The sequence below is a fragment of the Chrysochloris asiatica genome, unplaced genomic scaffold (genome assembly GCF_000296735.1).
Source record: "Chrysochloris asiatica unplaced genomic scaffold, ChrAsi1.0 scaffold00014, whole genome shotgun sequence".
Taxonomy (NCBI): domain Eukaryota; kingdom Metazoa; phylum Chordata; class Mammalia; order Afrosoricida; family Chrysochloridae; genus Chrysochloris; species Chrysochloris asiatica.
Window position 1 is genome coordinate 25,745,951 of NW_006408532.1, and position 72,089 is coordinate 25,818,039.

General features: G+C 42.0%; 1 protein-coding gene across 2 annotated transcripts; it reads left to right on the top strand.

Annotated features, from left to right (window-relative positions):
- The first annotated feature begins 17,480 nt into the window (after positions 1-17,480).
- PSAT1 (phosphoserine aminotransferase 1) lies at positions 17,481-56,720 on the top strand. Of its 2 annotated transcripts, XM_006834932.1 has the most exons (9): positions 17,481-17,599; positions 22,721-22,781; positions 23,937-24,006; positions 28,316-28,521; positions 29,249-29,421; positions 31,231-31,400; positions 44,781-44,909; positions 54,969-55,106; positions 56,256-56,720. In XM_006834932.1, exons 1-9 carry the CDS (start codon positions 17,540-17,542, stop codon positions 56,359-56,361), a joined length of 1,113 nt encoding a protein of 370 aa, XP_006834995.1. In that variant the 5' UTR covers positions 17,481-17,539; the 3' UTR covers positions 56,362-56,720. The 2 variants fall into 2 exon arrangements, with proteins under 2 accessions (XP_006834995.1, XP_006834996.1); XM_006834933.1 differs by lacking the exon at positions 54,969-55,106 and having other exon boundaries at positions 17,531-17,599; positions 56,256-56,418.
- Positions 56,721-72,089: the final 15,369 nt, after the last annotated feature.

A 72,089-nucleotide genomic window follows, 5' to 3' on the forward strand; every position in this document is an offset into this window, starting at 1 on the left:
CAAGCTGACATCTTTGCTCTTCAACACTTTAAAAAGGTCTTATGCAGCAGATTTGCCTAATGCAATGCATTGTTTGATTTCTTGACGGCTGCTTCCATGAGTGTTGATGGTTGATCCAAGAAGAATGAAGTCCTTGACAACTTCAATCTTTTCTCCGTTGATAAGAATGTTGTTATTGGTCCAGTAGTGGAAAAGTACTATATCTTAAATACCAAAACCCTCTTAATCTAGGTCCAGCTAAATTGACACAAAACCTTAACTATCACAGTGACCTTTGCAATGAATTACCAAACCCAGCAGAGAAGTAGAGGGACAGCTGGTATTAGAATTGGTAAAAATTTAGAGGGTGGAGGCATGTCTGACCTCTGTCTTTGCCTGTTGAACTTGGTCTTTCTTCCCCCTTGTGAAATTAGAGGAGATCAGGTACCCCCTCCACACCACTTTTGCAACACTCTTGAAAGTTTTTTTGGTTTGCTTAAGAGTTATGCTGTGACCAAAGGTTTTATTTGTTCCAAGTCTTTCCGAAAAATATGTTTGCTTGTTCCTTTGAAATGTATTGTTGTTGTTGTTGTAATGTGCCATCGAGTCGGTTCCGACCCATAGCGACCCTGTATAGGGTTTCCGAGGGTGTAAATCTTTACGGGAGTAGAAAGCCTCATCTTTCTCCCGCAGAGCAGCTGGTAGTTTCGAACCACTGACCTTAAGGTTCGCAGCCCGATTCGTAACCACTACGCTACCAGAGTGTATGTGTATCCAAAAAGAAGTAATATTGTGATTGGTTGATACCAGTTACCTTTCAGTTTTGAGTTGGGAGAAATAATGAAATGGAGCAGAGAATTTCTCAGGATGTGTGTACTCTGCTGACATTCTCAGGAAAACCTTTGATATGTTGTTCCCAAATCTCTGGACCCAGGGACTGGACTGTTGAGCAGTTTCACTCTTAGACGGTGAGAATATTTACATTGACATTGTGTATGGATTGCCGCTGTTTGTGGTGTGCCCTCATGTAAGTTCTGACTCATAGCAATCTGTATAGGGTTCCCAGGGAGTGGCTGGTGAGCCTGAACCACCGAACTTGTGGTTCAAACCAACATTGCAGTACAGTGCATTAGCCCACAGCACCACACCAGAACTCCTGACATGGATTAAAGAAGAAAGAAGCACACTTTTTTTGTTTTTTGTCTCTTAGTAGGCTGTGATTTCTGTTTCCTAGTAATAAAAAACAAAAACAAAAACAAAAAACCCCAACTAAATGGTAGAATTGCCTAAAGAGGAATTGCTGTTGTTGTGACTTGACTTCTACACCCATGGCTATCCTGTCAATTATGACTCATATTGACCTTATGTAGAATTTCAGAAGCTAAATCATTTGGGAGCAGTATAAATTCAAACAACAGCAATGAAGAAAATGAAAAGAAAATCCATAAACAAAATAAACTCAGTGCAGAAAATTAAATGGAACAAAAAACCATCAGCACCATAAGAAACACATAGCAAAATTATAGCAGTCACTTCATACCTATGGATAATTACACAGAATACAAGTGAATTAAATATACTAGTGAAGAGACTGAGAACAGCAGAATAGATAAGAAAGCAGACTCCTTCAACATGCTATCTATAGGAGACACACACCTACAACCAAGACCAAAATAGCCTAAAAATCAAAGGATGGGGACACTATATCAAGCTAATGACAATAATAAACGAACAAGAGTGGCAATATTAATCACTGATAGAATTTAAGGCAAGAAACACTGTAAGAGACAAAGGACAATATAACATAATTAAAGGGTCACCTGAACAAGAGGACATAACCATAATAAATATCCATGCTCCCAATGAAAAAACTTTCAAAATATATAAATCAAACTCTGATTTTTCTCTTCCTTCTAAAATTGAAGGAAGAAACAGGTAATTCTCCAATAATAATAGGAGATTTTAATACACCACTTTTGATGAAGGATAGAACAACTAGAAAGAAACTCAACAATGACACAGAAGAAGGAAACAACACAATCAACCAGCTTGACCTCATAGACTTATACAGAGCACCCAACCCCACAACAGTACAAAACACAATCTTTTCCAGTGCACATGAACACTCTTCACAATAGACCATATGTTAGGCCAAAGAGCATGCAAAATACTACAAAGTATCTTTTCATATCCCAATGCTATAAAATTAGAAATCAACAATAGGAAGATCAAGGAAACAAAATAAGACATATATAAATAGAATGAATAAAATATATATCGAATTTAAATTGTTTAAAAGCTGCTGAGTAATAGAAGAAAGAAAAAAAATGAAATAAAAAAATTCCCTTGAATCAAATGAGAAAACACACACCAAAACCTTTGGGACACAGCAAAAGCAGTGCTCAGAGGCCAATTTACAGCAATAAACACACATATCCAAAAAGAAGGAACTAAAATCAACACCTTAACCCAACATCTCCAACAGTTAGAAAAAGAGCTGCAAAGTAGGCCTATAGCCACTAAAAGAAAAGAAATAATAAATATTACAGCAGAAATAATTTAAACAGATAAACAATAGAAAGAATCAACAAGACAAGAAGTTTAAAGGATTCATAAAATCATCAAAACACTAGCAAATCTTGTAGAAGAAAAGGACAAGATGCAAATAATATGAATACAAAATTATATGGGTGACATCACAGCAGAACCAAAGGAAGGATAATAAAACAATGCTACAAAGGACTGTACTGCAATAAATTTGAAAATCTAGAAAAAATGGAGAAATTTCTAGAAACACACAACCTACCTAAACTAACAGATTGAAAAAGAAAAATTAAACAGACCTATAAAAGAAGGGGAGTCCTGGTGTGGCGCTGTGGGTTATTGCACCAGACTGCAAAGCTGTTTGAACTGCAAGGTCAGCAGCTCAAGCTCACCAGCTACAACTTGGAAACCCTATACAGGGTTGCTATAGGTCGGGATCGACTTGATGTCACTTAAGAACAATAATAACAAATTAAAGAAGAGGAATCCTAAAATAATGTTGTAGGATAAAGCACTGGACTGCAAAGTTGGTTTGAACCACAAAGTAGGTAATTCAAGCTCACTGAGTTGCACCTTGGAAACCCTATATAGAGTCGTTAAGAGTCAGAACTGACTCATTGACAGTTAACAACAACAGCATAAAAGAAGAAGAAACTAATCAAGTTATTAAAAAACTGCCAACATAAAAAAGCCCAGATTCAGATGGATTTACTTGTGACATTTACCAAATACACAGGGAATAGCTGACATCAATTCTATTCAAACTATTCCAGAATATAGAAAAGAATGGAAAACCCCCAAATTCATTTTGTGAAGCAAGCATAACCCTGATGCTCAAACCAGGCAAAAGGGATCACTAAAAAAAGATAATTATAGACCCATAGCCCTCATGAACATAGATTTAAAAATTCTCACCAAAATCCTAGCCAATAGAATCCAATAATGTATAAAGAATAATAAATCATAATCAAATGGGATTCATTCCAGATATGCAAGCTTGGTTCAATTTTAGAAAAATAATCAGTGTAATCCACCATATAAAACAAAAGAAACACATGATCATATTGATTGATGTAGAAGAGGCATTTGACAAAATCCAACACCCATTCCTAACAAAAGCATTCAACAAAATGGGAATAGAAGGGAAATTCCTTAACACAATTAAGGGAATATATACAAAAACAACAGTCAGCATACTCTCAAGGGACAAAAACTGGTAGCATTCCCCTTTTGAGCAAGAACCAAGGATGCTGTGATAGTTAGGGTTTTGTGGCAAGTTGACTGGGCCAGGATTCTCAGTGGTTGTGCAGTTAAGATGTAGTTATCAGTGAATAGGAAAGAGAGTAAGAACATACACACAAGTATATAAGGGTTTCAAACGGGATATTTGTGCATGGGTATTTACCAGTGAATAAGGAAGACAGTAGAAGAATTGATGCTTTTGAGTTATGGTGTTGGAGGAGAATATTGAAAGTGCCATGGGCTGCCAAAAGAACCAACAGATCTGTCTTGGAAGAAATGCAGCCAGAGTGCTCCTTGGAAGCCAAGATGGCCAAACTTTGTTTCTCATACTTCAGACATATTGTCAGGAGGGACCAGTCTCTGGAGAGGAATATCATGTGTGGTAAGGTGGAGGGTCAAAGAAAAAGAGGAAGACCCCCAGTGAGATGGGGTTGGCAAAGTGGCAGCATTAATGGGCTCAAGTGTGGCAGCAATTGTGAGATTGGCCCAGGACCAGGCAGTGTTTTGTTTTGTTGTGCATAGGGTCGCTATGAGTTGGTAATGACTCTATGGCACCTAACAACAACATTTTCCTTTGCTGAAACACACCTATATGAATGTGGCGGAGCATACAAGGGGCAAAATTCAAGATCAAAAGGGCAACATTTACCTAAAGATAAACTTGAGAAGGGATAAGAAACAACAGAGAGGAAGTGGAAAAGATATTATTGCATGGAGGGATTGCAATTATTGAGATAAAATAGTTTCTGATTTATTGAATGTTAAATTGATGATCTTGTCTGTAAACCTTCACTCAAGTCACAATAAAAAGTTACAAAATGTTTCTATCATCTCCATGATGAGTCTAGAAGTCACTTCCATGATGTGATAGTATGTGATTAGCTTTGATCTGAGATCATGATCCTATGTGGTGTAAGTCCTCACTTAAATAACATTAATGAGGCCAGGTGCAATCTCCAGATTAGGCTGCATTTTGAGTCAATCTGTTTTGAGATATAAAGAAAGAGAGAGAAGTGAACAGATAGATGCCCTTTATCACCATGAATATTTAATATTGTACTGGAAGTCTTAGCCAGAGCTTCAAGGCAAGAAAGGAAAATTAAAGGCATCCAAATTGGCAAACAAAAAGTAAAATTCTCTGTATTTCAAGGTAATATGATCCTATAGCAAGTTCCAAAGACTCAGCAAGAAAATTATGGGCACTAATCGAAACATGCAGAAAATGTGACAGGTTACATGATCAACATCAAAAATCAGTTGGATTTTTCTACACTAATAAAGAGAGCTCTGAAAAGCAAGTCAGGAAAATGATACAATTTACAATGGCCACCAAAAAGATGAAATACTTGGGAATAAATCTAACCAGAGAAACAAAAGACCTATACAAAGAAAACTACAAGAAACCAAGAGACTTTCAAAAATGGAAGAATATACCATACCTGTGGACAAGAAGACTTAATGTGAAAATGTCAAAACTACACAAAATGATTTATAGATATAATATAATCCCAATATAATTATTTAAAGAGATGGAAAACTGATCACTAATTTCATATGGAGAGGAAAGAGAATTTGGATAAAGTTTTACTAAAAAAGAACAAAGAAGGAGGCTTCTCACTTCCCTATCTCAAAACCTACTACACAGCCACAGTGGTCAAAACAGCCTGGTACTGGTACAATGAAAGACCTACAGACCAATGGAACAGAATTGAGAACACAGAAGTGATTCCATCCACCTATGCTCAGTTGCGTAGTGGTTACGAATCGAGCTCTGGTAGTGTAGTGGTTACAAATCGGGCTGCGAACCTTAAGGTCAGCGGTTTGAAACTACCAGCCGCTCCGCGGGAGAAAGATGAGGCTTTCTACTCCCATAAGGATTTACACCCTCGGAAACCCTGTACAGGGTCGCTATGGGTCGGAACCGACTCGAAGGCACGCAGCCACAGCCACATGCTCAGTTGATCTATGACAATGGGACAAAACACATTTAATGGGGAAGAGATAGTCTCTTCAACAAATGGCAAATGATACTGGTAAAACTGTAAATCCATTGGCAGAAGACTGAAACAAAACCCGTATCTCACATCACATAGAAAAATGAACACAATGCGGATTAATGACCTAGACGTAAAATCTAAAACTATAAAGATCATTAATGAAAAAACAAACTTTGGATCTCTGATGCAGGGCATAAATACATTATCATACATAACTGACAACATACAAATAGCAGAAGACAAAATAGATTACTGGAACAATCTAAAAATTAGTCTCTTATTAGTATCAAAAGATTTCACCAAGAGTAAAGAGCAAGTCCACAGACTGGGAAAATTTTTTGTCAAAGACATTTCAGACAAGAGATTACTACTCTCTAAAATTTATAAAACACTTCAACACCTCAACAAAAAGAAGACAAATAGTACAGCTTAATAATTGTCAGAAGACATTATCAGACAGTTAACCAAAGAAGACATTTAGGTGGCCAACAAACATATGAGGAAATGCTCACCTTTATTAGCCACTGTTGTTGGTGCTGCTAAGTGCTGGGGAGTCTGTTCTGACTTACAGTGACTCTGTATAGGATTTCTGAAGAGCAGCTGGTGGGTTTGAACTGCTGATCTTGCAGTTAGCAGTCTAGTGTTTATCCTATAGTACCACACCATTAGCCATTGGTGGTGGTGGTGGTTATATACCATGGAGTTGGTTCCAACTCATAGCAACCCCATATAGGTTTCTGAGGCTGGAAATCTTTACGGGAGCAGAAAGCCTCATCTTTCTCCCATGGAGTGGCTGGTAGTTTTGAACTGCTGACCACTAGATTAGCAACCCAACTCATAACCAGAGCTCCTTGTTGTTGTTGTTGTTATGTGCTGTGGAGTAGGTTCCAACTTATAGTGACCTTGTGCAGGGTTTCTGAACCTGCAAATATTTACGGGAGCAGAAAGCCTCATCTTTCTCCCGCGGAACAGCTGGTAGTTTCAAACTGCTGACCTGACCGTGAGATTAGCAGCCCTTTAGAGAGATGCAAATCAAAACAACAATGAGATATCCTCTTACCTCAGTATTAATAGGAAAGTTAAAAAACAACAACAATGAAAAGCACCAAATGCAGGCAAGGGTGTAGAGAGAATGGGACCCACCTACACTGCTGGTGGGACTGTAAAATGGTACAGCCACTGTGGAAAATGAAATAGCAAGACTGTATGACCCAACAATCTCTCTACTTGGTATTATTCTCAAGAAATAGGAACTATGACACAAATAGATATATGCACACCCATGTTCATTGCAACATTATTCACAATAGCAAAAGATGGAATTAGCCAAAATGCCCATCAATGGAAGTATGGACAAACAAACTTTGAGACCTACACACAGTGGAATACTACACAAAATTGAAGAATAATGATGACTCTGTGAAACACCTCATAATATGAATGAATCTAGAGGACATTATTGTTATTGTTAATTGCTGCTGAGTCAATTCTGATTCATATCAACCTGTATATGGTTCCCAAGGAGCAGCTGGTGGGTTTGGACTGCTGACCTGTGGTTAGCAGTCCAGTGCTGATCCTACAGCACCACACCAGGACATTATGCTGAGTAAATTTAGTCAATCACAAAAGGACAAATATTGTATGAGGCCACTGTTTTAAAGGAGTCCTGGTGTGGTGCTATTTGTTAATACGCTGGACTGCAAAGTCAGTTTGAAGTAGAAGGTCCGTAGTTCAAGGTCACCAGCCACTCCTTGGAAACCCTATACAGGGTCAGTATGGGTCAGAACTGACTTTACGGCACTTAACAACAACAACAACAGTTTTAAAAAGTCAAGGTTTGATGTTGCATGGAGGGGATTGTAATCATTGCAATGAAATGAAATACGATAGGATGAATGTAAAACTGTTGTTCTCCTGTGTAAACCCACATAATTCACAATAAAAACTTAAATAAAAATAAATAAATAAATAAAAAGTCCAGGTTTTCATGTTAGAAGAAAAATTCTGTGATTGCTGCCAACAGTGAGAGGGAATGGAGAATCATTCATTGGCCAGAGGGTAGACATGTGTTAACGTGGGTGACAGGGAAGGCAATATACATCAAGAAGGAGGTTTGCAAAAGAAAGATAAAGGTAGGGGAGGACACAGAGAACAGTGCAAGAGTTAAAGGGAATAGAGTTAAACACTGTTAACTGATGGTACTGGCGGAGGGGATCATTATCATTAAATGAAATGAAGTGTATGATTTGTTGAATGTAAAATTGATGATCCGCACTGCAAATCTTCACTCATTTACAATAAAAAGTTAAACAAACAAATAAAGTGAGACCTAGATGAGATGGAGGACAAAAAGATTTTTACTGCAAATCTTTTCTACGTCAGATTTTTCAATCACATGAATTCAAAAAAGTGTAACTCAGTACCTAACATTGTCCTGAAGACTTTGAGAAATCGCCGTGTGCACTCTGAATTTCTGTAATATTGCACATTCTTCAGTGATTGTGGGTTACACTGGTAACCAGGACAACTTTAAAAAGGAGAAAACTGTTATGGAGCAGGAAATGCCGTTCATATTTTTCTTTATAAGAAGATCTAAGTAAGAAAACAAAGGCAGAATATCAATTTTATCTCCAGGGACCAAAACTGTGTGTGTAAAGGAGCCAAGTTCAAAAAGGAGGGCAAGGAAGAGACTGTAGGTCACTGGGTCTTATGTAAACAGGTCTCAACATTTATGTAGTAAACCAGTCAGAAAGTGTTCCCTCTGTGTCATAGTCCTAGGATGGTTAAACATTTCCCTGTGGCAATTACCAAAACATTAAAGACCACGACAAGGCAATAGCTAATTTGGTGATACATGAAAAGGGGTAAGAAATTAGCTTGGGGTGAAAGGAGCCCTTTACCTAACAGACAAACAGAAAATCTTAACCAAAGCTGCTTGTTGTTGTTGTTGTTGAGTGCTGTAGAAACAGGTTCTGACCCATAGTGACCCTGTATAGGGTTTCCAAGCAGTTTGAACCGCTGACCTTGCGGTTCAAACTGACTTTGCTGTCCAGTGCATTCACCAAGAGCGCCTCACCAGAACTCCAACCAAGGATGTTTAAGATAATCAAACTAATAACCAGATCCTGTCAAGTCCATTCCAATGTGTGTCAGAGCAGAACTGTGCTCTGCAGGGTTTTCAGTGACTGATTTTTCCAAAGTTGACTACTAGGCCTTTCTTCCAAGATGCCAATCTTTTGGTTAGCAGCTGAGTACATTAACCATTATCCTGGGACTCCTCTGCTTCCGATCCCGTGGATCAAAGCTGGAGCTGGCAGAACATCTTGAAAAAAAAAAATCACTATACTATATGAAACCTTTGCCTTTTGTCTGGAGAGGATACAGCATTTTGTCAAAGGAGTGGCAACATCCTAGGGCACAGGACAAGGCAGAACATGGCACTTGCTTGTGCAACTTCTCTCTCTGTTCACTCCCTTGGTGTGGTTTTTGAGATCTCAGCTTGATTGCTAGGACTCTGCCTGTATTTCCCTGAGTTTGCTTTCTTATGGGAGAATTTAAATTATATTCTGACACCTCTAAACTATTCTTAAGAATAGAATCTCTGTGTGAAAGAAATATCGCAACCTGTGGTCCTCTCCTTGATTCAATGACCAGATCCTTGGTGACTCTAGACAAATCCGTGGCCCCCAAGCACAGCAGCTCGATCCCTCAAGGTGTTTGGTCATGTTTGTTTAAGATGAGTTTAGAATAGATGCAGATTCGTTTGATCCTTGAGTTGCCTATGGGCAATGCACTTGGTTACAACTCATTCATCCTCTTAATCACCCAATGAAGTCCATTCTCATTAAGAGTATTGAGACTCTTGAGGACAGCTTGGAGACGCTGAGGCATTCCATTTCCCCTAACGGTTCCATTTTGTTGGTACAAGTTACAGGGATGCTAGGATATTCAGTCAATATGATGATTCAAAAAAAAATTCTTTTAACTCATTCCCCAGTCTGCAAACCCCCATCCCAATCCTGAAGGCAGTGAACTGGGAATGTTTTATGCTGCTTTACATGGGAATGGAATTTCCTCCCCACTGACTCAATACAATACTGGGAGAGGCTGGCTCTCAGAATGTGTAGGTTGACTTTCAGAATGTCTAGATGACATTTCAAGATTCTGTCCAGCCTGTAAGTTCTACAGATGTACCACTTCTTTCCCTTGCTCCTCTAGTCCCTTCCCCTCCCCCAAGACACATCCTCAACACCTGCAACTGGCCAAATGCAAGTTGAATAGAACAGAATTTTTCGGAAACACTTTCCTAGAATTCTAATTGCACAGCAACATGTTAATTAATGCCAAGATGCAGTGAGGACATGGTCAACTTCAGAAGAAGTGACTTGTGGGAGCATGGGCCTCAGGAGTTAAAGCAGGCTGCAGAGTGATGTCCCCAGGAACTTCTAGGCTTCTTGCCCCTCCTCATACCACTCTTAAAGGGGTTGTTGTTCAGTGTTGTGGAGTTGGTTCTGACTCATAAGAACCCACTGAGTGGTGACTGGTTGAGTTTAAACCACAACGTTGCAGTTCAAACCATTATCCTATAGTGCCACACCAGTACTCCGATACTAAGGTTGTTGTTGTTATTGTTATGTGTCGTGGAGTCTGTACATAGCAACCCTGTATAGGGTTTCCGAGGCTGTAAATCTTTACGGGAGCAGAAATCCTCCTCTTTCTCCCGTGAAACAGCTGGTAGTTTCAAACTGCTGACCTTGAGGTTAACAGCCTGATTCGTAACCACTAGGCTACTCTTAAAATAGGTGATGGAAAATTTTGTAAATGGATGGTGATGACAGTTGCCCAACAAGATGAATGTGATTGTTATCACTGAGTTGTACGTGGAAAGAATGTTGAAATGGCAAATGTTTTATCTTGTATATATATTTACTGCACATACATATTAATATGTACTTACCATAATAAAAAGTGCTGATTAAAGTTGGAATGTTCACTACAGAAAATTCTGAAAAAACAATAATACCTACAATTAGTTCCTTCAACAACAAACACATACTGTGAGCATTTTCATTGATTTCCTTCTTCCTGCCCTATACAGTCACTCCAAAATTCTCATAGTTCCTCAAAATAAAATTACCATTAAAAACAACACACACTCAACAAAGCCACTTGTCAAGTCATTTCTGACTCCTGGTGACTCCATGTATCACAGTAGAACTTTACTCTATAGGTTTTCAACGGCTGACTTTTGGGGAAGTAGATGGCCTTTCATTCAAGGCACCTTTAGGTAGACTGGAATATACAACTTTTTGGTTAGCAGCTAAGTGCTTTAACAATTTTCATTTTCCAGGGGCCCCAGAATTACCATATGAACCTGAAATTCCACTCCTAAAGACATACTCAAAGATTTGAAAACAGGTACTCTAATAGCTACATGTACATACATGTTCATAGCAGCATTGTTCACTATAGCCAAAAGGTAGAAACAACCCAAATGTCTACAACAGACGAATGAGTAAGCAAACTGTGATATATCTGCACAATGGAATATCATTCAGCCATAAAAATGTTATGAAGTACTGATGCAGGCTACAACGTGGATGAGCCTGTCCAACACTTTATGTTAAGTGAAAAGAGCCAACAACAAAAAGACAATCTGATATGATTCCAAATATCCAGAACAGAGAGAGAATGCAGATGGGTGTTTGCCAGGGACTGGGGAAGGAGGAGTGAGGAGCAACTGCTTAATGGGTATCAGCTTTTACTTTGAAGTGATGAAAAAGTTTTGGAACTAGATAGAGGGAGTGCTTGGCTGTTATCTGGGAGGTCAGCAGTTCAAACCTAATAAGCTGCTCCAAGGAATAAAGATGTGGTAGCGTAGTGGTTACAAATCGGGCTGCGAATCTTAAGGTCAGCGGTTCGAAACTACCAGCTGCTCCACGGGAGAAAGATGAGGCTTTCTACTCCCATAAAGATTTACACCCTCGGAAACCCTGTACAGGGTCGTTATGGGTCAGAACTGACTCAATGGCACTTAACAACAACAACAACAACAACAACAAGTGTACTTTCTAAAAGATTTGGAAACCCTATGGGGCAGTTGTATTCTGTCCTACAGACTTGCTATGAATTACAATTGACTCAAGACAGGAAAAAAAAAAGGAAAGAACAGATGACTGATTATTAACTTTATACAAAAGTTGTTATAAAGCTTTATACTTTTGTATACAGTTAATAATCCATGTTGCCAGTACTTCATACATTTTTTGTTTGTTTGCTTTTCACTATAACTTTATTTGAATTTAGATGAGCTGGAGAATTTTTCTAGAGTTGCTTTTTTTTTTTTTTTTAAATGTTTTATTGTGAATTATGTGATAGTTTACATAGGAGAACATTAACTTTACATTCATGCTATCATATATCATTTCATTGCCATGGTTACAATACCCTCCAGGCATCATCAACCAACCAAAGGGTATACCCTGCAAGCCTGCCACGCCCCCCACCCCCCACCCCCAGCACACAGCCCCTCTCCCTCTCTGGGTCTAAAGTCCCCAGCCGCTCCATCTCTCCACGTCATGGTCTCTGCCTCCATCTCTGGCATCACTGCTTCTACATTTTTATGGCTGAATGATATTCTATTGTGTGGATACTTCATGTTTGTTTATTCATTAGTCTGTTGTAGACCTTTGGGTTGTTTCCAATGATAGGTACCTTCACACTTGGCTCAGGTGATGTAACAGTTGCTCTGTGGCCCATTTTCATGCTTTCACAAGGACCCTGAAGAGAGGTAGCTCTGGTGACATCTGGTGATCCAAACCATGCTTGCATATGACTTGGGGCAGTGGGGTTGGTCTGGAAAGTCTGCTAGTATGTGTCTGTATACAACAGAAAATGATGTCAGAAACATTTGGTTTTTTCTTTACAAAAATAAAACAGTATTTTTTCATATTAAAACTCCTGATTCTTTGTCCATTAGCACAATCTGTTTAGGATGCTAAGAGACAGAGCAGTGTATAGGCCCCCGGTAACTTTGCCTCTGGTTTGTATAAAACACGTCTCTAAAATAACCCCATAGAAACGTTACTTGTGCAAACGTTACTTGTTATTGTTAGTCCTGGATTCCATGTGACCCCAAGCACAGGAAGACAAAACACTGCCTGCTCTTGCCCTATCCCTATCATTGGTTGCAGATCACAATGTGTGTAAACTACAGGGTTTTCATTGGTTGATTTTCAGGAGCAAATTGTCAGATCTTTCTTCCTAATCCGTCGTAGACTAGAAGCTTCACTGAACAACATGCCAGCCTCCACTGACAGATGGGTGGTGTATGGAAGGTGAAGCTTCGGCCACTGAACCACCACAGTGCCTAGCTTATTCTTGTTCAGTGTCGTAGGGTCATTTCCAACTCATAGCAACCCTGTATAGGTTTCCAAGGCTGTAAATCTTTATGGGACCAGGAAGCCTCATCTTTCTTTCACAGAGTGGTTAGCAGTTCAGTGCTTAATCTATAGCACTTCACCAGGATTCCTACCTTTCATGTTGGTACTTATGAAATAAATAAACAATACTTGTGAAAATGTAAATTCTGACTCTACAAGATATACATTTTAGAAAGAAGCTTCTTTTTTTGTCCACAAAATGAGATCCTACAAAGAAGGGAGGGGATCTCCTATCTCCTTGGTTTGTCTTTTCTACCTCTGTGCTGCAAAATAGACAAGTGTGACAAAATAATATTTTGAGATATTAAATGATATTTCCCCCTTTCCTGTTCCTTGTTGAACCAGGGGAAATATGTGACAGAACACTATGAGAGGGCTCCAAAAATTTTATGGAAAAATAAGATGAAAACATCATGGATTTTTTCCACAAACATTTTGAAGCCCCCTTGTATAAAATAGCCCTTAAAACCTGTGACCAGTAAATGGAATCAGGCCTGCACACCAAGTCAATCTGAAAAGTGTTTCCCAAATTTGAATTTATAGAAATTTAAAACCTGGGAGATTTCACAAAATCTGTGCTTCAGGCCTTCTTTTTTCTTTTTCTTTTTTTAAGTGAGACGATAACTTGAGCAACCTAGTTTGCACACTTGGCATCGAACAGTGGCTCTGAGCTGCAGCTGTTGCATTTAAAGTAGCTCATGAATTAGGATCACATTAATTTTGGTGTGGCACTGTGGGCTAATGCATCAGACTGCAAAGTCGTTTGAACTGCAAGGTAGGTGGTTCAAGCTCACCAGCTGCTCCTTGGAAACCCTATACAGGGTTGCTATGGGTCGGAATCAACTCAAAGATACTTAGCAACAACAACAATCATTGTAACAAAGCCCTCGAAGATCGGTGGCATAATCTAAAATAAATTGATTTCTCACTTATATATGATAATCCAAAATAGATGATTCAATTCAGCCCATGTAATGAGAAAAAGACAGGGGAGAAGCAAGCCTGCTTCTCAACCATCTTGGCTTCAAAGCGACATAACATCCCCACTCACATTTCCAACTAGATGCAAGGGAATCTGGGAAATGTGGATTCTGGATGGACAGCTACTTCCTTACCAGTTGCTTGTTGTCAAACCTATGCCGACTCATGGCCACCACATGCGTTGCAGAGGAGAACTGCATTCCACAGGGCTTTTAAGGGTTGAGAAGTAAATCATCAGGCCTTTCTTTTAAAGCACTTCTAAAGGAGCTCTGGTAGCGTAGCGGTTACGAATCTGGCTATGAACCTCAAGGTCAGCAGTTTGAAACTACCAGCTGCTCCGCGGGAGAAAGATGAGGCGTTCTGCTCCCGTAAGGATTTACAGCCTCGGAAACCCTGTACAGGGTCGCTATGGGTCGGAACCGACTCGACGGCACTTAACAACAACAGGTGGATTGAAACCACCAACCTGTCCTGCTGACATGAACTATTAACCTTACCTGTTGTTGTTTGTTGTGAAGTGTTGTTGAATCGGTTCCAACCCACAGCTACCCTGTATAGGGTTTCCAAGGAGAGACTGGTGAGCTCGAACCACCAAGCTTACGGTTCAAAGCGACTTTGCAGTCCAGCGCATAAACCCACAGCACCATACTTTACCAGTACCACCTTGCAATTCTGTAAATCCCTGAAACTGAGTCCCACCCAGTTGGGTTTAGGAACTTGGTTTGAATGGCAAGTTCAGCGGTTCAAACTCACCAGTAACTGCTAAGAAACCCTATACAGGGTCACTTTGGGTCAGAACCGACTTGACGGCACTTAACAACAACAACAACTACAACTGAAGATGAAAGGTGACTTTGCCACCCGTCCAGGTGATTCACTGCTTTGTTGTTGTTAGGTGCCTTTGAGTTGGTTCTGACTCACAGCAATCCTAGGTAAAACAGAATGAAACATTGCCTAGTTCTGCATCATCCTCTGGATTGCTCCCAGGTTTGAGCTCATTGTTGTAGCCACTGATTAGTTTGCTAAACGTCTAAAATCACAAAAAATAATGTGACGATTCTTACATACCTAAGTTTGTGGGCTGAGAGTCATAAGATGTGGAGGTAGGCAGTAACCTTGTTTGGCTTAACTTTTTCTAGAAACTTTGCCCTCTTAACTCCCAGATCCCAAACAGTATGCACCCTTGCTCCCACTGCCACCCCATCCATGTACTCTCAACCAAAAGCAAACAAAAGTCAAAACTCCGAAAGATCCATGGCAAATCTTGTCAAACTGGGTTCTTTTTTAAACTGTGCCTAGTGTTAGAGAAACTTCTAGCACTAATATTAAGTATTATGCTTTTTCCTGGAGCTCCAATTTTACTTAAAAAGAACAGAACTGTAGTTTTTCATATTAACCGGGCTATTAGGGGTAGACTGCAAAATACATATAATTAAAAAACAAAGCAAAACGATGAAATTCTGACTTTAAAGGAACTCCTTTCTTGTTGGGAAGGGGCCAGCCCTGCCTGCTTCAGGACTCCTTGTGGAGCTTCATCGAATTCTTATGAGAAGGACTTTTGTGTGGGAAAGTTTCAGCAGCTCTGGCACAGTGCCCGGCCTGGCTCAGACCGACCTTCTTGGCTGTCTGGGGCTGAGGCTCCCTGTGGGTATTGGGTTCTTGTTAATATCTCCTCACGTTTCTAAAACTCACAGCTTGTCAGCGCTGGTGTAACCTGAGAGTTGTGGCTACAGTCTAACTCGCTGGTTTCACAAAAGAGAAAATGGAGTATAGAGACTTTAAAGAACTTGCCTGGGGCATCCAGGCTTTCTAGGTCAGTATTCCCACCAATGCCCTTGGCTTTCATCCTTCAGGACTCCCTTAGTTATCCCTCGACCATATTCCTTGACTCATAGTTACATCCTCCTGGGAGCCCTGCCTCTCCACTGAAGTATCTGGCGCCATTGGGGATGCTTTAAAAAGTTCCGTGAATTAATGACTACTGATTCTGTATGACTACTGATTCTGGAACAGAGACCTAGTGGCGCGGTGGTGGTTAAAGTGCCTAGTGGCTAACAGTAAAGGTGGGTAGTTCAAACCTACTGCTCCCCCCCCCCCCCCCCGTAAATCCTGGTGTGGCTCTGTGAGCTAATGCGTCAGACTGCAAAGTCGTTTGAACTGCAAGGTCGGTGGTTCAAACTCACTAGCTGCTCCTTGGAAACTCTATACAAGGTCCCTATGAGTCGGAATACAATCCATGGCACTTAACAACCCCCCTGTATGGGAGTTTTGATGTGGTGCTGTAAGATCAGCACTAAACTGCTAACCACATCGGTTTAAACTCCTTGGAAACTCGGTGGTTCAAGCTCACTAGCTGCTGCTTGGAAACCCTATACAAAGGTCGCTATGAGTCAGAATTGAATCATAGACATCCAAGAGCTCTTTGTGAGCCCTGGTGTGGCGCTGTAGGATAAACATTTGAGCTACGCCTCATTTATACAGGGTCGATATGAGTGGGAACGTTGCACACAACAACCCCCTATATTTAGTCCTGGCGCGGCTCTAGGATAAGCACTGGAGTGGTAACCTTAAGGTCGGTGGTTCAAACCTACCAGCCGCTCTCAGAAACCCGATACAGGTTCTCTGAGTCGGAACCAACTAGACTGCACTTAACAGCAACTCTCAAAGTAAAGCCCTGGTGGTGCAGTGGTTAAAGAACTCGGCTGTTAACCAGAGAGTCTGCCCCGCTCTGTAAGAGAAAGATGTGCCAGTTTGCTTGTCTAAAGACTACAGCCTTGGAGCAGTTCTACTCTGTTCTACAGGGTCGCTAAAGGTCGGAATAGACAGGACAGGGAAGAGTTTGGCTTTTTTCGGTTTGCTTCTGGAACAAATGCATCCAAGTCCAGTTCAGGTGAAGGAGAGGTGGATGAAGGGGCCAGGGCAGGACGACTGATTTGCTTGTCGCCACCAACTGTCTAGAGAGAATGGGCTAAGTCAGGGTTGAGGGCACCGAGGCGAAAACGCAGGTTGGCCAGGGCAGCCCCTTCATGCCGCCCACGATCCTCGGGAGAGCCGGCAGGCGAGCAGGATGGATGGTGCAATCTCTCGCGTGTCTTGCGCGGATCGAAAAGGGGAGTTGAAAAAGTAAATGCGGGGAGGAGCAACTGCGTCCAGGCCTCGGCTGGTTATTGCGCGACCAATGGAAATGAGAGCCCCATCGCGGGAACCAATAAGCGCAAGGCCTGCAACAGCGCGGGCCATTGGGGAAGCGGGTTTGGGGGGCAGGCCGCAGTGTGACTCCGCCGCCGCCGCCAGGTTACGCGAGCTACCCACGCTATCGGTCCTTCTAGAGTCTCGCAGCCGGGCCGCCACACCATGGATACCCTGAGACAAGTGGTCAATTTCGGGCCTGGGCCCGCCAAGCTGCCGCACTCCGTAAGTCCCCGCGAGCGTGCGCCGACAGTGCGATGGGGCGGGAGCACACGTGGCTATGGGTTTGCATCCCTACAACGGACGCTAGGATCCATCCTCCCTGCCCAGAGTCCTCGCTAACGCTTTGCACCCAGAGGACGCCGGGCTCAGGAGCTCTCGAGGGCGGGCTTCTAGAAGAATGCACTCGGAGAGCCATGGCTGTGCAGCTGCTGCTGGCATTAACTGCTGCTATTCGAGGCATGCACTCGGCCCGCTGCGGCGTGCTGTCAGCATCCGGATCACATACCTGCAGACTCGGGTGCCCTGGCGGGCGGACGGGCGTGCTGCTTTAAAGACAAAGCTTTTATCACTGCGATCGCAACGCCAGGCAATGCTGCGAGCCTAGGCAGGGTCGAGCGCATTTTTGAACGGACAGAGTGTGCTTACGTGAATGGATGGTGACTTTTACAAACCGCGATCGGGGAATGCACAGTCTGCAGTTTGGCCTCCTCACTGACCTGTTTAGCCAAAACTTAGAGACTTTGCTTTTGAAGAATTTACGTTTGAAAGGCATTTCGTCTTTTTACTCTTTAGGAGTCCTGGTGTGGCGCTGTAGAATAAGCACTGGGCTGCTAACTGCAAGGTCGGAGGTTCAAACCAACCAGCCGCTCCTTGAAAACCTTATACAGGATCGCTATGAGTCGGAAAAAGGAGCTCTGGTAGCGTAGTGGTTACGAATCGGGCTGCGAACCGCAAGGTCAGCAGTTCGAAACTACCAGCTGTTCCATGGGAGAAAGATGAGGCATTCTGCTCCCGTAAAGATTTACAGCCTCAGAAACGCTGTACAGGGTTGCTATGAGTCGGAACCGACTCCACGGCACATAACAACAACAACATGAGTCGGAAAAGACTCGTCAGCATAGAGACCCTATCCTTCCTTAAGCGTTTTCTCCATCTGCTTTACGCGTAGATTTTTGTTTTTTTTTAACCTGCTTGTTCCATAATGTTGGATTATTCAAATCTTAATGAGCATTGGGTTGCTGGCTCAGTACTCGGCATTTCGTTAGGGAGCGAATGGAATGATTAAATACCCCCACCCCCACACCGGACCATTGCCAGACCCTGTCGCCTAGGGAGGTTTTGGCTCCTCCTGGTTACTAACACTTGGTGCGCCGCCTTCGGGTACCCCTACATTCTGCAGCTGTGAAGAAAGCAAAGTCTTGAATGTGCTTTGAACCCACTGACAAGCTGCCACTACTATATTTTACTTTTTCTAACCAAATAAATCTGATAATGTGTCGTAGCGACATGGGGCATAGCCAAGTACTTTACAATTATCTACTGTTGAAGAGAGTAGAACTCTACTTGGGACTGACCCTTCTCTGTGTTTGGTAAGAACAGAGAATCCTGTGATTTTTACAGGAGGAAGGCCATGTTATGTTAAGTAGGAGCTGTTCTGAATAACAAAGAGCCAGGCTTATTTTTTTCTTAGTTATTTTCTATTTTAGTTGACGATATCTTTCTGAAGCTGTGGAAATTTCTCTCCTTCACTTTTAGAGTTTTCATTGTATTTGTTTTCTTTGTAGTTGGCTATTAATTTCTTCTAATGGCAATTGTCATCAGTACCATTATTTATTTGTTACTCGCTTCATATTTTCTATTCTATTCCACTCTAGTTGGTTTTATTTCATTAACAAAATTAGTTCTGATACACAAAAGTGATTGCAATATGCCGTATGAAACAAACAGACACAAAAACCCACTGGATTCAAAGGTTTTTTTTTTTTTTTTTTTTTTTTTAATTGGTTATTGTTGTTAAGTGTCATTGAGTGCATTTCAACTCATAGTGACCCTGTCCAGGGTTTCCAAGGAGCAGCTGGTGGGTTTGAATCATTGACTTTGTAGTTCACAGTTTAGTGCTTATTGTACAACTGCACCACACCAGGTGTCTTTAAAACTCTTTAATGATTTTGATAGTAAACTTCTTTGTTGTTGTCGTTAAGTGCTTTTGAGTTGGTTCTGAACCATAGTGACTCTGTATAGGGTTTCTGAGAAGTAGCTGGTGAGCTTGAACCACAGACCTTACAGTTTAAACGGCTTTGCAGTCTGGCACATTAAACCACTGCGCCATACCAGGACTCCAGGAACTTCTATTTTAAGGAATAAAGATATTCCTTAAAAAGATATCTTTTTAAGGAATACTGTTCATAGCAAAAATACAATTGTAAATCAGAAGTTCGAAGAGGATTCTATCAGAAAATTTCCCTTTTTTAAAGGAAAGACTTCATGGGAATTTGTTTGAGCAGTTATTGCTAATTAGCATTAAACTCTTCTCGAAGCAGTGGCATATACTTGAGCCATTGTCAAAACAATCTTTTTTTGTTTAATTCTTCATTGTCAAAATAGTGCTTTTTTTTCCCCCAGAAAAAGTCGAGAAATCCAGTTTATGTTATGTTTAAACAATGTCCTCCTTAGCCGATATATATATATATTTACATGGGAGAACATCGGCTTTACACCATCGTTTCAGTGCAGTGATTACATCTCCTCTGTGCATCATCATTCATCAATATTTGCTTCTATTCCCTCTGTGTTTTGTTTTTGTTTGGGTGTGTGTATGTGTATGTCGGGGGCAAGTATACAAAAACACTGAGGAATATATAATCATTTAAACAACCAAAGGGCACATTCTGTAAACCTGCCTCTTGCTTAGGATATCTTTTAAAGACACCTTTGTAGACATTGCTGAAGGTGGCATGCCTATACAAAAGGGTGGATGACACCTCTTTTGTGTTCATTTTTATTTTTAGAAATTTTCTTTTTCATATCCAAATTTTCACATACCCAAAGGCAAATAGAATAACATATTGAACCTCTATGGATCCATATCCCAGGTTTAACAACTTTAACATTTTGCCAATCTTCTTTCAGCATCCCGCACCCCTCAGAGTATTTTAAAGCCAATCACAGATATCCTATCATTTTACTCATAAATACTTAAACAAGCATCTGTAGTTGATAAGGGCTTCCTTCCTTTTTAAAAAAGACAAAGATAAGGATTTTTTCAGTTTGTAGTTATTTGAGTTTTGCATAACCTTGGAAGAAAATGCAAACAAGCCATGTAGTGTGAGCTGTGTTTTGCAAGGGAAGACTGAGTTGTGTGTGTCTCTCCTCCAACCCTATCCTGGGATTGGCCACCCGCTGGCTTCAGCCCGCACATTGTCCCTCACAGGTGGAATGTGACTATGAAACATCTCAGCTTGGTAGAACCACCAGGAACTATAATCAAGGAAAGGCCAGGGGGCTGACTAAGGGCATCAAAACCAGTTGCCATGGAGTCAGTTCTAATTCCTGTAGATTCCATCCGTGTGTTGTCAGAGTAGAACTGTGCTCCATAAAAAAAAAAAAAAAATCAATGGCTGATTTTTTGGAAAGTAGATCTCCAGGCCTTGCTTCAGGGTGGATTTGAACCTCCCGCCTTTTGGATGTTGTTGTTAAGTGCTGTCTAGTTGGTTCTGGGAGTCCTGGTGTGGTGCTGTGGGTTAATGTGCCAGACTGCAAAGCCGTTTGAACTGCACGGTTGGTGGGTCAAGCTCACCAGCTGCTCTTCGGAAACCCTGTACAGGGTCGCTATGGGTTGGAATAGACTTGGCACTAAACAACAGCAGTTGGTCCTGATTCCTAGTGACCCTGTACTGCGTTTCCGAGGAGCCATTAGTGCTTCTTGTGGTCTAGTGCTTTATCCTACAGTTCCACACCAGGACTCTCTTTTTTGGTTTGCAGCCCAATTTAACTATTTGTACCAGCAGGGACTCTGGTCAACACTGGGCAAGTCTCTCAAACTCTCTGAGCCTCATGTGCAACATGGGGATAAGACTATCACCCTCTGGAAAAACCTGAGAATAGTGATGGTTGAACATGCTGATGATCATATTTAATGTCACTGAGCCATACAAGTGAAGAATGCTGAAATGGCCAATGTTTTGTTACTTACATATTTCACATATGTACACACAACAATATCTCCATCATGACTGTTGTTAGGACCAAAGGATATCACTATATCAGTTTCTCTGGGAGGAATCTGAATTCACAACAGGCATTTTCTTTTTCTTGTACAAACCTCTCCAGCCCCATCATTCCCTACCCCTGCCCTAGTGTAACACCATTAGATTAAGAAATATCTTAGAATTGAGTAATATATAAGGTGATGCTAAGGAAATCCTGTGGAGCAGTTCTACTCTGTAATAGCTGAGGCTGCCATGAATTGTACTTGACTAGGAGCTCTGGTAGCATAGTGGTTACGAATCGGGCTGCGAACCTTAAGGTCAGTGGTTCGAAACTACCAGCCGCTCCGCGGGAGAAAGATGAGGCTTTCTACTCCCGTAAAGATTTACACCCTTGGAAACCCTGTACAGGGTCGCTATAGGTCGGAACCGACTCAACAGCACTTAACAACAACAACAACAACAAGAGTCCTGGCTCTGTGGCTTAATGCGCCAGACCGCAAAGCTGTTTGAACTATAAGGTCAGTGATTCAAGCTCACCAGTCACTCCTCAGAAACCCTATACAGGGTAGCTATGGGTTGGAACCGACTCTATGGCACTTAATTAACAACAACAGCAAGACTAGATTGCAGTGAGGTTTTTTTTTTGCTCTAAGTAATTTGGGTCTAGTTCATTTTTTTCTTGTTCTTGAATTCCACATTTTATGCATTCAGTAACTTTAAGAGAATGAATGACTTTGAGGTTTGTGGAGGGGACATTTTATATAGAATCATGATTTTCCAAAAGGCCTTCATCTTGACATTTACAGAATTGCCATCAGAAAAATTTTATAGACAATTAAAAGAAAAATCGAAGTGAAATTTTGTATTTAAGCAAGTGTGTACCTTAAGACTGAACTGTATCTTAATGTCAACCGTGTTGTATAATTTCACACTCAACTTTTGTTACTGGCTGTGGGCAGTGGTGAGGACAGTCTCCTACCCTACTGTACAGTCTTCCGGAGGGGACTCCCCCCAAACACACACACACACACACACACACACACACATAGTCCTGAACTCTCTCAGGCCTGTTTGTTCAGAGGACCAGCTTTGCACAGCATACTGAAGTCATGTTATTTTCTTTTATGTTTTCTAGGTATTGCTGGAGATACAAAAAGATTTACTGAACTACAAAGGCGTTGGAATTAGTGTTCTTGGTAAGATCTACTTGCGGATTTTGTGAATGTCCATATTAAGGAGAGAACTCATTTAAATACATCAGGCATAGAACTACTATGCTGGAGTCTTGCTACAGGTCTTTGTAGAGAAGCTCTTAAACTTTAATAGTTTCCATTGCGTGTTTGTGTTTGATAAAAACAATACTGAAGCCAGCATTTAAAGGCAAACTCAGTTTCCCACCCATAGCTGGTGGTGATGAGGGGGCGTTTCATACATCTCAGCATCTGAAGTGAAGATACTGTTCATTTGTGTAACAATTCTCCAAGCATTTTATGATACTGCCTTCCCATTTCAATTTGCAGTTTAAATTTCTGTAAATGATAAATTTATCTATGTTTAAAAGCACACAGCCTTTGGTGAAGATGTTGCATATTAATATTATTATTGGGGAAGAGCCTTGGTGGCACAGTGATTAAGCACTCGACTGCCAACCCAAAAGTCTTTGGTTTGAACCCAACTCACCAGCTGCTATGCAGGAGAAAGATGCCTGGCAGTCAGATTCCTTAAAATTTTCACAGCATTTGAAGCGTAGATTTCAGCCTTAGAACCTCTAAGGAGCAGTTCTCCTCTGCCTTTTAGTGTCTTTATGAATTGGAATGACTTCATGGCATTGGGTTTGTTTTGGTACATTATTGAGGATGTGATACTTTTGAGGATTTTTTTTTGAGGGGGAGTTTTTCTTTTTTCAGTAGTTCTAAGTGTTAAGGGACCATAGGATTATAAGGGTATGCTTGTTGCTTGGGACATGGAGTTAGATTTCTGTGAAGAGAACTCACAACAAGAAATTCTGGTCTGTCCTTAAGGGCAGTGTTACCATGGATTCCTGTTTTTAAGAAAGAGATGGTAAGAGTCATAGGGACCTAATGATGAATTAGTAAATATCTCGTTCAATGACTCTGTCTGCTGGAAAATAACTCTGCTGTGATTATTTATTTGCAATTAGAAAAATCAGTTAGGATCTTCTCTAATCTAATAAGTCTTGGGGTTCAAACAAAATTTGAACCTTACGGTCACTGAAATTTCCCTTTATTGTGTTTCCTTGAATTTTGTAAACTAAAATTCAACGTTATCTGTAAAGTTGCTTGTTTGGTTTTGAATTGACACTTTTTTCTTATTTATCTTTTCCTCCACAGAAATGAGCCACAGGTCATCCGATTTTGCTAAGATTATAAACACCACAGAGAATCTTGTGCGGGAATTGTTGTAAGTGAAAATTTGAAAGACTAAACTGTGTTACTTTTTATACCTCCTTACTCAGGCAGGGATCCATTACATTATTTTCTGTACTTGCTTTTCCAGAATATTCCATAACTAAATGTAAGGTTTTTAAGATTCTCTCACAGCCAGTCTTAGTACATGAAGCTTTTTAAAGAATAGACATTTATTTTCTCACAATTCTAGAGGCTGCTGTTGTCAGTTGCTGTGGAGTTGATTCTCCATCCTGGTGACCCCTCATGTCCACAGTAGAGCTTCTCCACAGGGGTTTCAAGGTTGTGACCTTCAGGAGGCAGGCCTGTCTTTTGAGGTGCCTCTCGTAGCGTAGTGGTTATGAATCGGCCTGCGAACTGCAAGTTCAGTTCAAAATTACCAGCTGTTCCGCAGGACAAAGATGAGGCGGAAGTTCCGTTCCTGTAAAGATTTTTAGCCTCGGAAACCCTGTACAGGGTCGCTATGTGTAGGAACCGGCTCCACAGCATACAACCACCACCACTGGGTGGTTAGAACTGCTAATTTTTCAGCAGTTGTTAAATGCTTAATTGTTTACACCACCCAAGGCCTCCTTTCTAGAGGCTTGTGGTGGTTGGTGGTGGCATGCCATTGAGTCAATGCTGACACTTAGTGATCTTGTAGAGGATTTCTGAGGCTGTTAATACAGAAGCAGAAGGCCTTATCTTTCTCCTGCGGAGCAGCTAGTAGATTCAAACTGCTGACCTTACGGTTAGCAGCCTAATGTGTAACCACTACTCTACCAGAGCTCCTTTTGTAGAGGCTAGAAATTCAAATTTAGAATATATGTTCTCTCTCTTTCAGAGCTCTAGGGTAGGTTCTTCCTTGTTTCTATCAGTGTTTAGCAGCTGTGGGTATTTGTGGATAGTCCTTAGCTTGTAGATAAATCTCTACTGTCTTTGCCCACTGTGTGACTCCATCTGTGTGTCTGTCTTCTTTTATAAAAGACCCCTCAGAAATGATTAGGACTAAGACTTTGGTGTGATCATTTAATTGATAACATATGCAAAGAAAAACCGTATTTCCCCAAAGTCAACTTTACTTATAGGGGTTAGGATTTTAACATACCTTTTTGGGGGATACACATTTGTTTTTCAGCACCGGGGGATTATACTGGCTTAAAAAGGATTTAAATGACAAAAACATGGTCATCTGATTCAGCATTAATTCACTATGATTATGGGTGGTGGTTCTTGAAGTATAGGCCTCTGCCAGAATCACCTAGTAGTTGGGGATGCGGAACGATCATTATCTGGAGGGAGGTGACAGAGGAAAGATAAAGACATAGGAAGACATGCGGGAGGTGGTGTAAGAGTTAAAGGCTGCTGTGTGCCACTGAATCAGTTCTGACTCACAGTGACCCTGTATAGCAGGGGTGGGGAACGTCTGGCCCTCGGGCTGTGTAAAGCTCTTTGAATCATTTAGTTTGGCCCTGCCAAGGTAACTGCAGTATCAGCCATCACGTTAGGGGTGAGTTAATTAAATGTTTGACCAGATATAGCAGGCTAATTTTGAAGTTGACAGTTTTATATGATCTGTGAATGATTTTATAAATTTTGGCAGAATAAAGCTTCCCCTTACGAATTGGGCTGCGAACCTTAAGGTCAGCAGTTCGAAACTACCAGTCGCTCCGCGGGAGAAAGATGAGGCTTTCTACTCCTGTAAAGATTTACACCCTTGGAAACCCTGTACAGGGTCGCTATGGGTCGGAACCGAATCAACGGCACTTAACAACAACAACAACAACAACAACCCCTGATATATGGTTTCAAGGGATTTCAAGGCTATAAATCTTTATATAGGGTTTCCAAGGCTATAATTCTTTAAAGGAGCAGAAAAGCCTCATCTTCCCCCCAGAGACGTGGCTGGTGCGTTCAAACTGCTGACCTTGAAGTTAGCAGTCCAACTTGTAACCCACTATGCCACCAGTGCTGCACGTTTTGTTGTTAAGTGCTGTTGAGTTGGTTCCGACCCATAGCAACCCTGTGTAGTGTTTCTGAGGTTCAAACTGACTTGTAGTCCAGTGCGTTAACTGGCAGCACCACACCAGGACTCCAATAAAATTGGAATTGTATTGATCATTACATAACTTACCTTTTGTATTTGTTTCCTAGGGCTGCTATAATAAAATACCACAAACTGAGTAGCTTATACGAACAGAAATTTATCATCTTGCAGTTCTGGAGATTGGGAGTTCAAGACCAGGGTATTGACCATGTTGACTCCTTTTGGGACTTTGAGGGAGATGTGCTTCATTCTTCTCTCCTAAGTTCTTATCTCCAGACTTTCCCTAGACCATGTTGACTCGTTTTGAGACTTTGAGGGAAATGTGCTTCATTCTTCTCTCCTAACTTCTTATTTCCAGACTTTCCCTAGAGTGTCACATGGCAATTTTCTTCTGTCTCCCTGTCTCAGTTTATTTTCTCTTTATAAGGACCCCAATCACAACATTGGAGGGAAGTCCTGGTGTGGCGCTGTGATTTAATATATCAGACTGCAGAGTTGTTTAAACTGCAAGGTTGGTGGTTCAAGCTCACCAGCTGCTCCTTGGAAACTCTATACAGCATCACTATGGGTTGGAATTGACTCAATGGCACTTAACAACAACAAAAATCACAGCATTAGGACCCACCCTACTCAGTATGACTTCATGCTAACCTGATAACCTCTTCAAAGACCCTATATCTAAACAAGGTCACATTCACAGGTTAAGACTTGGACCTACCTTTTTGGGGGACAAAATTGAATCCTTAACTTTTTCTAAATTGCCTTGATAAAATGATTCCAGTGGGATAGAATTGGTGATATTTATGTGAGGTGCATAGAAGCCCATTACAGCGGGAGTGTTCAGAACTGATGATCATTGCATGGCTTCCCATACCTATGTAGGGCCCATATAATTCACAGAATAATTTTTCTTACACAGAGGCTGGGGGGTTTGAACCTATCCCAGGAGATGCAGCATTTGACCCATGTGGCTATGAGCCTGTTCTGACTCCTGGGTCTCAGACTAGTTTACTCACCTATGTGTTCTTCTTCTAACCAAATTTCTACCTTGTATCTCTGTAACTGGAGTCACACAATAGAAAAGTATAGGAGTGAATTAGGAGCTCAAATACTGTCAAGAAGGTCCCTTTCTCTATCTCCTGTCTTTTACGTATTAGCTTAACTCAATGGCATACTTTTTGTTTTGAGAGTTGCTACTTAGCAGCATTCTTTCATTTTTTTTCATGTTTTATTGTGAATTATATGATATTTGACATGAGAGAACTTTAGTTTTACATTCATTCCATCGTATATCATCTCATTGCCATGGTTCCAATTCCCTCAATGCATCATCAACCGACCAAAGGGTATACCCTACAAACCCGCCCCCTACACTCTCCCCCCTCGCCCCCGCAGTCTTCAGTACACAGTCCGTCTCCCTCTCTGGATCCAAAGTCCCCCATCCGCTTCATCACTCCACGTCATCGTCTCTGCCTCTATCTCAGGCCTCGCTGCTTCTCTGGGTAGGGTCCCTTCTCGGCTCTTCTCCATTGATGGTCCTAGAGACCTCCGCTCCTAAACTGGAGAGTTAACCACTCCCTTCCTTGCTACAAAACGTCTACCTTTACGTTTCCAACCCTCACAATTAGTCCTGATAACAATCATTCACTATTGTATCACAAGTGACCCTTCTGCATTTCATTTCATCAGCTGCGCCTAGACAGATTGGATAGTACTCACTGGAGATTCTGCCTTCCTCCATGTTCCTTAGCTCTAGGTTCCCTCTTGAAAGCTTGTAAGCCAGTCACTTCTTGTCAATGGCATACTTTTGCTTCATGGAGACCAAGATTACCACCCATGGTTGCAGGCCTAGCTCCTAAGTTTATTCTTAACTTCAACTGAAATTGTTCTTCATTCTAGAAGTGCAGTCAGATGTCTCAGAACTAAATCCCATTGGCCAGCTTCAGTCATGTGCTTTTCTTCTGGAGTTGGGGTTGACCACAGTGAGCCATGGTTCTGAGAATGCCAGAGGATGGTTTTCTAAAGGAAAAAAAACAAGTGTTGTTAGTAGGAAAAGGAGAAATCAATTTTGTCCATTCAGTAACTATAAGCAGCCACCATTGTGCTTTGTAAACAATTGCTAATGGAATGAATAGATAAATAAGTGAATGGGGAAGACAAAGTTAGAAGTCGTGGGATTTTAGTACACTTCTTGTAAATCCACCCAAGGTAAAGCACTGGCATTCTGAATCTCTGGTCATGTGAGTCAGTGTATAACTTCACCTGTGCTTCTTTCCAGAGCTGTTCCGGATAACTACAAGGTGATTTTTGTGCAAGGAGGTGGGTCTGGCCAGTTTAGTGCTGTCCCCTTAAACCTGATTGGCCTGAAGACAGGCAGATGTGCTGACTACGTGGTGACAGGAGCTTGGTCAGCTAAGGCTGCAGAAGAAGCCAAGAAGTTTGGGACTGTAAATATCGTCCACCCCAAACTCGGAAGCTATACAAGTAAGTGATGGGAGCTGAGCTGGATGGAAATTACTGATTGGTAGTAGGTGTTTTTAATTCCTCCCTCCCCTTGACACTTACTAGTTTGGTAATAGTGTGATTGACTGCACTATTTGAGACTATTAATTGACTTGTGCAGAAAGATGGGCTCATTTAGCTGAAAAGTCCAGGGTCTGGCTTTAGGTGTGGCTTGATCAAGTGCTCTAACAATGTTTCTCTCCCTGAGAGCTTCACGATGGACTGCAGTTTCTCCCCATTTCAATACCCTTGCCTGAACATTTGCAATAACAGCCTGATGTCTCGTGTGCCTGCTTCTGGATCATCACTGTGCTTTGCATTAGTCACGTTCTGTGTGGGATCAGCTCCGCGGAAGCCACATGCACTGCAAATCAGGGAGGGTGGGGGCCCTACGAGGAAAACACTGGCCCGCCAGTGAATTGGATGGATTCTGAATGATAAGAAATAAACTAAATAATTACCATGTCATTCTTGGAGACTTTTTGCCCCAAATAACAGTCATCCTTTAAGGACATTGGCTATGGTTCTAACACAAGGTTGTTATGTATTTTTACTTGGGAAGTGCTTTGGAATAATTAGTTGATTTTTTTAGTTAAAAACATTTTTTTTTACTGCTGGTGGGGGTTGCTATCAATGTCCTGGTTGATTCCTATCTGTATAAGGAAAGGGGAGTAAGTGTGGAAAGTATCATACTTTTCTTCTGTGATAGAAATTCCAGATCCAAACACCTGGAACCTTAACCCAGATGCCTCTTACGTGTATTACTGTGCAAACGAGACCGTGCATGGGGTGGAGTTTGATTTTATACCTGATGTCAAAGGTGCCGTGCTGGTTTGTGACATGTCTTCAAACTTCCTGTCCAAGCCCGTGGATGTTTCTAAGGTAGCGTATGAGAGACTGCTGTGGGGGAACCCACTGTCTTGGTGTATTTAGAGGAATTTTAATATATGCTACTCGTCGATGCTTTTGGAGTTGAAGTGGGCATAGGCAAAATAGGCCTCTTTTGTTGTTGTTGTTGTTTGCTGTTTTTAACTGTTAATGTCAATTGGGTGAAGATTTACAGAGCACATGATCAGTTTCCATTAACACTTCATTTTGTTTCATCTCTCTGAGTTTGCAACCTCTTCAATGTAATAGCACTTATCCTATTTCCTCCCTCTTTCCTAACCCTTCTGAAGGGATGGGGCGCTTCTCATATGCGCTCAGAGCTTGGATAACGGGTCAGTGGTGATGGCTCAGTGGTAGAATTCTCCCCTTCTATGCAGGAGACCCAGGTTTGATTCCTGGCCAATGCACCAGATGTGCAGCCACCAAATATCTGTTAGTAGAGACTTTCAGTGGAACTTTCAGATCAAGACAGACTAGGAAGAAAAGCCTGGCAATCTACATCCAAAAATCAGCCAGTGAGAACCCTATGGGTCCCAACAGTGAGATCCATATCAATCCTGGGGATGGTGTGGGACTGGGCAATGTTTTGTCCCATTGTGCATGGGGTTGCCATGAGCCAGATGATTCACTAACAGGATATGAAAGGCACAACAGTCTGGAGCCAGCAGACACTGAAATAGGGTCTGTGGACCGTGTTTGTTTATTACTAGTTATAGAAATATAAAAATACTGACATTTTCAGCCCCGTGAGAGCGAACTGCCTACCAGAGACTAACTCAAGCCCTTGATGAATTTACTGCCATTGACAGTGGTGGCTCTTAGGGAACGTTTTAAAGTAACTTGCTGTATTCAGGAGAGGATGTTTATCATCCAAGCTCATATGTGGGGGCTATGTGAAAGAGCCACATCTTGCCTTATACCCAACTCGACTCCCAAAGCATCTGCCAGACACACTGAGGGTGAGGCTGTGGAAGCAAGCTATACAGGTACGTGGAGTAAGTGGGTACTATATCTGTCTGTGAAGAATATGAAAACAAGCCCCCCAAAAAGGCAGCCTGCTTTTTCTTATCACCAGATACTGTTGTTAAATGCCGTCAAGTTGATTCCGACTCATACTGACCCTACAAAGAGTTTTATAGGAGCAGAAAGTCTCATCTTTCTCCTGCAGAACAGCTGGTAGTTTTGAATTGCTGTCCTTGAGGTTTGCAGCCAGACTCGTAACTACTGTGCTTCCAGAGCTTCTTAAGGCATGAATAGAAATGTGAATGTTGTTGTTGTTAAGTACCGTCGAGTTGGTTCTGACCCATAATGACCCTGGTACAGGGTTTCCAAGGCTGTAAATCTTTACAAGAGCAGAAAGCCTCATCTTTCTCCTGAGGAGTAGCTGGTAGTTTCGAACTGCTGACCTTAAGGTTCGCAGCCCGATTCGTAACCACTACACTACCAGAGCTCCTTAGAAATGTGAATATCTGTTGTTAAAGTGCTGTTAAATCGCTTCTGAGTCATGGTGACTCTGTATAGGGTTTTTGAGACTGTAAGTTTTTTTGTGTGAACAGAAAGCCTTGTCAATCAGGACATAAAAATGGTGCAGACAGAGATCCCATAGCCTGGTAACTCTGAAGTACTGATTCACTGACTCTGATAAAGGCCTTCTTTAAGGAACTACAATGTGCTCTAAATAGTAACAGTCCCTTCCTTAGAGAAATTGAACTTTGGAAAGAAGGTTGGAAAGCTTGAATAAATTTGTGGAAAATGATCAAATGCTCATCTCCCCCTCCCCATTTATTTATTTATTTTTTTAAGTTTGGGGTGATTTTTGCTGGCGCTCAGAAGAACGTGGGCTCTGCTGGGGTCACAGTGGTGATCGTGCGTGATGACCTACTGGGGTTCGCTCTCCGGGAATGCCCCTCCGTCCTGGAATACAAAGTGCAAGCTGGAAACAGCTCGTTGTACAACACACCTCCATGCTTCAGGTAACTTCAGCACCCTGCCATAGGGACTGAGGGAGGGGCCTCACTACATCCCATCAAGGTTGAGAAGCTTTAATGTAGACTGTGCTTGCAGATCTGGTATGTCCCAGATAACCCATCAGGATTCTAACCACTTCACCTTCTCCTTATTTATCTTCTGTGCACTGTTTGATCAGCTCTTCTTGCCCATTCTCTTCTTTTTTCCGTGGTGGTTTTTGTTTGATCTTGGATAGTCCTGGCTCTGCTGGTTCACTATTAACCCACAAGCTGTCACAAATGCAGAGGCGTGCATCCCAGATAACTCGTTCAATTCTGAGAGGAGGGACTTGGAAAGATTGGACCTCTTTGGCTTTCCTTTCTCTCCCTGCTGAGCCTGCATGAAGCTGGCTGCTTTACATTGAACAAGCAGACTAGGAACACTCTTCTGCTTTGTAGCCCAATAGACTAGGGTCCTCTTAGCTCGGCTTCCCTTTAGCTGAGTGGGAGGAGCCACTGCAGCACTTCCAGAAACAGCAAGCTTGCCTGACCCACAGCTTTTAAGATCTGTGACTCAGGTAGTTTCTTAAGATCTTCATGACCCCTCACACCTAACAACTGTCTGAGAAATCCTACTGCTGACTAGCTGTGCGGCTTTGGTCAAGTCACTTAACCAATCTGGGCAGCAGTTTTCTCCGGGAATAAATAACAGTAGTACCATCTTCATTAGGTAGTTGTGAGGGTTGAGTTGATAAAATCAATGCATTTAACCAGTTGCAGTTGAGTTGCCTCCAACTCATGGTGACCTCATGTATGTATGTGGAGAATTGTGTTCCATAGAGTTTTTTGAAAGTAGATTGCTAAGCCTTCCTTTCAAGAGGGCTATGCGTGGACTTAAACCTCCATCCTTTATTTTAGCAGTCAAGTGCTTAACTGTTTATATCCTCAGGGATTCTAGTTAATGTAGTTAGTGGAAATGTTACAGTTTATGGATTTATCTTCCCAGGGAAGCTATGAGTTATGATGTAAACAATGATACTTTATTTATTTATTTTTTTAAAGGTTTTTATTGTGGATTGAGTGAGTTTACAGGGCACATCATCAGTTTCACATTCAACCATTCATATGACTTGTTTCATTACATTGATTATAATCCCCTCCATACATCATCTGTCAACAGTGTTTCTCTCTATCCTCTTTGGCTTTTTTTTGGTGGGGCAAAACTTTGCCATTTTGGAATTTACAATCTCGGCTTTTAGGGAAGGTTTTTACATTTATCTGTGGATATCGATACTTTATTTTTAACCATTGCTTTCAAGTCAGTTTTGATTCATGGTAACCCCGTGTGTTGAATAGGGCTGCACTGTAGGGTTTTCTTGGCTGTGATCTTTATGGAAGCAGATTGACAGGCATTTTCCCCAATGATGCTATTGGGTGGGTTTCAACTGTCAACCTTCTTTAGGTTAGTTGTCAATTGCAAACCATTTTCTTAGTCTTCCCAACAACCCTACCTAGTAGATACTATTCTACGCTCAGTTCATATTTTTGGTAATGCCATTAATACCGGGTTGGGCTACAGTAGACTAGAAAGTCATGAAATATAGTATGTTGATGGTGAAGTGCCGTCAAGTCGATTCTGACTCATAGCGATCCTGTAGAGGGTTTCCGAGGAGTGGCTGCGAAGTTTGAGCCACTGACCTTGTGGTTCAAACCAACCTTGCAGTCTAGTACTTTAATCCACAGTGCCACACCTGAGAGGTTTATCATTATTGTTAAGGGCCGTCCAGTTGATTCCGACTCCTAGCGACCCTGTATAGAGTTTCTGAGGAGCAGCTAGTGAGCTTGAACTGCCGACCTTGCAGTTCAACCCAATTTTGCAGTCCAGTACATTAACCCACAGCCACACCTTTGGGGGAGATGTGCCATAAGTGACAGCCTCTTGCTGCATACAGCCTGACATGTATTTACAGGCGGTTGTTTCAATTTCAGGGAGGCTGGCTTTCCTGTTTGTATATTTCCTCTCTCCCTTTTTCCCATGATGCACACTTTTTCCCAAGCTGAAGTTGTCAAAGACTTCGTTCTTCTTGGATCAACCATTAACACTCATGGAAGCAGCAGTCAAGAAATCAAACGACATACTGTATTAGGCAAATCTGCTGCACAAGATGTTTTTAAAGTGTTGAAGAGCAAAGATACCAATTTGAGGACTTAGGTGCATCTGACCCAAGCCATGGTATTTTCATTATCTTAACATGCATGTGAAAGTTTGACAAAGAATAAGGAGGACCATAGAACTGATGCCTTTGAGTTATGGTGTTGGAGGAGACCTTTGAAACCATGGGTCACCAAAAGAACAAACAAGTATAGTCAGAATATTCCTTAGAAGCCAGAATGGTCAGACTTTGTCTCTCATATTTTGGACATGTTATAAGGAGGGACCAGTCCCTAGAGAAGGACATCATGCATGGTACATGGTAAAGTGCAGGGTAGAAGAAAAAGATGTGCCCTTAACAAATGGATTGACATCATTGCAGCAGCAATGGACTCAAGTACAGCAGTGATTGTGAGGTTGCTCAGGATTGGGCAGTGTTTCGTTCTGTTGTGCATATAGGGAGGCTATGAGTTGTGCATATAGGGAGGCTGTGAGTTGTGCATATAGGGTGGCTATGAGTCACCTTGAGGACTAAGGTACGCCTGACCCAAGCCATAGTATTTTCAATAACCTTGTATGGAAGCGAAAGCTGGACAGTGAATAAGGAAGATCGTAGAAGAATTGATGCCTTTGAATTGTGATGTTGGAGGAGAATACTAAAAGTACCATAGGCTGCCAAAAGAACCAACAGATCTGTTTTGGAAGAAGTGCAGCCAGAGTGCTCCTTGGAGGCCAAGATGACTAAACTTTGTCTCTCATACTTTGGACATATTGTCAGGAGAGAACAGTCGCTGGAGAAGGATGTCATGCTGGGTAAGGTGAAGGGTCACAGAAAAAGAGGAAGACCCCCAACGAGATGGATCAGCCAGGTGACATCATTGATGGCGTCAAGTGTGGCAGTGGTAGTGAGGTTGGCCCAGGATCGGACATTGTTTCGTTCTGCTGTGCATGGGGTCGCTATGAGTCGGTTCCAACTCGATGGAACCTGACAACAACAACATGAGTTGGTACCGACTTGATAGCACCTAACAACAACAATGAGCACACACATCTGGCATCCATGATGGTGTCAAGATGAATTCCATTGCAGAGGCATCTGGGATACTTGATATGACCAGTTTTGTGCCTGTGCTGAAAACTGTTTAAGGGGCAGGTTAATGTTAACAACACCCACTGTGTAGTTGGACAGGGAGGGAGGGCTCACAAACCCACTTGAAAAAACAAGGAGATAATTTTGTTTTCTCTTATCTCATTTATATCCTACTTGCCTGACAAAGAGATAGATTCAGTCTCTTGTTCACATCCTGCTCCTCTTTTCTTTGTATTTTGAGGATTATTTTATGGTTTTATTGATCTTTTCCCATTGCTGTTTTTCCACTGCTCCAGTAGTTTCCTCAGTAGATTTTCCCCTGTTCCCAAATTCTAACAGCATAGCTGGGATTTAACCCATGGCAGCCTGGCTTCCAGAGATGGGCTGTGTACCCTCTGTGCCCTGCTATATACTCCTATTCCCAAGCAAAATTCCCAGCATGGAGTTGTTTGTATTCAAAGGATTTAGTCTTAGGAAAATAGTGACTCCATCTTTCCCATTTAACAGAATATATCTGTGAGAGATGAGACCTTTCTAAAATGAGGGGACTTGAGTATGCAGTCAGTGGTTCCATCTGGGTCACAGTCTTTTCAGAACTCTTTCATCTAGCCACATAACTTTCCCTGGGAAAAAAGAGAGTGGTTTTCAAACTTAGAATGCGGACGGAAATTTCCCTTGGCTTTCCTCACAGCTCCCGTGATGCAGAGCAGCTCTCCATTTTGGGCCACCATGTCCCTCAGCAAATAGCATATTCTAGTTGCTGAGTAACTCTTGTTATTGTTGTTAAGTGCCATCCAGTCAGTTCTGCCTCATAGCAACCCACATAGGGTTTCTGAGGAGCGAGGGACTGGTGGGTTTGAACCACTGACCTTTTAGTTAGCAGTCCGGTGCTTATCTTACAATGCCACACCAGAACTCCTTAACTTTCCTCGTAACCTGTAAACCTCACTGTGTTTTAGTCCCCATTGAAAATGTTTCTAAAATGCACATAAAGGATTTGAGGGGGTGGCAAGTGATTCTCAGTGCTCTCATTGGCTGTTTCCCTCTGGGATTCTTGGCAATGGAAAAGCACCAATGCCTACCGGTCACACTGTGGTAGGAGGTGTCAGGAGATTGCCATGCCTGCCTGTAAGAACATGGGTTCTGGGCCTGCCTGCCAGTCAGGTGAGACCAAGGTTACCATTAACTAAGGAAGTGGGAAGTAGGGGATGAGGGGGTGAGAGGGCAGAGAGCACTGTCTGTGAAGTGTGATCAGGGCATAGCCTGAGGGTTGCAGTTAGAGGGCCCCTTCTCCAACAGTTATTCTTAAGCACATTTAACAAAACTTTCTTTTTTTTTTTAAGTTTTTATTGTGAACTGAGTGATAGTTTACATGGGAGAACAGTGGCTTTACACCATCGTTTCATTGCAGTGATTACAATTACAATCTCCTCCGTGCATCATAATTCCGACAGGATTTGCTTCCATTCCCTCTGGTTTTGTTTTGTTTTGTTTGGAGGGGGGTGTGCACAAAAACACTCAGGAATATGTAATAATTTAAACAACCAAAGGGCACGTTCTGCAAGTCTGCCTCATGGCATCTTCTAGTCGAATTCTGATTATTAAGCCTTTGAGGCTAAGTCAAATGAGTACTGTCTGCAAGTTTGGGCATTCTTGTGCGTCTCCTCTCACTTCATATCAGTTGGTTGCTTCACTCTCAGCTCTAGGCCTCTGTGGCTATGTCCTTGTCCATGGGCTCAGGAGCCCTCAGGTCTCACCACACTTTGGACCAACCAGCTCTTCCTCTTCTCTCTCTCTCTCTCATCTCCAGGTCAACGGGAGTCTATGGAATGTGGTTGAACTCAGCCCATTTCTTCATTGCTGCCTTTTCCCCTCTTCCACTCACCAGTAGACCCACGTGGTGCCAGCAAGTTTAGATGCCTGCTCATGTGTTCCCTTTGAGTTTCAGTCTTGGAGGGGGGTTTATCCTGAAGGGACTTTATTGTTTGCCTTGATGGCTCCCTGGCTAACATCTTGCTTGTTCTTATAATAGCCAATCAGACTGCCATTTTTGTTTTAGATTTTTCCTGTTGATCTTTCTTTGAAGATGTATCTTCTGTTGCTCTAGCTGTTCCAGGAAGGTCTGCTTGTCTTTTCTAGTGGGAATGCCCCACCTCAGAAGGTTCTGGATGGGGCTCAGGAGTCCATCTAAGGTCCTATACTCTGCAAAGACTCCTCAAGAAGCCTATTTCACTGGGCAGGTTCCAGAACCCCTTTTAGGTATTCTAATCAGTAACGACACCTTTTTTTAAATGCCATTTGTTAATATTAGGGTGAGAAGTCTATGATGGAAACTATGAAAGCAGACCCTCAGCCTGGCATTGTCAAAGGAGTGACATCTTCCTAGGAGCACTTCCTTCCAGTCCTCCATGCCTTGAGCTCTCAGGCAGCCTCTCCACTGGGGAGAGGACAGCTTTCCTGGCCGAGAAGAGGCTGAGTCAGAAAAATGAGCAGAGCAGCAAAGTTTCCTTTCCGGACAGACTGGAATAGTGGTGACTGAGACCACCTCAGAGATGTCATCAGTGTTACTATTTGATTGTTGTTTCTGTTAAGTGCTCTTGAGTCGATTCTGACTCATAGTGACCCTGTACAAGGTTGTTTTTTTGTTTTCCTTTTTAAAGCTTTTATTGTTAATTGAGTGATAGTTTACATGGGAGAACATTGGCTTTATACTTATCGTTTCATTTCAATGATTGAATCCCCTCCATGCATCATCATTTAACAGTATTTGCTTCTGTTTCTTCTGTTTTTTTAAAAATTGATATATACAAAACATTCAGGAATATATCATCATTTCAACAATCAAAGGACACATCCAGAAAGCCTGCCTCCTGTTCTCTTTTCATGAGTCCTCAGCTGTTCCTTCTTTCCATATCCTCATCTCTGCCTCCATCTCTGGTGTCACTGCTTCTCTGGATAGGGTCCTACATTCTGCTCATGATCTTCTCCCTTGATGGTCCTAGGGTCCTTTGTTTGTGGAATGTAAGATTAACTACTCCCTCCTTTATGCTACAAAACTTCTACCTTTACAGTTGTGACAATCGCAATTAGTCATGGTAATAGTTGCTCACTATTGAATCATAAGAATCCTATCCCCATCTCCTTTTACCAGACTCATCGAGACAAAATGAAAACTGTTCAGTGGAAATTCTACTTTTCCCCGTACATTTTGAAATTAATCTCCCTCTTGAAAATTTATAAGCCAGTCACTTCAAGCCTTTATGCTCCCCTCCCCCCATTTTAGGTAGACATTGCCTAAGTTGCCCGTCCCTATCAACCCTGTGTACAGAGGGGATAGACGTGATTTTTTATGTGAAGGCAGTATGGGGTTTTTGAAGAGCAGCTGGTGGGTTCACATTCCAGTGCTTGTAGGTGAAGACACTGCATTAAAGGTATGCTGATCCTTGGATTATTCATCACCACCATACCCTCCACTCAGCTTGCACTTATTTTGTCTTTTTTTTTTTTTTAAAGCAAGACCTGGTGTTATGTAGAGTCACAGGGCCAGGAAAAAAAAAAAAGGACAAAAAGTTTTATATAATTGAGGAATTGCTATAAATCTGTGATGAGGCCACTGGTGACTCAGTGGTAGACTTCTCGCCTTCCATGTGAGAGATCTGGGTTCGATTCCCAGCAGTGCAGCTCATGAGCCGCCATTGCTCCTCTGTCCGTGGAGGTTTGTGTGTTGCTATGATGCTAAGCAGGTTTCAGTGGTGTTTTCAGACTAATGGACTAGGAAGAAATCTGCTTCTGAAAACCAGCCAATGGAAACCATATGTATGGATCACAAAGGTCCAGTTCGTGACCTTGTGGGGTGTGTGTGTATGGATTTGCCCTGAAATGTATAGAGCTTATTTGTAATGTTTAAGCATTCAAGATGAGAAAACTGTAGCCATTCTTGAGAACAGTCTCTAAAGGGAGACATTTGTGCATATACCCTCCTCAATCAGGACACTTCAGAACTTTGTGTCACATGAAGTCCTTGAATAGGTTTCTTGTTTGAAAAGATGTCCTTTTCTATTTTTTATCAAAACTGAAGGACAGTAGGGCCTGGGAAGTTTATTTTAACTGTGCTGGATAAACAGCCTTCGAATAGTTGCTTTGTAACTCTGAGCACTGAATTGGTGTGGAATAAAGGCCCACAGTGTCATTCTGCTTGACCCTACAGCTTCAAATGAAGCCCAAGTAGAACAAAGATGCCCAAACTTTCCTTTTCCCTCTACAAAGCATTTTTTATTTGCCATAACTAATTGAACCCACAAGTATAAATTTTGTTAGCTGCAGGATGAGTTAAAGTAACTAATAAAAATATAAAACCAAAGAGCCTTTCTTATCAAAATGGGATCTTGTGTGGACCCTATTCTCAGGATTTAGCTTGGGGACTGCCAGAGTGTGGTTGGAACCAGCTTTGGAGGCTTTGCTTTGGGAAAAGTGCTCTCTGTGATTACTGTCCCATCCCTGCTCTTGAGTAATTGTGTTTTGGCCTGCAGCACATATTGTTAAACTTCCTACTATGTGGCGCTGTGGTAAATGCGCCAGACTGCAAAGCCCATTGAACTGCAAGGTCAGAAGTTCAAGTTCACTAGCTGCTCCTCAGAAACCCTATACAGGGGCGCTATGGGCCAGAATCCACTCGATGGCAATTAATAACAACAACAACATCTATCATTTATCAGAGTCACCTGCTGGGTGCCAGATACTGTATTCTAGCCCTTCAGGCAACCCACCCATTCTGGGGAAAACTCCAGAAGTTCTGCAGGGAATCTTTAGAACAGCCAGAGAGAGTTTTCCTGGGAAACTTCCGACCTGCTTTTTAAGCCCTAGTGCACAGGATATACTTTGAATTTCTTTAAAGAAAAAAAGTGATGTGGTAATGCATGATCTTAGCAAGATTTGTGAATTGTAGTTATTGAGGTAATGTTTTTTTCTGCTTTTCATGATGGTATTTACTGATTCAGTTGTGAGGATTTTTGTTTTCTTTACATTGAGGTGCAATCCATACTTTAGACTGTAGTCTTTGATCTTCATCAGTAAATATTTTAAGTCCTCTTCATTTCTAGCAAGCAAGGTTGTATCATCTGCATATCACAGATTGTTAATGAGTCTTCATCCAATCTTGATGCTACATTCTTCTTCATATAATCCAGTTTCTCAGATTATTTGCTCAATGTATAGATTGAATAAGTATGGTGGTGAAAGGATATGACCCTGCATACACCTTTCCTGATTTCCATTCAGTATCCGCTTGTTCTATTCGAACAAGGTCTGTATATAGGTACCTCATGAGTACAATCATGAGTAATAACCATCCTTTGCAGTTTTATCCATAGTTTGCTATTAGCCACACAATTGTATGCCTTTGCAGTCAATAAAGCACAAGCAAACATCTTTCTGGTATTCTCTGCTTTCAGCCAAGATCCGTCTATCTGATGTCACAATGATAGTCCTCATTCCGCATCTTCTTCTGAATTCAGCTTGAATTTCTGGCCACTCCCTGTCAATGTACTGCCGCAACCCTTTTAAAAAAATTGTCTTCAGAAATTTACTTGCTTGTGATATTATTAATGATATTGTTTGACGAATCCCACATTCTGTTGGGTCACCTTTCTTTGGAATGGGCACAAATATGGATCTCTTTCAATCTCTTCCTGGTAGCCATCTTCCAAATTTCTTGGCATAGACTACAGAGTGCCTACAGTGCTGCGTCAGTTTGGTAAAACAGTTCCATCAACTTCTGGAGCCTTATTTTTTATTTTCAACAATTAACAATTTAATGACTATTCAGATTTTGCAAAGAAATCAATACATAAATGAATAAGTAGATAAGTGGATACAGATAGCTACATAGAAGGAAGGCCTACTGTGTGCATGACTCTTGCATGTCTTGAAGCTCCAAAAATGAATAAAGCACTGTCTGTGTTTAAAGTTGCAGGATAAGCACTCAACTATGAATCTGATAAGGTTTGCAGCAAACCCACCAGCCACTTCTTTTTTTGTAAGTTTTTATTGTGAATTATGTGATTGTTTATATGGGAGAACACCAGCTTTACATTCATCCTATCGTATTTTGTTTCACTGCAATGATTACAATCCCCTCCATGCATCACCAAACAACCAAAGGGTACACCCCACAAGCCTACCCCTCAGCCGTCAGCACACAGCCCCTCTCCCTCCCTGAGTCCAGAGTCCTCAGCTGCTCCATCTCTCCATGTCATTGTCTCTGCCTCCATCTTTGGTGTCACTGCTTCTCTGGGTAGGGTCCCGCACTCCACTCGTCTCCCTTGATGGTCCCAGGGACCTCTGCTCCTGGACTGCAAAGTCAATGATGCCCCTCCTTTTGCTACAGAATGTCTACCTTTACATTTCCAACCCTCACAGTCTGTCCTGATAGCAATTATTCACTATTGTACCACAAGATTCTTATCCCCATCTCCTTTCATCTCTCCCACCTCCAACACATTGGAAACGACTTAGTAGAGGTTCTACCTTCCCTTGTACTCTGGAACTAGGCTCCGTCTTGAAAGTTTGTAAGCCAGTCACTTCTTGCCTTTGTAGCTCTCTCCCCCCTCCCCCCCATTTTGGGTATCCAATGTCTAAGTTGCCCTTCCTGTCAACCCTGTGTACCGAGCGAGGGGTTGGGAATGATACTCACTGTAAAGATATGTTCCCTTTTTTGTGCTACTCATCCATAAGTATAGGTCAAGTTCATCAAATTGCAGCAGATAACTTTTTTTTTTTTAACTCTTCTTTCTTCTTCTAGTTGAGTTCTGATCATCCAGCCATTGAAATTGAAGCCAGATCAAGTGGGTACTATCTGCAAGTATGGGTGTTCTTGTGCATCTCCCCTCATTTCATATGAGCTGGACACTTCACTATCTGCTCTAGTCCTCTGTGGCTATGTCACTGTCTCTGGGCCCAGAAGTCCCCAGGTCTTGCCATACTGCTGGCCAACCAGATCTCCCCCCGAGTTCACAGGAGTCTATTGAACATGGTCGGACTTAGCTCACAACTTCATTGCTGTTTTCCCCCCACTTCTCCTTATCGGCGACTAACGTGGTCACCAGTGAGACCACATGCCTGCTCATGTATTCCCCTTGAGTAGTCTTGGAAGGGTGGAGCTTTATTTTTTGCTAATACCTTCAGAACCAGTGGTTATTCACCATATGCTACTTCTTGAAATACTTGAACATCCACCAATTCCTTTGGTATAGTAACTTTATGTATTCCTTCCATATTTTTTTTGATGATTCGGTGCCTTTCAGTATTTTGTCCATAGAATCCTTCAATATTGCAATCCAAGACTTGAATATTTTCTTCGGTTATTTCAGCTTGAGAAATGCTAAGCATGTTCCTCCCTTTTGGTTTTCTAACTCTAGGTCTTTGTGCATTTCATTATAATACTTTATCTTCTCCAGCTGCCCCTTGACATTTTCTGTGCACCTGTTTTTCTTCCTAATTTCTTGCATTCTCTTCAGGCTCAAAAGCAAGCCTTAGAGTTTTCTAACATTTCTGTTTGTCTTTTTTTCCCCTTTCCTGTCTTTTTAGTGACCTTTTGTTTTCTTCATGTATGATGCTCTTGGTGTCATCCCACAACTCTTCTGGTTTTCAGTCATTAGTTTAATGCATCAAATCTGTCCTTCAGGTGGTTTCTAAATATAGGTGGGCTACATTCAAGGTCATATTTTACTTTCATGGAGTTGTTCTAGTTTTCTTCAGCTTTAGCCTGAACTTGCATATGAGCAATTGATGGTCTATACCACAATTGGCTTCTGGTCTTGTTTTGACTGATGTTATTAAGCTACTCCATCATCGTTTTCCACAAATGTAGTCAATTTGATAACTGTGTATTCCATTGGTGAGGTCCATGTGTATAGTCACCTTTTGTGTTGTTGAGAGAAAAGGTATTTGCAACGAATAAATCACTAATCTTGCAAAATTCTGTCATTGTTCTCCAGCATCATTTGTATCACCAAACCATATTTTCCAACTGCTGATCCATTCTGCTTGTTTCCAACTTTCACATTCCAATTACCAATAATTATCAGAACTCTTGTTTGCATGCTTGATCAGTTTCATACTGAAGAAGTTGGTAGAATTCTTCAATTTTATCATCACTGACTTAAGTGATTGGTGTGTAAATTTGAATAATAGCGGTATTAACTGTCTTTGATAGGAATTCTGACTCATAGGAACTCTATATAGGATTTCTGAGGAGTGGCTGGTGGGTTTTTAAACCACCAGCTTTGTGCTTAGCAGTCCAGTGCTTATCAGTCACTTTCTACCTTTCAGCTAGGTTTGATAATTCATTGTAATGGTTAACTTAGACACCATACTATGATAATGAGTTTTTTTAGGGACATTAACAGGTTATAGCTCAGGATTAGACATGCTCAGGGCAGTTCTTTCGATCAGGACAGATGTCTCTTGGGTATGCCAGCAGGCAGGCAGCTCTGTGGCCCTCGGCCCCTTGGCCTGGCATCTGTCCTGCTCCAGCAATGCTACAGAACTCTTTTAGGACTGCTGATAAATGCTCACAGGGCATACCACCCCACTATAAGTCTCAGGTTGGAGGCCCTCGGCTCTAGCTTTGTGGGTCAGCAAACCTAGCTCCCCTAATTTAGTGCCTGGAGACATCCCACTCCACAAGTGAGCCTCCTGCCCACAGGCACTCAGCTTTACTCACTCCATGGCTAGGAAGCTCACCACTCTCTTGTGCCCTAACCCTTGGTTTTGTGCCTGCTACTTCTCTGATGCTTCTTTGGTGTCACAGCTTTCTGTCCTTGGATTGAGGAGGTTCAATGCACTGGGATATCTAGGTCCAAAGGATCCACTGAACTTCTGGCTCTTCTTTCTTGTTGGTAGTGTGATTTCCCCATCATGCTTTTGAGATGGCTCATTTTATATCCTGCTGCTGCTATTGCTGTGTGCTGTTGAGTTGGTTCTGACTCATAGCAACTCTGTGTAGGTTTTCTGAGGCTATAAATCTCTGAGGGAGCAGAAAGCCTTGTTTTCCACCCACAGAGTGGCTAGTGGATTCAAACTGCTGACCTGGTGGTTATCAGCCTAGTGTATAACCCACTGTGCTATCAGGGCTCTTTTTATTACCCAGCAGGATGGCAAAATTGACCAATCACAGTTAACCCTGTTAACCATCACTCACAACTGAATCATAGAATCCGTCAGCATCTTCCCCCACCTTTTCTGACCAAGACCCATCAGGAAAAAGTCTTCTTAGCATTACAAAGACTATGGCTAGAAGAGACCTATTCAATATCCCAGTGTTCTCAGTACCACAGCAGCACACAAACCTGCTTTGACAGGCTGCTGGTAGCGGAGCCTGAGGCCACTGGTATGATCCGTAACCATTAGTCTCTGCAGTTTCAAGTGTTTGAATCTCACAGGGAGGTAGGCAGGGTGAGTTAATAATTCAAAGCCAGCAGGACCTAGTGTTAAGTATAGTCATGGAACTAGTATCTGAGGCTGTGGAGAGGACCTCAAGTTTGTTTGTTTTATGGTAAAATACACAAGTAAATATCTTTCTGGTATTCTCTGCTTTCAGCCAAGAGCCATCTGATGTTAGCAATGATATCCGTTGTCCCATGTCCGCTTCTGAATCCGATTTAAATTCCTGGTAGCTCCCTGTCTATATACTGCTGCAACCCTTTTTAAAAAAATTGTCTTCAGCAGAATTTTACCATTTATTTAAAAGAAATTATAGAAGTTTATTGTGATAAATCAAATATAATAAAGCACTTGTCATTTCAACATTTTTTTCCTGTGTTTAGTGAAATTAATTATGTTCATCTGATTATGCAAGCATCACCATCCATTTTCATATGAGGAGGCTGGATCATGGTATTTTCCCATCATCCTTTACCCAAACAGTTGCCCCTACATTTAAACTATTTTAAGTGTTTGATTCTGCGGTCTCTAGTACATTCGCAGTGTTGTCCAACCAGAACATTTTCATCTCCAAAGGAAACCCTTATTCTCCATGTCTTCCTCCAGTTCCAAGAGAGCTGGGCTGTTTTCCTGTTGGCTCTTTCTCACGTGTTCATGTCTGTTTTAAAAATTCTCTTATTTCAACACTCAGTTAAACGGGTTTTGTTTGTCCCCTGTTTTGTAGCATCTATGTCATGGGCCTGGTTCTGGAGTGGATTAAGAACAATGGTGGCGCAGCAGCCATGGAGAAACTCAGCATCGTCAAATCTCAAATGATTTACGACATCATCGATAACTCTCAAGGGTTCTATGTGTAAGTCGACGGATTTTTATCTCACATTTTGTCTCTTGTGAATATTGTTGTTAAGTGCCATCAAGTCAGTTCCAACTCATAACAACCCTATGGAGAGTGTCTAAGGAGTAGCTGGTGGGTTTGAACTGCAGACCTTGTGGTTAATATTCCAGTGCTGATCCTACAGCACTACACCAGGACTGAAGTTATGTTATATGTATGTACTGTGTACTTTTATAGAAGTGGGCACATTTCCTTTTTCCCTGAGACAGTGAAGTGCTTGTGAGCTTGGATGCTCCCTGGGCCCCCTGAGTATGAGGAGTGAGCTCTTCTTTGTGTCCCCACCCCCACAGTGCCCCGCTTTGGAACCTGTCTTTCTGGGAACCTGTCTGTCATATCCCGTGTTTTCCTTGGGAAGCACTGGGTTGGACCTTTCTCTCACTCTGTCCTCCCTCTGTTTGCCACTTGAGAAAAAAGCATGCCTCCTTGCTGGAAGCTCTCAACTTGTTCCCACAGGCAACACTTGGTATGAATACGCTCCTGGTCACCTTCTCAAGGTTAAGAAATTTCTCGGCGTCGCTTAATACAGCCCAAACATTCCCAACCCAGGCCTACTGTCTATGAATAGGATTGGCTGTAGGATGAGTAATTGAGCCCTAGTTAAATATTTTTGTGACTAAATGATGAATGAATAGGTAGTGACAACAGGGTCAGAGGGGCATAGGAAATGTATGGACTTTGTATTGTTTTCATTGGGCTGTGGTAACAAAAGACCACAAATTGAGTGACCTAATTTTTGTCTCTCACAGTTCTGTAGACCAGAAGTCCAAAAGGAAGGGGCCAGCACGGCTCTGCTCCTTCCAGAGACTCTAGGGCAGAATCCTTCTGTATCTCTTTCAATTTCTGGTGGTTTCTTAGCTTGTGGCTGCATCACTCCAGTATCTGCCTCTTCTTCAGGTGGTCTTATCATTGTGTGTGTCTTCTTCTACCTGTTAGAATGGCATTTACCATTGGATTTAGGGGCTTCCTCATAATTTTGGGTGATATTGCCTCAAGATCCTTACCTTAATTTCATTCCCAAAGATCCTTATTCCAAATAAATTTATATGCACAGATTCCATAGCCTAGAACTTGGACACATCTTTTGGGGGTTTTCATTTAATGCATCTATGCCAAGAATTTTGGAAGACAGTTAGCTGGTCAACCAATTGGATGAGATCCATACGTGCACACATTCTAAAGAGTGGTGACCCAATGGAATGTGGAAATCATCAGATAATATCATGTGCAAGTAAAATTTTGCTAAAGATAATTACAGTAGTACATTGACAGGGAACTGCCAGAGGTTCAAGCTGGATTCTGATGAGGATGTGAAATGAAGGATATCGTTGTTAATGTCAGATTGATCTTGGCTGAAAGCAGAGAATACCAGAAAGATGTTTACTTGTGCTTTATTGACTACGGGCTTTTGACTGTGTGGATCATGACAAGGTATGGATAACATTGCAAAGAATGGGTATTACAGAACACTTGATTGTGCTCATGAGGAACCTGTACCTAGATGAAGAGACAGTCATTCAGACAGAACAAGGGGACACTGAATGGTTTAAAATTGGAAAGGTGTATGTCAGGGCTGTATTCTTTCATCATACGTATTCAATTTGTATGCTGAGCAAATATCTGCAAAGCTGGATGATATAAAGAAGAATGTGGCATCAGGATTGGATGCCTGTGATATGCAGATTATACAACCTTGCTTGCTGAAAACAAACAGGACTTAAAATACTTACTGATAAAGATCAAAGACCACAGTCTTCAGTATAGGTTGCATCTCAATGTAAAGAAAACAAAAATCCTCACCATTGGGTCAATATATAATAACATCATGACTTAATGGAGAAAGATGAAGTTGTCAAAGATTTCATTTTGCTTGGATTCACTATTAACACTCATGTAAGCAGCAGTCAAAAAATCAAAAGACATATTGCTTTAGACAAATCTGCTACATAGATTTCTTTAAATTTCTTTAAACATAGTCTGAGGACTAACGTGCACCTGACCCAAGCCATAGTATTTTTAATAGCCTCTTATGCATGTGAAGGTTGGACAGTGAATAAGGAAGACAGTAGAAGAATCAATGCATTTGAGTTCTATTCGGAGGAGAGTATTAAAAGTATCATAGACTGCCAGAAGAACAAACTTACTTCTTGTAAGAAGTACAGTCCAACGTTCTTTAGAGTGAGGATGACAAGACTTCATCTTTCATACTTTGGACATATTATCAGGAGGGACTAGTCCCTGGAGAAGGACATTATGTTTGGTAAAATGCAGGGTCAGCAAAGAAGAGGAAGACCTCCAATGAGATGGATTGATGCAGTAGCAGCAGCAGTGGGTTCAAGTGTAACCATTGTGAGAATGGCGCAGGACTGGGCAGTGTTTCATTCTGTTCTGCATAGGGTTTCTGTGAGTCGGAACTGACTCAATGGCACCTAACAACTCACAATACGTCTTTCACCAAAATGCCGTGTGTGAAATAACTAAGGAGAAGATCTGGCACACAGAGAAACTGTAAATATCTTCAAGTGCTTTGCCTTCAAAGTAGGCATAGGTATACAAACTTTCCATTACGTGTGTATATGTGCACACATGTACCTGTGCATGAATATGTGCGTGTTTTAAACATGTGCTTCATCTGCACACATAAACATTTATGCTCAGTTATCAACACCACCTCCTTCTTAGCAGTTTTAACTTTTGGGGATTCAATTTTGTTGTAACTAACAAAACAGAAAAAAAAAAACAAAAACAAAATCTGGTTGAGAATACTCTAAAGATTTGTCTGATCTTTGAGAAATCAGTGAGCCTTGTGGGGAAAAGAAGAAATGCTGCTGCAACCTTAGCTTAGAATTGTGTTTTTTAATCAAGACCTCCGAATGCGTCAGCAGAACCACCCATGAGCGTCAAGGGTGTATTGTGTGGACTCTTAGCAGCCTGTTGATGCCACCTCTGCCCTCAAATGTTTGTTGCCCACTCCTGTGACTTGTTGGCATGGTGACCTGGCCACATGCCCTGAAGGAGCCAGGCTTGGTTGGACATGTTGGCCTTGGGGCTCCTCTCTCAGAGAGCCCTGTGCCATTTGGGGGAGGGTGCATATGTGCATTTTGCCTACTCTGCAGTTCTGTGCAGCATAGAGGGAAGTGCAGGCTGAGGTCTTGATCCTGGAGAAATTTCTGCTCTAGTCCCTGGTGTCTGGGTGGGGAAGCCAGGGACCTTGCCTTGCTTACTGGGGCCATTTAAAAGAAACCCCCCCCAAAAATCTTTTGACTGTGATTTGAGTGTAGGTTTTCAGAGCAGATCACTTTCCCATTCAACAATTCGTACGCATTCTGTTTCATATCATTGATAGCAACTCCCTCCGTGTACTATCATTTGTCCCTCTTCCTCCCTGTGTTTCCTATTTCCATTCCTGCCTTCTTTCTTAACCCTTTTGAACTTAGACCTTGGATAAATGTTGCCCTTTTGATCGCAAATGGTTGATTATTTTAAGGTGTGTGCCTTCCTGGTGTTATTGTTCTCAGAAGCCACTACTGAGTTTGGCTGAAATTTGAATCACGGGGATGAATTCATTTCCAAACATGAAGAGTGGCTAGGGGTCATAGTCTCGGGGGTTCTACAAGTTTTTATCAAAAAGACCAGTAAGCCTGGTCTTTTTAACGATTTTGAGTTTTGTTCTATATTTTTTCTTACTCTAGCCAGGACCTTCTAATGTGATTCCTTTTAGAAATGTTGGCAGTGGTGGCCGATAACTGATAGTGATCAGTTTCTTCTGGTCTCAGAGTTGTGGAGACATGCTCACCTGTTCCATTTGGCCATTGGAATGTTGTTTCCATGTGTCTTCAATTTTCCTCATTCTTTTTACCTCTAAAAGGAAGAGAGCAGCCGTTGTACATTTAGATAGCTGCTCGTAAGCACATTTTAAGACCCCAGTTGCTACTCACCAAAATTGGATGTAGAACATTGTCTTTATGGACTATGTTATGCCAGTTGATCTTAGTGTGCCCTGAGCCTATGGTCTTGAGCCTCTAGTGGAGCCATCGTAACATGCAGAATTAGCAGCAGACTGTAGAAGCCTCTCGTTGTCAAAGCCTAAGGAATGTGGCATGAGCTTGGAGCAGGGAGAACTCTTCTTAACTACAGGATAAGGCTGGATGAGTCAAGGCCTGGGTTTGAGAAGAGGGCAGAAGTACTTTCAGGTACTTTTAGCAAGGTGGAGAATGGAACTCACAAAGGCACAGTGTTTAGGGAACAGAGTGAGTGGGCTTCCTGGAGGGGATGGCTTGTGGAATTAGAAGGAAGTTTGGGAAGGTCTGAGGACCTGTTTAGTCCTTATTCATCCATTCACCCATCCTTTCATCCATCCAGTCAGTGTCTCCCAAGCACTCTGTACCAGCCTTGTCCTCGGCTTCGGGCATACATGGAAGAGTAAGCCATCTGCCCTGACTCCCAAAATGCTGAGAACCTGCCAGAGTGGAAGCATGCAGGCTGTTGTGGAGTGGAGACCAAAGTTTTCTATTAACTTCGGGTTCTCTGTATTTCTTGGGAAAGGTGTAGGCACAAAACCAGAGGAGAGCAAGAATGATGCCAACTCTGGAAAATATCCAGGGAATTAAAAACAAAATAAAGCGTAGAAGGAACACGGGAATCCCATGAATGAGCACCCAACCTGGTCATTTCTCTATAGCCGACTGCTCTGAAGCCAGTGGGGTATTTCTGTCCTGGGGTCTGACTCTTCCCCATCATCCCTAGCACCCAGAGCTCCACATCTCTTATGAACAGCCAAGAGCTGCTTCCTCATGAGAATAAATTGTCCTTTGGGAACATCTCATTTCCATCTGCCCCCTTGGCTGCCTGCCCAGAAAATGTCATCTGGGGCTCAGGCTGTTCCTGAGGAGCTTGTTTTGTTCCCCAGCTTTCCCTCAGTGTTTACAGGCGACACTCACCAGCTGTTCCTGTGCTCATTTGGAAATTCTCACTTTTCTTACATCGTGGAGAGAGCTCAGCAAAGTGACTTCCAAAGGGGAGGTGGCCAGTTCTGATGAGCAGCACTGTATAATGCAACCTAGAATTTGCAATGTGTCACCTGTGCACTTCCTTCTTGTCTCTGACACCATGAGTCCTTCCCTCTTCCATGTCCCCCCACCTACTCATGGGGCACAACACAACCCTGGGAGGTTTGCTGGGGGTTTACACCAGTCCCAGCACTGTGGAAGGCTTCCCAGTGACCTAAGTGCAAGATAGGACAACTGCTGAAGTCAGTGACCTCCATCGCTGAAGTCCATAGCTGACCTCGAGTTGAGTCCTTTTGGGGTTGGAGCCCGTTTGGGGTTGGAGGCCTTGATTTGCCCTTACTAGCATGTGAGCCCTGATGTGGTGCTATAGGATAAGTTCTAGAACACAAGGTCGACTTGAACCACAAGGTGGCAGTTCAAACCTAGCAGCCCCTCCTCAGAAACCCTATATGGGATCCTTATGAGTCAGAACCAACACAGTGGCAATTAACAACAAGAACAAGCATGTAATCTTTGGCAAGTGACTTCACTATTCCAAATCTTAGTTTCCCTGTCTGTAAATTGGACGTAATAATGTACATGTTTCTTACCATAGTTGGGAGAGGTGTAGGCTTTAATGAAAATGCAGGTGAATAAAGAGTATGTAGTACAGGAGTTACAAGCGTGGGCTGTTGTGATGGCTAATTTGTAGAAAGCACTAGAAACAGTCCTTGTTATTGTTGTTATGTGCCGTGGAGTCGGTTCCGACTCATAGTGACCCTGTACAGGGTTTCCGAGGCTATAAATCTTTACGGGAGTAGAAAGCCTCTTCTTTCTCCCAAGAAACAGTCCTTAGCAATCTTTAAGTGTTAACTCTGAATAGTAGTATTTGTGGTTATAACTATACCTCTTACTGGCTTGCTGCTAGATTGTTGTTAAGTGCCATCAAGTCAGTTCTGACCCATAGCAATCCTGTATAGGGTTTCCAAGGAGCAGGTGATGAGCTTGAACCACCAACCTTGCAGTTCAAATGACTTTGCAGTCTGACTCTAATTACCCATAACCCGTTTTTTTCCCTCCAGTTCTTTTGGAGACACAGTCATGGGTACTACATAAATATCTACTGTATGGAAATTTAATCTTCAATCCCTGTTTGTTATGGTTATTGCTGTGAATTACTTTTACATTCCTGATCCCACCCCGATGCCATTGAGTCTAATCTGACCCTGTAGGGTAGGGTAGAACTGCTCCTGAGGGTTTCTGAGGCTGTAAATCTTTACAGGAGCAGGCTGCCACATCTTTTCTGTTGAGGAATGAGGAATGGTTGGTAGGTTCGAACCACTGACCTTGTAGTTAGCAGTTCAGTGCTTAACCCACAATGCCACTAGGGCTCCTTACTTTGATGATGTTGTTAAGTGCCATCGAGTTGGTTCCAACTCATAGTAACCCTGTGTAATGTTTCCAAGGAGCTGCTGGTGGTTTTGAACGGTTGACTTTGCAGTTAGCAGTCCAGTGCTTTTCCTACAGTGTCACACCAGGAATCTTACTTGATGTTGTTATTAAATGCCATTGAGTTGGTTCCGATCCATAGCGACACTGGAAAAGGTTTCTGAGATGCAGCTGGCGAGCTTGCACCACCAACCTTGCAGCTCAAATGGCTTTGCAGTCTGGAGCATTAACCCACAGAGCCACACCAGGACTCCGTTAACTTGATGTTGTTGTTGTTGTTGTTGTTGTTATGTGTCATGGAGTCGGTTCCGACTCATAGCGACCCTGTACTGGGTTTCCGAGGCTGTAAATCTTTACGGGAGCAGAAAGCCTCATTTTTCTCCCATGGAACAGCTGGTAGTTTTGAACTGCTGACCTTGCGGTTTTCAGCCTGAGTCGTAACCACTATGCTACCAGAGCTTGATAGAATGGGTAAATTTGCAGGGAGGGTGAACTGTAAACACAGATTCTTATTTCTTCCTTCAGATTTTTCCGTAAGTTAAGAGAAACCAAGCCCAGTTGCAGTCAGGGTTGACTCCGACTCTTGATGGATCACATGTGTGTTAAGAGTTGAACTGGGCTTTGTAGAATTTCCTCTGGCTGATTTTTCATCAGTGCATTGCCAGACTCTTCATCTGAAATCCCTCTGAATGGACTCAAACCTCCAATCTTTCAGTTAACAGCTAAGTGTATTAACTGCTCCTTCTAGGGACTCCTTTGTTATTTTGTTGTTAAAGTGCCATCAATGGGTTCCTACTCACAGCGACTGAAGCTGCTGCTGGGTTTGAACTGCCGATCTTGTGGTTAGCAGTCCAGTGCTGATCCTACAGTGCCACACCAGAAGTCCCTTAACTTAGATGTGCTTTATATCGCTCCACTCTTGTAATTGGGTACCCGAGGCAGCAGAATATCAAAAGAGGGTAGCCTCTGAATTTTTAATGTAAATGTCAGCCATGAAACCTACCACCTTATATAGAATGAGGGCTAGGATTTTCGCTCCATGTGCATTTGGTTTCTTTATACAGTCTCCTGCCGGAAGGTGTACACTGGACTTCTGTTAGCTGGAGCACTTACGCCTGCAGGGATAGCGTAATTTTAATGGCGGCTTCCTCACTCTGTTTTTATTTGCTGTTAAATTTTAATGAGTTAGTCCTACCCTGTAGAAGTACAAGAATAGAATAGAATATGCTTTAGAAAGGGGAGGAAGAGGGTTTTCACATGTTGTGCTTTAGTTTTATTCCAGGATAGCATGCTTTTTTGTCTCGTTTGGTTGTCAATGGAAAGTAATTATGGCTGCTTCATTTCTAAATGTGAAAACTGGAGTAAAATGCTGATCTATTTTCTAGATTAAAATTCATTCATCACCCATTTTTACGAGGTTATACATCCTAAGTCATCCTGGTGTGGCACTGTAGGATACGCACTGGACTGTGAACCCAAAATCAGTGGTTCAAACCCACAAGTTGCTCCTCGGAAACCCTATACAGGGTTGCAATGATTTGTAACTGATGTGACGGCACTTACATCCTAGAAGCCCTAGGGCCTGGTGTTGTAGTGGCTAGAGCACTCAGCTGCTAACCGAAAGGTTAGTGTTTCGAATACAGCAGTCGTTCTGAGGAAGAAAGATGAGGCCGTCTGCTTCTGTAAAGATTAGCAATTTCGGGAAATCTATGAGGCAGTTCTGCTCTGTCTTCTAGGGTTACTCTGAGTCATATTACTAGACAGTAGTGGATTTGTGTTTTGTTTCTGATTATACAAAGTAGTCCCTGCATAAGATGCTGCGAATATAAAGGCAAATTTACTGCATTTAATAAATACTTACACTGCATTTAATATGCTTCTAGACATTGTTCTTATTTGAATCAGTTACTTATTTCTGCCTGCAAAAAACACCCTAAAACTTAATGACTTCCAACAACAACTGTGTTATTTGCTCATGTTTCTTCGGGTCAGGATTTTGGGTGGAGCTCAGCTGGTGGTTCTGTTGCTGGCTGAGTCTCGAGTCCCTCATTTGACTGAAGTCGTCTGGGGATTCAGCGGGAGCCAGATGGTCTAAAATAACCACCCGCACATGTCTGGCAGTTGTTGCTAGCTGCGTCACTAAAGAAAGAGTGGGGAACCATGTCTGACCTCCTCCAGCTTCACAAACACCACATCAGTCCAAGGTCAATTCCTATGAGGTGGAGATCAGCTGTGTCTCCCCTCAACAACATTCTCTATCCTGCTCTGGCACCATTCCTCCTACTATACGCTACTTCAAATGGCCACACTGAACTCACAGAAAATACTCACAATGATGGGGCTTATTAGGAAGTTAACAGGTAAGGTTCAAGATCAGAGACAACTCAGTTCTCCAGTCAGGAGCGCCTCTCAGCTGCACCACAGGAATGCCTTCTAATTCTCAGCCTTTCACCATGCAGCCACTTGGGCAAATGGTACAAGTTTCTTTAGTCCTGTAGATAAATGCCCAAAGGCTACCTCATTCTGCAAGCCAGCCTCCTGCCCAAAATCCACCTGTGAAACTGGAGTAAATACTGATCTTTTTAGTATTTATTTCTCTGCGGGCCAGGAAGCCTGCCATTGTGTTTGTCTGCTACCACATCCTTTCCACACAGGGATCTTTCATTATCCCTGGTTCGTCTTTATTGATGGTCTTGAGATTCTCTGTTCTTGCTTCTGAAATGCTGTTGTTAAGTGCAATCAGGCCAGTTCCAACTCATAGGGTCCCTGTGTAGGGTTTCGGAGAAATGACTGTTGAGTTTGAACTGCTGACCTTGCGTCCAGTTCTTATCCTACAGCCCCACACAGGATGCTTTTGAGATCGCTCCTTTTAGACCTAGCTGGATGGCAAAACTAATTCCTGCCTTAGAGTCCTTAACACCCTATTTGCATGGTCCAACCTAATCATTTGGTGGGGGTTAAAAAGACTATGGAGCAACTGATGATGTGAACTGCCAGTTTTGCAGTTAGCAGTCCTGTGCTTATTCTATAGTACCACTAGGGCCCCTTTTGTAAAGATTGTTGTTGTTAAGTGTCATCAAGTTGGTTCTGACTCATTGCAACCCTGTGTAGAGTTTGTGAGATTTTTAAATCTCGGGAGCAGAGAGCCTCATCTTTCTCCTGCAGAGAGGCTGGCCGGGCTGGAACCGCGGATCTTGTGGTTCACAGTCCAGTGTTTATCCTGTAAGTGTGCCTCCTGAAAAGATTGTTGTTGTTAAGTACCATGGAGTCGGTTCCAACATATAGTGACCTGCACAGGGTTTCCAAGGCTGTAAATTTTTATGGGAGTAGAAAGTCTCATCTTTCTCCCATTGAACAGCTGGTAGTTTCGAACTGCTGACCTTGAGGTTAGCAGCCTGATTCGTAACCACTACACTGCCAGAGCTCCTTCCTGTAAAGATTACAGCCTAGAAAAGTCTATGGTAGAGTTCTATTCTGTCACAAGGTCACTTTGAATTGGAATTGACTTAGTGACTCCTAACAGCCACAATTCCCTGCCTGTCTCTACAAAAAGAACTAAATGGAACAATAACATGTTTCTTAGATGTCCAGTGGAGCCCGAGAATAGAAGCAAGATGAATATCCCATTCCGCATTGGCAATGCCAAAGGAGATGATGCTCTAGAAAAAAGATTTCTTGATAAAGCTCTTGAACACAATATGCTGTCTTTGAAAGGCCACAGGTGAGTCTACATCTGATCCTGAAGCTCCTCAGAGAGTTGATTTCATTTTTCACATGCAGAATGAAGTGTATCCTGGGGCCTGACCCTGACTAGCTCCAAGCAGCACTTACGGAATTGTTGGTGAAAACCAGTTAGTTGTCTTGGAGGTAATGCCTCCTGTTGTTTGTAATTCCTTCGTATGACTTCCTGCCTGAGATTGCAGTGGAGGCGCATTTTCTCTGAATGCCATTTTCATAGTTTTTAAAACTCAGTTTTCTTTTTATTTATGTATCTGAGTTCCATGTACCATTTTGTTTGAGAAAAAGAGATGTTCTGTTAAAAAACACTTGGACTCTGTTGATCTGAAACCTTTGCAAGGCCACCCACACCAGGAGGTGAATTAAAGACTTAGATCAGTGCCCTGTGACACACCAGGGCATTTTTTATGGGCACCGTGACATTTGCCTCTAGTTTTTGCTGTGGAGAATTAGACTGCCCAAACCTTTTAGTCAAGTCCAATTTTGTCATCACTGTGTAGATGTGGATAAAATCATTCCATCCTGGTCGATATGTTCTTTACAAATGTAGCAATTTCTCACTGAAAACTGCCCTCCTAAGGGAGCATAATAGATTTCATGGTTCTCCAATGAAGAAGGAAGGTGCTAACTAGCGTGTGGTTCAAAGTACATGATTACAGTGACTACTTCCCTTTCAGGCATAGAGAGACGGCATTACAGCCTTACAATTCTCTTTTAATACCAACAGAAAGAAAACTTCACACTTACTCTATGAATAGAATTTCTCCAGTAATCCCTCCTCTATTCTTTGAGTCTCTTCCATCTATGAGTGAATCACTGTTACTCATGGTAGCAGTCACTTGCCCTATTTCACTTAAAAGTCTTCACCCGTCTATGTTTTCCTTGCCATGAGTGAAGAGTTGCTTTCCTCTAAGTTAAGGCTGAGCATGGTGGATCTTCAGTGCATATGGGAGAATTTCTCAATGACTGAGATATCTGAAGGTCATGGCCATCTGTGGGGACTTTTAGGTGGGAGGTTGAACAACATGGTCTCAGGTGCTATGACTCTCAGTAGGAGGTGACTGGAAAGAGTATTGTCTTGGTGCTAAGTAAGATGTGTTCATCCTAATGACTGGGTCTTTTGTTGTTCCAGGTCTGTGGGAGGCATCCGCGCCTCTCTCTATAACGCTGTCACCAATGAAGATGTTCAGAAGCTGGCAGCCTTCATGAAAAACTTTTTGGAGATGCATCAGCTTTGAACACACCCTGACCTCTGTATACTCTGTCATTGAACCATGTATGAGATTTAAAATGACAAGGAAATGATTAACAAAACTTTTAACAAATAACAGTATTTTCTCAAATGAATATACTTAATATACATTCTTTTTTTTTCAAAGAACAACAACCAAACATCAAGAGCTCTGCAGAGCTGGTGGGACGTAATGGCTACTTTAACTCTGACTTGAACCGGAAGCATTTTAGAAAAACCTTCCTGTTGCTTTTCTAACGAATTCAAGCTTATTTTGTCTTTGCTGCTTCTTTTTTTAGGTAGATCTTAGTTTTCAAACTTGCCTGTGAACTGAATTATGTAAGTTGCAGTTCATTGTTTCTAGAGACGCACAAACTCATAGTATGAAGGGTGGGTGGAAACCACTAGGTGCTAACTCTAGATGTTTTCTGAAATGGCAACGGTGGAATCTCTGGGTTCTGCAGCCATTTAAGATTGACCACTAGGTGAGCATTTGGGATGTCTAGGTCTTTCTTTATACCGTTACTCACATAAAGAGATAAAAGTGGCATACTGTATTTTATATAGAACATCTGTTTTTTAATATCACATAGTTTATATCTCTCTGCATTTATATTTCTAGTAATGTGGTTCTTGGTGACATAGGTAGAGACGAAGAATTTGTTAGAATCCTTGACCTGGTACTTACATAAGCAGTGTTGGTGTGTGTCCCTTTTATAAACCACTTCAGAGAAAAGAGATTTAGAAGTTCTGTACTTCACTCTTAATCTCTTTTCATTAGCTAGAAGAGGAGGTTGTTCAGTTGGTTTGTGGTTTGTTTTTTTTAATAATGCCTTCAAACTAAAAATCTTTGTTAAACTCCCTTATTCTGTGTTCACTTGACTGCTCTCTTTATTGTGCTTAACCAGGGTGATACTGTGAGTTCCAGAAGAATCTGTGCTCAAGAGTCTTTTCCCTCTTGTGTATCCATTGTCAGTATTTTATGTTGAATGTGTGGAGAACATTAAAGTACTAAGACATTTAAGCCCTTGTCAGTGGGCCCCTCTACCTGATTTTTAGACAAATTGTTCTTTTTAAACTTTATGATGGGAATAAACAACTTGAGTTTGAAAATGATGTTGTTAAGTGTTGTCGAGTTTCATAATTTTTTAAACCCAGATTAGCTCAGTTATATTTTTATTTATATATCTGGTACCACGTACCATTTTGTATGAAAAGGAGATGCTCTGCTAAAGACACCTGGAAATTGATCTTTTGTAGGGTTTCCCAGGAGAGACTGATGGATTTGAATGGATGACTTTGGGGCTAGCAGTCCAGTATTTGAAAATAGTACCTGATAGTGGGAATTTCATTTAATGAAAGGTGTAAAACTTAAACCCTATGCATGCATCCAAAACAAAACAAAACAAAAAAAAGATTTAACTATCATTTTTTTTTGAAATGGTCATTATCAGCAAAACACCTTCCAACATTGCTCATGGTATAAAGTTCTATGAATTCTGTCCCATGTACACTGGTTATATTTGTGTCTCATTTGATTGTAATGGGACAAGAGTGATTGCTTTTCCTAGCTCTGCACTTAATAGGTGGGTTGCCCAGGTCAGGACACAGCCTCCCCAATTTGCTTCTCTCATCTGTAAAATGAGGATTGAAATGGCCCCCACTTAAGTCAAGGATCTTAAGAGTTTAAACCAAGTATGGTTTTAATGCTGCATGGGAACAACCAATCACCATACTAGTAAGTAGCAAAAGTCAGCCATTCCATGGAATCCAGCTAAGTGTTCCATATACAATAGCAGCATTCAAAGGCAATATGCTTTCCATCTTTCATATCATGGTTGCAAATCCCTGTTGTTTCACCCCGGTGTTCTCACAGTCCATTCTACTGTGTCAGCCCTTAGTGGATTACTTAAGTCGTCTCCCAGCTGGTCTGCACGTCAACAGCCTCATCCTTGCAACCCCCTCTTCACACCACTGCTCGAAGGATGAATCTCCTTCCTGCTTCGCATTAATATGTCCAGAAACCCAGGCTTCTCAACCTGACAAGATAGTTTTATAGCATCTGCCCCAGTCTGACCTCACCTCTTCTCTCTTTACTTGTATCACGGTTCTTTGAATGTGGCACACATTGTCCACACAATGACATAAAAAACAGATCACAGATGGCATTCTCAAATGAGAGTTCCTGTCCTCTCAGCAAGGCCAACTTAACTTCAAGACTCCTAACATTGTTTACATCTCCAGTGAAACGAAATTCTTTTCTTTGTTCTCATGAGGATGATGCTGTTATTCCATCAGAACCCAAACGCAAAGCAAGTAAGTTGCCACTGAGTCAATTCCAATTCATGGAGTCCCCAAATGTAAGACCGAATAGAACTAGACTCTAGTGGGTAGTTTTCAGTGGTTGATCTTTTGGAAGCAGATCATTAGGACTTTCTGAGATGGCTTGAGGTGGTGGTGATTATGTGCTGTGGAGTCAGTTCCAACTCATAGCGACCTGGTAAACGGTTTCCAAGGCTGTAAATCTTTACGGGAGCAGAAAGCTTCATCTTTCTCCCACAGAACAGCCGGTAGTTTTGAACTGCTGACCTTGAGGTTCGTAGCCCGATTCGTAACCACTAAGTTTTTATTGTGAGTTGAGTGATACTTTACATGGGAGAATATTGGTTTTACACTCATCATTTCATTGCAATGATTGCAGTCTCCTCTGTGCATCATCTTTCAACAGTATTTGCTTCTATTCTCTCTGTTGTTTTTTTTCCCTTGGAATGTACACAAAAACACTCAGGAATATATAATCATTTCAACAACCAAAGGTTCTGCAAGTCTACTTCCTGGCTGCCAGCCCAGTCTTTCTCTTTGTATGAGTCTAGAGTCCTCAGCTGTTCTCTCTCTCTTCATGTCCTAATCTCTACCTCCATCTCTGGTGTCACTGCTTCTCTGGATGGGGTCCCACATTCTGCTTGGGTGCTTCTCCCTTGATGGTCCTAGGGTCCTCTGTTCCTGAACTGTAAGTTTAACTATTCCCGCCTTTTTGTTATAAAATTTCTACCTTTACAGTTGTGACAATCACAATTAGGATAACAATTACTCACTATAGAATCATAAGAATCTTATCCCCATCTCCTTCCACCAGACCTGTCTAAACAAGATGAAAACTATTCAGTGGGGATTCTACCTTTCCCTGAGCACTCTTAAACTAGACTCCCTCTTGAAAACTGGTAAGCCAGTCACTTTGTGTCTTTATAGCACCCCCATTTTAGGCATCCAATGTCTAAGTTGCCTGTCTCTATCAACCCTGTATACAGAAGGGATAGGATTGATATTTGATGTGAAGACTCCTTTGCTCTCAGTTGGTATTTTGAGCTACTACATCCATAAGTATAGGTTAAGTCTGTCAAATTGTAGCAATTTAAACTCGTTTCCTTTATCAAAAAAAAAAATTTTTTTTTTTTTATCTTCCTCTAGTCGAGTTCTGATCATCAAGCCATCAAACCTAGGTCGAATGGGTACTGTCTGCAAGTTTGAGAATTCTTATGCTAGACTCCCCTCACTTTATTTATATCAGCCGGATGCTTCATTCTCAGCTCTAGCCGTCTGTGGCTATGTCCTTCTCCAAGGAATCCCCCGGCCTCACCACACCTTGGACTAACCAGCCCTTCCTCCATCTCTTATATCCAGGTTGACAGGAGTCTATGGAACGTGGTCGAACTCAGTCCATATCTTCATTGCTGCCTTTCCCCCACTTCCATTTACCAGCAGATCAACGTGGTTGCCAGCAAGCTTTGGTGGTTGGTTGGTTATGTGCCGTGGAGTCATCCGAGGCTATAAATCTGTATGGGAGCAGAAAGCCTCATCTTTCTCCTGCGGAACAGCTGGTAGTTTCCACCCCGATTTGTAACCACTACAACATACCTGCTAATGTGTTCCCTTTGAATTTCAGTCTTGCAGGGTTTGTCCTGAAGGAACTTGATTACTTGCCTTGATGGCTCCCTGGTGAACATCTTGCTTGTTCTTGTAGTAGCCAATCAGACTGCCATTTTTGTTTTGGAGTTTTCCTGCTGGTCTTTCTTTCAAGAAGTATCTTCTGTTCCGCTAGTTGTTCCAGGCTGGTCTGCTTGTCTGGGTAGATTTGAATGGCCAATCTTTTTGTTAGTAGTTGAGCATTTAACTGTTTGTACCTTCCAGGGACTCCTTTATCTCATTAAAGCATTTCCTTTATTCTAGTCTTTTTTGTTCACCTGCCTTCATAGTGAAACTGGAATGAACCATGTTTCTCCACCTCTAGCACCTGGCACTTTGCCTTCCCCTTTGACGGTGCTCAGTAATTGTCTGTTTCATGAATGGAAACTCTTACATTGTTTGTGTTGGTCTTCCTGAGTATTTCAAGCTAAGCTTGAAGGAAAGCCATAGGTACCATTCCTCATATATATGGATTCTTTTATTTAAAAAAATTAGGATACAATACCAGGATTCTGTTGTTGAATGAGGAAACTTAAGACCTTGGAGGGCCCCCAGGTCATCCTTATAAATTGGTGAAGGCCTTTGGGAATGGTTAACAGGAGGTAATCCCTATTGTCTGGCCAGGCAGGGAGACTCTGGAGCAGATATTTCTGGAAGATAATCTTCAGAGTGAAAAATTTGACCTTTGTATATCTCCAGTGAATAAACTAATGCCATTTTGCTGACCATGTGGAGAGGGGAGGAAAGGGAGATGAGAATGTCAACTCCCAGGTCAGCAGGTTGCAGAATCCAGAACAGACTGGTCTTTCCTGTATGACTGCAAGCAAAGTAAACAAACAAATGCCTGTCTGGAGCCTTAGGGAGGTTGTAAGGAACGGCCTCGTGAGTGGTGTTGTCAGGTACCTTTGAGTAGGTTCTGACTCTGACCCTATGCCCAACAGAATGAAACAGCCTTGTCCTGTAAATTCTCACAATCATTGCTATGTTTGAGTCCACTGTTGCAGCTACTGTGTCAAGCCATCTCATTGAGGGTCTTTCTCTTTTTCATTAACCCTCTCTACTTTACCAAGTGTTATGTACTTCTTCAGGGTCTGGTCCCTCCTGACAACATGTCCAAAGTACGTAAGATGAAGTCTTGCCATCCTCCCTTCTTAGAGGCAATCTGGCTGTGCTTCCAAGACAGATTTGTTCATTCTTCTGGCAGCCCATTGTATATTTAATATTCATTACCAGCATCGTAATTCAAATGTATCAGTTCTTCATTGGCCTTCTTTATGCATTGTTCAACTTTTGCTTGCATGTAAGGCAATTGAAAATACCATGACTTAGGTCAGATGCAACTTAGTCCTCAAAGTGAACTCTTTGCTTTTTAAACACTTTAAAGAGGTCTACTGCAGCAGATTTGCCCAGTGCAATACAAATTTTGATTTCTTGACTGCTGTTCCCATGTGCATTGCTTATGGATCCAAGTCTAATGAAATGCTGACAACTTCAATCATTTCTACATTTATCATTATAGTGCTTATTGGTATGTTTGTGAGGATTTTTGTTTTCTTTATGTAGAGATATAATCCATACTGAAGGCTGTGGTCTTTGATCTTCATTAGTAAAGATTTCAAATCCTTCTCACTTTAAGCAAGCAGGTTTTATCATCTGCATATCACTGGTTGTTAACTGAGCTTCCTCTAATCCTGATGCCACATTCTTCATTTATCAAACTTCTCAGATATTTGCTCAGCATACAGGTTGTATAGTATGGTGAAAGAATACAAACTTGAACACCTTCCCTTTTTTAAACCATTCAGTATTCCCTTGCTGTTTGGATGATTGTCTCTTGGTCTCAGGACAGGTTCCTCATAAGTACAATTAAGTGTTCTGGCATTCCCATTCTTGGCAATGATACCCATAATTTACTAAGATCTAAATAAATAGTTGGATAAGGAGCTCTGGTAGCGTAGTGGTTAAGAATCGGGCTGCGAACCTTAAGGTCAGCAGTTCGAAACTACCAGCCGCTTCGCGGGAGAAAGATGAGACTTTGTACTCTCGCCAAGATTTACAGCCTTGGAAACCCTGTACAGGGTCGCTATGGGTTGGAATTGACTCGATGGCACTTAACAACAACAACAACAAATAGTTGGATGCCTTTACATAGTGTATTTGGCAGTTCCCTGTCAATGTACAACTACAATGGTTTTTGAATTATCTTCAGCAGAATTTTACTTGAATGTGATATTAGTGATATTGTTAGATAATTTATGTACTCTGTTAGATCACCTTTCTTTAGAATGGACACAAATATGGATCTCTTCCAGTTAGTTGGCCAGGTTGTTCTCTTCCAAATTTCTTGGCAAAGACAAGTGAACACTTCTGTTTGTTGACAGTATCTCTGTTGACATTCTGTCAGTTTCTGGAGCTTTATTTTTTGCCAGTGCCTTCAGTGCAGCTTGGACTTCTTCCTTCAGTGCCATCGGTTCTTGATCATCGGCTACTTCTTGAAATGTGTTATTGTTGTTAGGTGCCATTGAGTCACTTCCAGCTCCTAGTGACCCTATGCACAACAGAACGAACCACTGCCCCATCCTGTACCATCTTCACAATTGTTAAGTTTGAGTCCATTGCTGCTGCCACTGTGCCAGTCCATCTTTTCTGCTGACCCTTCACTACCTGGTATGATGTCCTTCTCCAGGGACTGGTCTCTCCTGATAATATGTCTGAACTCTGAGAGATTTGCTTCCAAGAAGTGTACTCGCTGTACTTCTTCCAACACAGATTTGTTTGTTCTTCTAGCAGTTACTGGTACTTTCAGTATTATTCTCCAACACCAACACTTCCTGAAATGCATTTTTCCAATTGTACTTATTCCTCCAAACAGTTTGCAACATGTAATTTTTTGACATATAATCATCATTTTAATGCTACCCACGGGTGAAAAAAGCTTTGTTTCCACATTTACCTCTTTATACTGCTTTGTTTCCAATACTACAATTATGCTCTTTGTATACACAAGAAAGAAAATTGCATCCCACCCCTTAATTCCTCATTCCCTTGCTATCCTGTTGTTGTGTACCATGGAGTAGGTTCGGACTCCCAGTGGCTAGGGTTTCCTAGGCCATAATCTTTGCAGATGTGGCACTATGGGTTAATGAGGTAGACTGCAAAATCGGTTTGAACCGCAAAATTGGCAGTTCAAGCTCACCAGCTGCTTCTTGGAAACCCTATACAGGGTCGTTATGGGTCAGAACTGACTAGGCGGCACTTTACAACATTTTTTGCAGGAGCAGATCACCAGGTCTTTTCTCCTGCAGAGATGCTAGTTTAAGTGCTTAACAGTTGTGCCACTAGGATTCCATCCTGCTCTCCTTGTTTATCTAAGTATCCAATGTTGTCTCACGCTCCTGGATGAAGACAAATGGTTAATGTAATCAGCTGTTAACCAAAAGGTTGGACGTTTCAGTTATTCTGTGACAGCCATGGAAAATTCTATGGGCACAGTTCAGCTTTGACACACATGGGGTTTCCATGAATCAGAGTTGTCTTGACAGCTGTCTAATGCTGTCCCATCACAACTTAACCGATGCTGGAAAGTCTGGCTTGCTCTTGGTGCACGATGTGATGTAACAATTATTTTCTCCTTTCTTTAGAGCTTAAGGAATGAATCCCTAAGACCTATAAACATGGACAGGACGTACTGATGGATTAGATACTGTCTAATTTGGCTGAAGGCATTACTGGGTCTGGCTTTGTATCACTCTGCATGATAAATGTGTGTTGTATTGTGTCCTTTGAGAGGAAAATAAAATGAAAAAGAAATTTCTCACATTTGATCAGAATAGGCATAATTAAAAAGTGAAATGCTACTGGGCCTGTTAAAGAAATCAATCACTTTAATTGGAAAGAAGATTCCTCGCCTCTGTAGATAATTGGGCTCTTGGTAATTTAAAATCGGAATCCATGACAGTTTGTGATAAATTGACTCCTTTTAGGCTAAAGAAGATAAGAAGTTCTAATTATCCCTGGATTATTCCAGAGTGGTTAGGAGAACTTGATCAAAGAGATATTGGGAGAGAGGCAGAAAAGCTAGTAGTGAGCAAAGATTTATTAAAAAAAAATTTTTTTTAAATGCCAAAGAATGAAATAGTTCATTTGATGTGACAGAAACAATAGTGTGTGGTATTAGGATTCTCAAAGATTTAAATCGGATTTTCTAAGAAAATAAGAGCTGGACATATTAGGAAAAGTTTATGTACTTAAGATACCACTAAATATGAACAAAGATGAACAAAAGAGTATATTAGAGAATTTAGACACCCATGTTGAAGGATCTGGATTCAGGAACCCCAAGAGTAACAGACATGTTTTGAACATGTGGGCATTTTGAGAAAGGGTGCTTTTTGGTGGACCAAGAAAGAAAGCAAGGAATCCCCTTGTAAGGATATAGCGACTAGCTTGTGCAATTTTCCTTCTCTGTCTAGTCAGGTTTGTTTACCTCTCAATGTTTTGAAAAGTATAGCCCTTTGGCAACACAGACCTTTAATCTAATAGCCAGATTATGAACCACCCCTGAGGATACTTTCAAAGATGCCATATAACAACCTTAAGTTACAGTTACTTCTGATGACTCTAGCTCCAGAATGGTCCCTGAGAGAAAAATAAAATCTGGGCTTCCATCTAGCCAGATCAAAAGCTGAAGCCATTTTAAATGCCTGAGAAATGAAATTTGAGATTGAAATATAAGAAGTTACAGGTCATTCTGGGATGGGAAGATGATTTTATCTAGCAGAGTAAAAGCTGGCTAAAGGCTAAATCACTTCTTCCTGGCCCCTTCCCCCATAGTTTCTTTAGGTTGAAAGTCCAACAGTTGAAGCAGTTCTTGGGAAATGACCGGTGAGCAGGTTAATTACCTAAGGTAGCAAACATTCTGCTATAAAATACCTACAGTGGGGAAGACACTTATGAATTGCATTGAAGCAGTTAAACCTGGAGGACGTTACACATTTTCTATGGAAACAGGTTCCAATTAAGGCTTCAATTGACTGTCACTTCCCCCATTAACCCATGTTCAATTCTCCCAGCGGCACATTCTTTTACCTTAACATTGTTCAACAATTATTCTGTGTCTTCCATGAGCAAACTTCTTGTGGACATAGGGCCAGCAAAACAATTGGGGGGAACTGATCACTTGATATAAATGCAAATTCCAAGGGCAGGGCCAGCGCCAGGTATGGTTTGTTCCTGAGACTCATTCATGATACTACCCAATCTTTGGGTTCACCTTTCTAGGACTTTTGCAGCTTTGCCCTCCTTGACCTCTTGCTTCATGGTAGTTTACAGTAGCTGTGGTTCCCACATTACCTCTTTACACCATGTTGCCCAGATGACCAAAGTAGGTCTGTATAGTCCAGCATTCCCAGCAAGCGTTCTGAGCCTGATTGGGCAATTTAGGTCAGGTTCTCATTCCTGAACCAATTACAATGGCCTGGAAGAAGAGATGCGCTGATTGGCCCAAGTTAACCAGGGTCCTAGTTTTGGAGCTGCGTGTGGGGTTTCACCTAACCCATCTGAAAACCTGAGTGGTTTTCTGTTGCCGGAATGGAGGGATGCTGGGCTGCAAAGGGCGAAAGGTGCAGTATCCCAGTTAGTGGGAAAGCTAGAAAGGCCAGAAAGGTGGTGCCATGGATGATAAAATGCCAGTAAGCTAATGAGCTCGCTGGTGGCTCTGTGCCGTGGAGTCTGTTTCGATTCAGCGACCCTGTACAGGGTTTCCGAGGTTACAAATTGGGCTGCGAACCGCAAGGTCAGCGGTTCGAAACTACCAGCCGCTCCGTAGGAGAAAGATGAGGCGTTCTGCTCCCGTAAAGATTTACACCCTCGGAAACCCTGTACAGGGTCGCTATGGGTCGGAACCGACTCGATGGCACTTAACAACAACAACAAACGCTACCAGAGTTCCTTAATGAGCTCACTATTAGGAGGTAAAGTAGCAGAGGCAGAAATGCTGTGAGGCTGTCGGGAGGACTGGCCTGGAAGGCGACTTTAGAACTAAGATCGCAAATGTTGTTAAGTGCCATGGATCTGGTTCCGACTCATAATGACCTTGTATAGGCTTTCCAAGGAGCAGTAGGTGGGTTTGAATCGCTGACTTCTTGGTATGTGTCCAGTGATGATCTCAGTACCTCACTAAGATCCCAAGAGTAGAACGGGACAATTGGACATGCAGGGAGATATTTGTCATCTGATTTTCTCTTAGAGTTGGTGTAGCAATGATTAAGCACTTAGCAGTTTGAATCCAGCAGCGAAAGATGTGACAATCAGTTTGTGTGAAGAATACTGCTCAGGAAGCTCTATGAAGGTCTCCTGGGCTGTCCTATAGAGTCACTCTGAGTCGGAACCCACTTAGTAACAATGGGTTAGTTGGTTAATGTATTATTGAGTACTGGTGGTGCAGTGGTGGAAGCGCTTGACTGCTAACCAGTTGTTGTTAAGTGCCATCGAGTCGGGTCTGACTCATAGCGACCCTGTATAGGGTTTCCAAGGAGCAGCTGATGAGCTTGAATCGCCGACCTTGTGGTTTGAACAGACCTTGCAGTCCAGCGCATTAACCTGCAATGCCACACTAAGACTCTGCTAACCAATAGTTTGATGATTTAAACCTCAGGAGAAAGATGTGGCAACCTGCATCTGTAAAGAATTTTTTTGTTGTTCAGTGCCTTCCAGTGGGTTCCGACTCATAGTGACCCTGTAAAGAATACACTCTTGGAAATGCCATGAAGCTGTTCTGTGTCCTGTATGGTCATTATGAGTTGGAATTGACTGGACTAGTTAGAGTTGGTATTCAAAATATTGAACTACCCGTATGGTATCCTGCAGAGACTGCAGTTTCTGTAAGTAACCACAGGAGGGCGACCCCAAGAAGGCACCGATTGGCCGTTAAGTGGCCACCATCTTAATGGCAACTGGTTGGTTGGTTATGTGCCGTAGAATCAGTTCTGATTCATAGCGACCTGTACAGGGTTTCCGAGCTGTAAATCTATGGGAGCTGAAAGCCTCATCTTTCTCCTGCAGAACAGCTGGTAGTTTCAAACTGTTAACCTTGAGTTTTGCAGCCCGATTTGTAACCACTACACTACCAGAGCTCCATAAGACCAACATATTTGGGACTTGAACAGTAGGTATTAACCAACTCATACAGAACTGACTAGACAGCACCACATCACCACCACCATGGAAGTATATAAACTTGTACACAACTAGTATGGCAGCAAAAACCTGCTAGATGTTCAGCTACATATATGTAGCTTTTCTTAAAAAAGAAAAAAAAAAAAAAAAAAGAAAAATCCCAAGGTAAAAGGATAAGATATTTTATCATCCATGATACCACTTTTCAGGCCTTTATGTCCATTTTCACCTCTGCTGTGTGGAGGATTCTCAGGTGAAACTATGAGCCACAGAGCAATGCTGCAAATCCATCATGTATTAGTCCGTTAGCTTTGTGCAGGTTGAAAGCATTACATAAATATTTCCAGTTACACCCTCTTGCCATTGTCCTAGTTTGTTGTTTCTTCCATTCAATTTTATAACTTGAAAGCCTGGTCCAGAACTCATGCTTATAAGCATGAAAGAGTAATTGTCTTTAGATTTCTTTCAGTATTGGAAGTATCTTGTTTAACCCTGGGGTTCAATCCCATAGAATTTTGAGTGAAAACTCTCAACCCTCTATCCAAGCCACTCACAAGCTTACTTATTCATTTAGTGAAATGGGGAACAATACTGACAAGGTCCTGTTCTCAAAGGATTAAAAGCCTAGAAGGAAAACTCTACTGTAAACATTTGATTGCAATATGGTAATATGCAATCTGGTCAAATTGCCAGATAAAATGCCAGATGTTGTGGTTACATGCAGTCAAGTCAGTTCTTACTCACAGCAACCCAGTGTAGGGTTTCTGAGGAGCAACTGGTGGGTTTGAACTGCTGACCTTTTGGTTTGAACTCAAGTGCTAATCCTATAACGTCACACCAGAAGTTCAAAATGCAGACTGTATGGTTAAATTTGCAGGGTCTCCTTGTTAAATCTAGCAACTCTTCTATAGGAAGCACAGCCTGAGTGTTGCTTAGAATTGAGGATGGAGAGACTTCCTCTCCAGACTTTGGACAGGTCATCAGGAGGGACCAGTCCCTGGAGAAGGACATCATGCTTGGTAAAGTGGAGGGTCAGTGAAAAAGAGGAATTCTCACAAAGAGATAGACTGACACAGTGGCTACAACAATGGATTAGAGCTGAGCAATGATTGTGAGAATGACGTAGGACCGCGTAGTTACAGTTGGTTGGACACAGGGTTGTGATGAATTGAAACTGACTCAAAAGCACCTAACAGCAATATGCAAATTGTTTGGTGACACTAGTTACAATCTTCACAACGTATCAACATTTTTATTATTCCCGTTCTGGTGGTTCTGTTTCCATTAATCTAGTATCACTGCCCCCCACCCCCACCCCCATTATTGTCATCTTTGCTTCAGAGTAAATGTTGACTATGTGGTCTCATATAGATGGATTTTTAAAGGAGCACAGTATCAAAGGCTATTTCTTTTTTAAGCCAAATTTGTGGTTTAGCTGAACAGTAACTTCCGTGAGTAGTTTCAGGTTAAAGCTTAAACAGTATCTCAGAATGACAATTTTGGGTGTCACTTTTGTTTTAACTAGTCCAATAAGTCTAGACTTATTAAGAATTTGAGGTTTGCTCTATATTTTCTCCCAACTCCATAGGGTTTTCAATGACCGATTTCTCAGCAGTAGATTACCAGACACCCCTAGGTGAATCTGAACCTTGTTCTAGGGGTAAAAAGACTGTAACTTCCTATATATTTTATAGAGACCCCTTTGCCATTTTTGTTAAGTGCCATCGAGTTGATTCCAACTCATAGCGACCCTGAATAGGGTTTCTGAGGAGCATCTGGGGGGTTTGAACTGTCAACGTTGTGATTCGCAGTCCAGTGCTTATCATACAACACCACACCAGGAGTCCAGAGACCCCTTTATGAAGTCCTAAAGAGGACAAAGACAAATCATGTGACTTAAGGAAACAGTATGAGGCCATAATGGTGCCCAAAGGATTCATGGGTATGTGGTTAACTATAGAAAATAAAAGAAATCCTCACAAAATCTGGCAGCAGATTAATTTGTCCCGGTTGCAGGTTGGACTACAGAAGATAAGAAAGGACAGAGATTGGGATAAATACACAACTGCAGATTAGAAAAGCTGACAAGATGGGTGTTGGGTCCCTCCTGCCACCTGGTTACTTAATTGTCTGCGTATGACTCATGACCATGATCTCCTGGTACCCCAATTTACAATCAAGGTGCTCCCAGGCAAGTCTGCCCCACTCTAGGCAAGCTAGGGGAATTATAATCTACTTTCAGACGCACCCTACTTGAGGACGAAGCTTCTGCCACATGGCTGGCTAATGGTCAGAAAGAACTCAGATAGAAGCTGAGTTTATATCCAGAATTAAATGGAATTAGAACTCTCACTGTAAACGTCAGCCTTTAGCAAACCAAATGTTTAGACTTTAAGATCTAAGACAGGCTCCTGGTTAGCAGCCAAGTTACAAATGTGTAACCATTTGCAAGATTCAGGGGCTTCTCAGTGCCTCTGGATCACATGTAGTGTAATTACAAGTAGTGGATTACATGTAGTGGATTACAAGTTCAGTTCTTGATTGGTGCATTTTGCAAAAAGTTAAAGTTGGAAAATTTTCTTAAAAAATCCTTTAGCTGTCTTTTGCGGGTGGCGGGGATTGCAGAGTAATCGCCATGATGGGGTGCGGCCTGCCTGCCTCCAAATGTAAGACCACACCACTTTATCAAATGCACATCTTCGCTCCCTACCATGAAGAAAATGAAGAATTCTTCTGGGGAGACTGTATACTGTGGGCAGGTGTTGGAGAAGACCCCACTGAGGGTGAAGAACGTCTCCCGAAGCAGGACCCATAACATGTACCCTAAGTACTGGGACCTGACCACTGCGCTACCAAGACATGGGTGCTCCGCATCGTGCCTGAGCCCATTCTATCCAGATCGTGAAGGTGGAGGATACCGAAGTCCCCAAGTGCCGCTGTCAAGCAGTTTCACGACTCCAAGATTAAGTCACCACTGCGCTACTGGGTACTGTGTGGCCAACACAAGTCTCGTTTCACCACCAAGTGGCCCAACGTCTTCTTCTAGGCACAACCCATCCCCTTCGTCTACGTCTGCCCAATAAACGCCTTGTGGGATGACAAAACAAAGAGAAAAATCCCTTAGTTTTGTTCCATTTTGGAAATCCACATACTATTTCTTAAAAATCCTAAATTGTATTTTCCCGCTAGTGTTGGGACAGATCGCTGTTCCTTTGACAATTTGCTCTCTGCCCCAGACGCCAGGTGGCCTCACACCTTTCCAGGAGTTGTAGGAGGAAGAAAGATTGGTTCACTTACAGCTAGTAGCTGTCCATAGATAGGTAGGGTGAGAAGCAATGCTAATGTGCCAACCCTGATTTATTTATACTGATGGAAGTCAAGAGGGATGGGGAAAATGGCAGCTCTGCGGTGACCTGCAAGTTCTGCACCATCACTACCATCCCACCAGCCCTGCCTTTCTTGTTTCTCTCTTTTGACTCCACTAGGTTTCCATTTATTCCCTTGGGGGGAGGGGGATCAGTACCAACTTAGACTAGTCCTAAAATGCTTCCTATTTTCAAATCGAAATGACACTTGTATGTCCACCTCTTTGTGTTACTCTATCATAACCTGGGAAGTAGTTTCCTACCCTAGACTATTTAGCTACCGTTGACAATGTTCCTTGTGAACTGGATTGTTGTGACACACAGGGTTTTCATTAGCTGATGTTTGGCAGTAGATCTCCCTACCTCATCTTAGCAGTGGTTGTTCAGTGGTGGAATTTTCGCTTTCTGTGCAGGAGACGTGGGTTCCATTCCCAGCCAGTGTATCTCATGAACCCTACAACAGCTCAGTAGAGCTTTGTGTGTTGTGACGCTCAATGGGTTTCAGCAGAGCTTTCAGACTAAGATAGCTGATGCGCTTAATGTATGTTTTTCTTCCAAATCATATTATGCTTCTGTGATCAGAATTATAGAGAATCATACATTCCATTAAAACCAACCTCACTGCCATTGAGTCAATTCTGACTTATGGCCTCATGTAAGGCTTCCGAGACTTTAAATCACTGCCGGAGCAGACAACCTCATCTTTCTCCCTCAGTGGTTTTGAACTTCTGGCCTTGCAGTTTGCAGTCCAACGCTTACCTAATAGCACCATCAGGGTCTTTTTAGAATATTTGTTGTTGTTCAGTGCCATCGAGTAGGTTTCTACTTGTAGGGACCCTATATTGGGATTCCAGGGAGTGGCTGGTAGGTTTGAACTGCTGAGCTTGTGGTTTGCAGTCCAGTGCTGATCCTACCAGGAGTCCACGTAAGTGGTGTTAAATTGACTTGCTTATTCACTGCTCTTGTTTTATGGATTCTGCTTCTTTCATGGAAGTCTGTTTTTTCTTCAGATGACTTCAAATTTATAAAATATGTGAAGTTGGGCATACTAATATTTTTTGCTCTCAATTTTGATCTGTATTATTTATTGTTCAATAATCACTAGTGTTATTTTCAGGATGTCCATCAGGGATTCAGAATAACTAGAGTTATTTTGAAAAACAATATCGTACATTTGCAGAACATTCACATCCTATGAGTTCCTCCTCAAAACCAAGCTTATTATAGCTGG

Excerpts from the sequence above, each read along its gene's own strand:
- PSAT1 (XM_006834932.1), top strand. The coding sequence starts at position 17,540 with ATGGATACCCTGAGACAAGTGGTCAATTTCGGGCCTGGGCCCGCCAAG. Across the intron at positions 24,007-28,315 it reads AATCTTGTGCGGGAATTGTT|AGCTGTTCCGGATAACTACA; the intron begins GTAAGTGAAAAT and ends GCTTCTTTCCAG. Across the intron at positions 28,522-29,248 it reads CAAACTCGGAAGCTATACAA|AAATTCCAGATCCAAACACC; the intron begins GTAAGTGATGGG and ends CTTCTGTGATAG.